We start from the raw sequence: 72,089 nt of genomic DNA on the forward strand, positions 1-72,089 counted from the left end.
AAAAGGGTAACCTTGTCCTTATCCAAACTGCAAAAAGAGCTCTTGACCTTTTTTGCTCTTTTTTGTGGGATGATGACGTAATCGTTTGAACTATAGCCAGTAGTATTCGTGGCTGAAAATCACCCAAAATGCTGACTCGGACACCAGCTGGCACCAACCGGTAACCGACTTTCCCGGTACCCCTCTCTTTCTCTCCTTAGTCACGTTGTTTTTCCTTTTTCTTTTTTCTCTTTTTCAGAGGGTTTTTTATGGGTTTTTAATCTCTCTCTCTCTCTCTCTGTGTTTGAAGGATGTGAGTTTCGATCTCTTTGATTCTCAAACGAAGAACTCAGAACCAGAAATCAAACTGTAGAGAGATGTTTGATGTTAAAGATCCGGCTATTAAGCTCTTCGGAAGGACGATTCCGTTGCAGGAGATTCAGACGCCGGTTAAATCTGGACAGAAATATCAGGATTGTCAGATTCCGGCGCCGGAATCTGACGATAAGGTACTCTTATTTGGATTTTTGCTCGAAATACAATAGATTTAGTTTTCTGATTTGGATCGCCATGTCTTCTCAGCCCCCCAAAAAAAACTGATTTTTTTTTTCTTTCTTTTGGAGACAAATGGGTATCCAAGGGGAAGTCTTTTTGTACTTCTATTGTTATTTTCTTGTAATTTTTTATTTATTTTTTACTTTGCATCTATGGATTTTGAAATCCTGAACAACTTTTAGGTTTTGTTTTTTTTGTTTGTTTTAGAAACACATATTTCAGCTTTGTTCCATTTTTATTTTTTTAATGTTGTTTCAATAAGTTGGGATCAAAACCCTAAATTATTTCACCACAATTTTTTTTGGGAGCAAAATTCCAAACTGGCTATTTTTTTGGTGTATTCTTTTATTATTATAATTATTTTACAGGTGTTCTGAAGCAAACAAAGACCTTAATTTTATTTTGTTGTAAAGGCCTCAACTGTTAATCAAATTCTCCAAATCATTTATTTGGGTGAAATTGCAATTTTCTGGAAATTTATTTATTTCAGAAATCCGGTACTGGGGTTTCAATGTTAAATTTGTTTTTGAAGTTGGGTTCATCTGAAGGGATCAGTATAAGTGTTAAGCAATACTTTTGACTTGAGATCATAATTTTTTTTCCAAACCTTAATTCTTGGAAACTTCACTAATCATGGATTTGTTTTAAGATTAATTTTTTGGGGATTCTTTTTTTTGTTGTTGTTGGAAAGATAGAAAGATTTTGTTCAAAACAAAAACTTAAATCCCATACATGATCAGAAGAATTCAGACTGCGAGAAGCCAAAAGACGGGCTTGATTATTTGGATTTCTCCTAATAAAATGGAAACTGAATTCGTCATGCTGGATTAAGGGTTTTGTTGTGTTGAACGATTAAAATTTGGGGTTGTAAATAACCCAATTTTCTTTTTTATTAAAATGTTTGCAAATCAATTTGGAACAAGTGAAACAAGGAAGGAATTAAAAAAAAAGGAAATTTATTGTGTCTGATCAATTTAAATTTAGGTTTTGACTTATGCTAGTTTATCTTTTTTACTAAAGAATCTGCAAAAATTGATTCAAAATGATTGAAACAGGGAAAAAAATATAGAAGAAATTCCAAATTTAGTTGTATTTTGTATTTATCAAAAAAAAAAAAAAGCTGTATTTTGAATGAGGAATAAAAAAGGAAATATTGCATCAATCGATCGAAATCCAGGGTTGTAATTAACCCGACCTTTCTTTTGTTAGAATGTGTTTGTTGTTTGAAGTATTTTTTTCTCATAGGTGATGAGTAAATGCATGCTTGGCGTAAACATTCATCAAAATGTGATGTAAGACAAGTGGCAAAAGACTTCATGGAACGCTCGGATCGCCAAAAGTCCAAACAGAAGGCATGAGCACGCTAGTAGAAAATCAGGGGCCCATGGGCCTGCGCATCAGAATCATCTGACAAGACCCATTCTTGAATGGAATCATTGAGATCTTCAAGATCCATGTCTATGCCTTGGGTCCTTCATTTTTAGGCCATATTCTTTTGTTTAGACCCTTTTGCTAGCAAATTTGCCATTTTAGGGAAGTTTCCATTTTAGTAATAACTTTAGTTATAAAATTCAGAATCATGCACCATTGAATCTGCCACACTTTTATGGTTTAGTAATATCTATTTCCAAGCTTAATTTCTTTTTACTATTTTAAATAATTTTTTATTCTATTTTTGGGCTATTTCCATGTTTTTCTAGGGATATAACTCTTTGTTATAAATAGGACTATAACTGCAATCTAAAGACATCTTCAATATAATAAAATTTCTCTTCGAGAGTTCTTTTTTTTTCTGGTGGATTCCAGCTATTCTTGGAATATTGATGTTGGTCGGTATTCCTTCAATGTTTTGCTCTATATCAAAAATGCTAAATTTATGATGGTGTTATGCATGCTTGATTGGTTTCATTATGACTGTGTAACCAAATCATTTTTTTTTCCAATTTCAGGATAAATGCATGCAAACAACAAAATCAGAGGCCTATGAATTTCCCAAGGAAGATCCCTGCAACGTAGATAAATTATCTTCTTTGAATAATGGCAGGGAAGATACACAAATCCCTAAAACTGAGGAGAATAAAGCAACAATGGAGGAGGACCAGGTTGATAACGATATGTCCAGCCAAGAGAAGGTTCTCAAGAAGCCAGATAAGATCCTACCATGTCCTCGCTGCAACAGCATGGACACAAAATTCTGCTACTACAACAATTACAACGTTAACCAGCCTAGACACTTCTGCAAGAACTGCCAGAGATACTGGACAGCTGGTGGAACGATGAGAAACGTTCCCATTGGTGCCGGAAGGCGAAAGAATAAGCACATGGTCTCGCAGTACCGCCATATGATGTCTTCCGAGGGAATGCTGACCACCACTCGGGTTGACATTCCCGACACAGCTAATCAACAAGTTCTCTTGCCCGGAGGGCTCTCTGTCGCTTCAAACCCTATTATTAATGCAAACGGGAGAGTCCTAAAGTTTGGTCCTGATGCACCTCTATGTGAATCCATGGCAACTATGCTGAGTCTTGGAGACCAGAAGATAAAGGTTGAGATGAGTGGCGAGGATCCCTCATCGTGCGGGTCTTCTGGAACGGCTTCTACTTGCCACAAAACCGAATTTCCCGAAAACATGGCTCAGATGGAGCACGGTGGTATACTGGGCTATTGTAATGGGCTTACTCCTGCTCATCCTCTGCAGTGTTATCCCTTACCTCCATGGGTTTACTTGGATTGGAACAATATAGCTCCTATGGTAGCAGGTCAGGGCTCTTCTGATCTAGGTTATGGATTGGATAACGGTAATCCCAACCCAGTCCAATTGGGTCCCACGTCGATGATGGCCAGTCCCGCATTTTGCTCACCAAGCATCCCTATCCCATTCGTGCCTGCCTCATATTGGGCATGTATGCCCAGTTGGGCTGCCCGAGTATGGAATGCACCACAGATTGGATGTGATGGCAGCATATCCCCATCATCAAGTAATGGTTCTCCAACCTTGGGAAAACATTCGAGAGATGCAAAATCAAATGGCGAAGAAAAAATGGAAAAATGTTTTTGGGTTCCAAAGACACTGAGAATCGACAATCCAGATGAGGCAGCAAAGAGTTCTATCTGGGATACATTGGGTATTAAGCCCCAACCGAATGAACCAATAACAAAAGAGGGTATTGTTAAAGTTTTCCAGCGGAAGGTAGAAGGCAATTGTCATGCCTCAGATGCTACACAAGTCTTACAAGCAAACCCAGCTGCTTTGTCCCGCTCTCAAACATTCCAAGAGACAACATAAGAGGGTGTTCAATAGGAGTTTTCCAGAAAAGAGCTTATATTCCACATAATATTCAACATAGTGTTTTATATCTGTTGTGGTAGCATTTGACTTGGATTGGTTGATGAACTTTGACAGAGATTGGCTGTAGAGAAAGCTCAAGACTGCTTGCTTGAGCTTTGTATAAAGCCATTAATCTATTCTGCAGGGTTGTGAGCATTTTCATTACTTTTTCAAGATTTTATGTTGTAAATAGTAGAGATGTATATGGTGCTACTCTGATACTTTGTCCAAATTATAAATTCCAGATTTGCATCCTTCGTGCATGTCAGATTTGAATCAGAGAGAGAAAAAGGGTTGCAATTCACTTCTCCCATTGGTTTGTGCAGAGTACCACAACATCTGCAACAATGGTCTGAACTTCTGAACCCAAGTCCACTAGATATAGAGTTAAATCATTAACCAAGTTTTGATTTTTTTTATTTATTTAATGAATTTAAAGTTTCATGGTTGAATTGCTGCTATTGTTTAGATTTTCTTGTAGTCTTCATGTGTTTATTTGCTAAGTTTCGTTCTTGAATGTCATGTGTGTTTCTGTGAGATGCTGAATGGTCTAAAAAACTGTTTGAGACATTAGGATCCAATAATGATCATTAGGTCAGTAATGAAACCCTGAGGATGACCAGACACACAAGTCAAATCTGGAAGTCCGACAAAGGTCGTTTGTGTACAGTTTGGTTTTTTAGAGGACAGACTCAAGCTTGAGTCTGACCAGACTAAGTGCATTGTTATGATAAGTTTGTATTTAAATCAACTTTCCATATACGTTCTTTGTACTGTTGATCAATTAGTGATTGCTTATCTTAATTGAACAATATAATGATTGACTTCCAAACTAATACTTAGAAGTTAGTTTATGCAGCAAAACATAGAAGTTATATTTGTACGACTGAGATGGTCTAGATCATATCACTGTATTACAGATACCACATCCACTCACTGATGGACACAAATCCTACTATATTCAAGTTCTACGTTTCATAGCCGAGGAGGTCTAAGGTTGTTTGTGGGGGGAGGGGAGGGGAGGGGAGGGTTACCATTATTGAAGCCTCATCCAAGATTTGGTTAGTTAAACAAGTTCTGTTCTTCCATTCAATTCTGTCCAAAGCCATGTCTTTTGTTATTGAAATTGTGTTCGAAGGAAATAAGGAAAAATGGTTATAAGTTCCCATTTTTTCCTCTTATTTTATTTTTATTTTTTCTCTTTTTAAGGTCAGAAAGAGTCCTCATGAGAGATGAGAGCACCAAAAGGACAATGAAATTTCCTTCTATTTTACTTCTAGTGACACTCTTTTTGATGCCACTTTTTGTATTTTCTAGATCTTTTCTAACGTTTCCCATGGGAGAGAAGAGGCGCGCACGCACACACACACTCCAAAAGGAATATTTTCCACATGTAACTTTTCTCGCTTAACATTTGTCTAGTAGCGTGGAGTGCTTAAAATGCGTAACAACAATAAAGCCTTATCCCACAGATTTCGGGTCGGCTAAATGGTCTTATTCCTCCATCCTCACTGTCCAAAGTCAAGTCTTTTGTTGTTAAAAGTTTCAAACAGAAGTAATTTTGTGATCATAATCAAAATGACTTATAATGCCTATTTGGAAAGCTTATGATGAGTACTACAACCGAAACAAATGCCCTGAAAGCTCTCGGACACATTTACGATCACAAAAAAATGCCATTTCGCCACTACTCTTTAATATAGTATATCTAAATATTAATATTGTTAGGTCTGACCCGGGTTTGATCCAGTTTATCCCTAATTGTGAGTTAGTATGGTGGTGAGAAAGAGGAGTTTGGTAGGGGGACTGAAAGAGGAATGAGATCAAATGTGAATGTTATAAATTTTCTGGAGAAAACCCTACACAATCCAAATTTTTTTGGAGCTTTGACTTACAAATTTGAATTTTTTAAGTAAACAATTGTATGAAACTCTGTAAAATAAGGAAATATTCCACAAGTTGCCAATGGTCTGGAGCAAAGTCGTTGCTAATAAGTTTTATATTTGTAATATTAAGCAAACATCCAAATTTTCCTTCAAACATGTTCTTTAGGAAAACATGAACGGAGTCCCTCTCTATCTACCATAGTTTTAAAACTCATCGAGTCAACTTAAAACTTGACCGAGGTGACTTGACTCACTTTGATTTCAAGGTGCCTAGGCCCCAAAACTGAATGAAACCAACTCACCAGGTTAACTCAGTAAAATTATTGAGTCAATTTCTCAAATCAACCGTGTCAGTATGAAAATGCACCAAGTCAGATCTGAAGCTCAACCGCTTGGTCGAGCTTTTGAGCCGAATTGATGCATTTTCGATATTTTTTTAAAGAGTCGTGCACTTGTGCTGGAGTAACCTCAAGATTGTACCTCATATTGGACATCCTAACGTGAAAGTGCATAGAACCATAGATGCCTTTTTACTCGTATCTCAATGAAAAGATCTAAGGTTCCTACTCACTTTCACGTCAAGATGTGCGATATGAGGTATAATCTCGAGGTCACTTTAACATTATTCTTTTTTTTTTTTTATAATGACGGGGGTGTCCGGACCATGGTTTTAAAACTCGTTTTGATGTTCCGTCCTGTCCGTGAACGAGATCGGGTCGTCTCAAACGAGTTTTTCGATATGTTTGACATGTCTCATTCAACAATGAGAAAAATGAATGTGGGTTTTAAATCTTGTTTGATACATTGACTTGTCCGTTCATCTCGTTACAAGGCAATATCAAGACGACTCGAGCAATACGTCTCGGCCTTGAACAAGTTTTGAAACCATGGTTTGGACCAGTAGGCCCAACTACTAGGGATCTCTTAGAGCGATTGCCTTTTAGAGCACCATATCTCACCCAAATCCCCCGGTACATGCACTACCTCACAAACCACACATATTAGGTAAGTCTAGATAAACCCATGAGTGGTCAAAGGGGGGCTTGAACTCAATACATCTCCTTTTTCATAGGGAGGCCCTGGCACTCGTTGGTTACATTTTCGACGTTACCCAGCCATGCTAATGAGTTGACTCAGCACTCTCTGAGGTGACTCGAGTAATTGGTTCCATCGAGTTATAGGGTTAACTCACCTCGAAATCAAGTCAAGTCAAGTTGATTTGGCCAAGTTTCAAGCCAACTGGACGAGTTTTTAAACTATGATTTCTAGTTCCGTGGGAACCAAGTCTAAACGTGAAACTGAATTAAAAAAATGCCATAATGAGAGTCGGTCAATGCTGCAATTTCGTGCAACATTCCTGAAAGAAAATGGAAAATTCACAAGTGTCTCGACTTTTGAAAAGTTCCCAAAGCTTCCTCTTTACTTCCCGTCATCTTCAAGAAAAGAGTTTGCAAAGACTTGTATTTCTACGCCTTTGCATCCCCCAACACTTCACTTTATATAGATATAAAGTGATGCCACACTTTCCTGCAAAACCCATCACTTGGCCTTCTTTCCAAGAACCAAATATGTCAATAAGCACAAAACCCATTGCCACTTTGATCCTAAACTACGTGGAATCGTTGTTAGGATATAGTTTTATTGACCTCCTTATCGAATTCCAACGACTTTATACAAAATTCATATGGTTTATTCATAATAAGATGGAATTACTTAGTCCGAGTGAGTCATTCTTTGATACCGGAGAGCAAAATAGCGACTACAAGTCTTCGGAATTAACGATAAACACCATCAATATAGTGTTGGAGAAGTTTGGGATGGGGAGTTGTAGTAGTTGTGAGGAGGAGAGTGCAAGTATGTATGAGGAAGGTGTTTTTAGTTTGTTGGAGCATAAGGAAGCAAGCATTGAAGAATTAGAAGAAGCTTTCTCGGTGTTCGACAAAAATGGAGATGGGCAAATAGACGCGAATGAGTTGTGGATGGTATTTTGCAAATTGGGGTTCAAAGAAGGCGAGAAATTGGAAGATTGTGAGAAGATGATAAGTGTTTTCGACAAGAATGACGATGGTAGGATCGATTTGTTCGAGTTTAGGAACATGTTAGAAAATGTAACTTAGTTGTCTCTGTGTGTATATTTTTTTTTCCTACTCTTACTTATTTGAGAGACCACTTCTAATTAGTCTGTTATCAGAAAATTTGTGATGAAATCAGTTTGGTAAGTGAAACACCTGTTTTTATGAAGAGAGCTTCTATTGCTGCACCAACTTTTGTTAATGCACCCAAGGTGTGTGCTAATTGATTTACATAAGAATTAGGGTGGTGTTAGCAAAAGAAGTTCTGTTTTGTGAATCTTATTTTTTTTTTTATAAAAAAAAATAAATAAAAGAAGTTAATTTAAGAAAAATAATTATATATTTTAAATTTTTTAATAAATATAAATCAATCTGACCAATTTGATCATTTTTAATAATGATTGGAAAGATTATTGCTAGTTTGAAACTTGTTTTAAATTATATAGTGATTTATGTAAGTTGGATACCTTATTATATACCGACGGTTAAAAGAGAAGAGCTTATATTGTCACACCATTTTTTAGTAAGAGCATCTTAAGATATAACCTTAAATCTTTCCATATCACATGGATTGGGGTGCTGTTATTAAATGTTGGTGTGACAGTAGAATGTCTCTGAAAAGAATTGACTCGAGACTTAGTTGACTTGAGATGACTAAATTTTACTGGAAACTCAACAAAAACCCCACAGATCCGATAGGGGAAATTACCAAAATGATCATTTATGTGGCAGAAATAACTGATCCAGCCATGTTCTTAAAATATTTATCAAAAGAGTTATATACAATTTTTGGTATTTATTTATTTTTAACAAAAACTCTTTCGATGACATTTATGATTTTACGGTTTTAGCCTTCGGTGAACTTCATACAAAAAACCATCAATCATGCCTTTTTCAAAAAAAAAATTATAGCTAAAAAAAGGTTGGTCCATTTGCACCCACCTTTTTGCTCGTCTCACCCACTTAAACGTTATTTTCTAAATTACACACTACATCCACTTAAAAATAATACTATTTTTTTTGTTCAATAGATTATCTTTTTTATTTGATAGAAAATTATTGAAAGCTTTCATTGCGACTCAGTAAGATCCTATTGAGGCCACCTGAACGAACTCGATACGAACCTATCGATCGAGACACTACAGGAGCCTAAGGAATCTATGTTGGTGAATTCAGTACTAACCTACTAAATAACACTTCATTTGATATTTTTTTTTTGCTACTAGGATTATTGGACAACCACTAGATTAGGAGTTGAGATTTTCACGATCATTTCTATCTTACTTTGCAAGCTTAGGGTATTACTTCTTATACTATGAAATCCTTGTTGAAACCATAATTGAAACTTTAGTAAATGCAAAGAAGAAGAAGATCAAATCACATTAGGTAATGGATGGTCGGTGAAAGCAGTAAAGTGGGAGAGAGGGGAAAAAATGTGGATGCAAATAGTGCACCTCATAAAAAATCATAATTATATATTTAGGGTTTATTTCATGTTGAAAATATGGGTATAAAGGTAAACTCATCTAAATAGGTACATTTTTTTTTTTTTTCAAAAATCAATTTAGTTATATGAATATGAAAATAATCTTACCCCAGTGATTGGAAATAACGATCGAAGGAGCTTACTGTGCAGATAATCATCAATTTTCCTTGAGTGCGTAACATTCTTGAGAAAAAATATCAATGGTTTTCTGTACGAGTACACTCTCAGTGCTACTTCTAGTGTTATTTCACGTCACTTTAGCATTTTTCTTTGAAAAGAAAGGATACAAGGGTAAATTCAGTTAAATACAACAAATGTCCTATTTGGTAATAAAATAACATCCTAAGATATTTTATAAAAAAAATATTAATTTTTTAAAATTACAAAAAAAAATTTAGTAGGACAGTCCAACCCTTTATGCTATAGTTTCTCGCATCCCAAGATAAATTCAGTTAAATTACATAACTAGACGATTTTTCTTTTCTTGAAATCCATATGCATTTTTTTCTTGGGCCAGCCTGATTTTTCAGACTCAGCCCAATCCTAATCTGATTTGACTTAGATCAGGATCTGACTCTAGGCCATCCTGGCCTGTAGTCAAATCAGCCTGGGCCTCACGGCCCTTGCTCTTGGACTAGGACAGAAAAAAAAAAAAGTTTGACAAGCGTGTGTCCCGTACCTCAGCTTGATATGACTCCTCTATAGAGAGGGAGAAGTGTAAGATTAAAATTCTCACCCATTTGAATACTCTCAAATTATTTAAAAGAACACATCTAGGGATCTATTTTGGCCTGAAAATTAGCTTGATTTTGATTAATTTGTAATCTCAAACTATAAAACTAGTGAATCTGGTTTAGAATCCATGACTGTGGCATATTTAGATGTTCATCCAATTGGGTTTGCTTTTGAGTTTGTTACAATGATGAGTTGGAGGCTCTGATTAGAATTTTCAAATAATATATGTAAAGAAATCATTATTAAAACTATAATATTGTTTAATATTAATGAGTTTATGGTTAGCTAATTATAATATCAAAGTATATAATAAAAGTAGAGAATAGGTTTTGAGTAGAAATATATATATTTAATGAAACTCTCCCAATGGAGGTAGTAAATTAATTATGAGAATGTGGAGTTTATAAGTACAAGTGGGGCTATATTTCAGCATTTAAAAGCATAACCCATAATCGAATAATTGTTTAGGATCTTGTTACATTTATATATTTACTTTGGGGGTCCACTAATCAACCATTTAAACTAATTTTTAAATTATTGATGCTAAAATAGTCTGTGTCAATCGTGATCTCGAAATCGATCAATTGCTTTGATGGTGACTCGGATTTGGTGAGACTTATAAAATAGTTTATAAGATAATTACCGACATTATCAAGATTGGAGGAATGAAATAATGGTGTTGGAACATCTACAAGAGATAATTACAACCACCACCACGACGTATTTTTTATAGCTTTAAATGAAAGAGTTTTTCTCACTTAAGGAGAAACTCAAATCAAGGAGTTCGATTGAAGAAGAAGTGAAAGGGGGATATGATGATTTAAAAATAAATAAAAAAAATAGACTGATTTCTATACTTTAAATTTGGTATCAAAGTTTGGTGCTCTATGAAAATGTTGGGGTTGAGATATAAGTTTAAGAAAAGAGTGGTGATAATATGACTCTCCCCACGAGGGGTGTCCCAGAATCATAGACTTTATGGCTCGAGATACACAACCGCACGTCCCCATAAATTTGTGCAATTGTTATATGGGGATGTGCGGCTGTGTATTTTGAGGCCTAAAGTTTATGGTTTTGGCACAACCCACATCAAGGGAGTCTATAGAGTAAAATATCAATAGATTTTATTGAAAGAAAAAAATAATCTTGAGAAGAACTTGTAAAGTAATATTTTAAAAAATTAAAAAAAAAATGTATTAACAAGAAGGGGAAAAAAAAAACAACAAGTAGTTGTTAAAATAGATTGTCAATTCTGTTAATTTAGATCATGTCATCTATAAATATAGTAGTATCATTCTGACCTAAGCGAACCTCCAGTAAGAGTTTAAAAGATTGAAATATTATTTTATTATAAATAGATTATTTTCAATGTATTGATAGATCGTTTTACAAGTTTTTTTTTTTTTTTTTAAATATTTATATTACATTAAAATTATTTTTATAATTAATTTAGAAGATTGTTTTAAAAAATTTAAATAAATAATCTAGTTTTATAAAATGGGTCAATCAATATAATGTAAGGGTATTTTTGTATTTAAAAAGATAATGTAATTTTGTGTCAACCAATATTTTAAAGACTCTGATTAGCCTTATTAACTTAGAAAGGTTTCAAATTTTACTAAGGGTCGTTGAACTCATCTTGTGACATTAAAAAATGCGATTTGACGTCAATATGTTGTAAAGGACAAAATTCTATGAACTTTGAAATATTTTTTTTAAAAGTAAGATTAGTTTTCATAGTTGAATTATAATTTTAAATTTGAGAGTTCCGTGGAAGTTTGGTTACCATTCATTTTCAAAAGCCTTGGATCAAGAATTAAAAAATAATTTTAATTTTTTTTTTTATGTCTAAGTTTTCCTATGAAATCTAGAGGTTTGTGATGTTGAATTGCCAATGTGATAATCCATTGGATCTCAACGACTCTTAGTAAGACTTAAGTAAGGAAATTGTTTCCTATTTTAAAAATGAAACTAATAATCGTATTGAAAAATTGTCGTATAATTCAGAGACCTTATTCAATTTGGTTGAACTTATTTATATTTATCATAAAACTTAAATATATATAATTTTTTTATATTTTAAATTACATTATTTTCTTAAGTAATACTCAAAATATTACAAAATTCAATCGGGCCACCAATTTTTAAAAGAAAATTTACTTAATAGACCCTAAAATAGGGATATTTTTTGCGATGACATCTTAATAATCCTAGTAAAATCTTTCTTTCTTAATGCCTCCTCACGCGAGTAAAATTCAGACTCAAATCTTAAAGATTGATGATTAAAATCACTAAGATCAATTATTTAAATTATAATTTTAAAAATTTGAGTCATCCATGTTTAAATGTCTAGAGAGATTGATGATTTCCAATCATTGATTTTGAAGGTTGTTAAAAGGTCAATCTCAATCTCAACTGACTTCAATTGTCCAGTTTGACAATTTGAATATTCAATCTCACCAATTAAGTTGGTGATGGGACATTAAGAAAGACAAAGCATACTTAAATGGACTATCATGTTGGTGAAAAAAAATAGGGGGATATTTAGAAAGAAATTCCTCCATAAGGGTTTATTGTAAATTTTATAAATAAGCTATACACCTAACCCTAACCCCTCAGAAATAAAAGAATTTAATAGGTGACACCACATTATTTTGATTCCCTTTGTTCCTTAGCTGGGGTCCTCTCTTTATTCTCTCCACTCCTACTTCTAAACAATCTGAATTTCGAAACCACACGTACACAACTTGTGGACACAATCAAACAACCATGCACGTACACCACATGATGAGATATTAAATATTAAATTAACACAATATGACCCCACCACTTGATCTCATCTATGGTTATGTTGGTCAAACCCTAGGTTCTCCCTATTTAGAAATCTTAATTTTGTTTAGTGGTTGGAAAATTCTGAGGAGACTTTGATAGCCATACATGTGTTTTCTCAAGATACGAGTAAAAAATATTTATGATTATGTATAAATCTCAACGTCAGAAATGTAAGAATCGCAATAAATCTCAATGTCACTCCAGCATTACTCTATGTGATTGGCTCACTCCTTGACATAATGTCGGTCTAACCCAATCAAATTTACCTCACACTTAGTGGGAATCGATGTGAGTCAATCCCAAAATTCAATGGAACCAACAAGTTGAGTCAATTTGTAAATTTTGACGATTCAATTCAAAAAAGCACGAGGTCAGGCCAAAAACTTGATTGAGGATATATATGTATATATATATATAGGGATAGGATAGTCAATCAATGTATTTTGAAAATATGAGTTAAAAGTTTCGAAATGGATTGATTTTTTGTGAGGATTATCTCTATGGTGATGAGATCATTTTTTTCAAAAGTAAGTCCATATGAAACTTCTAATCCTTTCAAAAGTGATTTACAAAAATTAAACAATCCACAATTCTTCAACTTATAAATTGAGGTTAGAAGTTTTAAAATGGACTCATTTTTTGTGAGGATGATCACCTAACCATAGAGATGATCCTCATCCCAAATCAACCAATTTCAAAACTTCTAACCTATACATTTGACTTATGAATTTTTTACTCAACTTGTTGGATATTCGAGTCAAATTTTTGACTTTTGAAATTACCAACTCCCCAAATTGGCATAGAGATTCATTCACCTAATGTATATGTCTTTAAAGTGGGGCATCCCCATCAATTTTAAGTCGGACTCACATTTTATAATTTCAACATCATGTAAGAAGAAGATGGAGAAAAATGGAGAGAGAGAGAGAGAGAGGAACCAGTGTGGACGATGGTGATGGTCGTGGGGAAAAAGAAGATTTGAATTTTTAGTTGGGGGTGGATTTTATTTTTCTGTAGGATAGGTGGAAAAATGAAATATAATCTTTGTTAGATTTTTTGACAATGATGAAAATTCATTTTAATGAAAAAATTCAACCAAACACATGAAAAATGGATTTCTCACCCATTTTCCATCGCAATCAAAGACACCATTAGTTCAATGTTTATTGTAACTACTCTTGAATTTTCATGAACAAGTTCATTTTTAATTTTATTTTTCCCAGTCTTTCCATTTATCAGTATCTCCATCTCTATTATTAAGTGAAAAAATGGGTAAATTTGATGTGACCCTTTTAAACACTACGTGAGAAAATGGGTAAATTCGACGGATCTTGATTTTAAATTTCCCTAATTTTCCATGTAATGTCTTATTCACACCTAATGCGCATGTCGCTTACTGATCCTCCTACATTTCATTCCATAAAGCATAAGCTTGTCATATTTCTATCTTTTAATTTGATTGATATACATCAACCACATTGTATTTTAAAAATGCACACTTTTACTTTAACCATACAACTTTGATCCTATAAACAACATCTTCTTCAATCTCTCCATATCCGTATAATAAACATGAGATAATGAAAGTGATCGATTCAGAACATTTCAAAGTTTATAATATAATCACCAAAATCTCAACAACAGTTCCTTCTTAAAAGGCACCTAAACATTCACAAACGATAATTTTTAAAACTACACGATTCTTGTAAAAATTCATAAAATCAAATGAAGTTAAAAGGATATGGATTGATGATTAAGAAAACATGATAAGTTATAATTTTGGATCAATCATGTCTTGACTTATTAAATAAAAAATTGAAAAAAAAAATATTATTTTCTTTTAAAAATATGATTTTAGAAATATAATAGGTACATGAGTCAACAAAAAGGATAAGATTGTTGGTGGTGTTGATGAACTTGAGAAGATGAAGATGTGAGTAGTTGGGTCAGGGGGAAGGGATATGTTATATGTGTCGTTAAGATGCCTATTCGAAAGTTTTGTCAAATAAAATAAAGTAGTCTTTTCGAGAGATACTCTTAAGAGTCTCCTCTTTTTCAACGAAGGCTGCATTTCATGTCTTTTTGTAAGAGATGGGACAGGATACCCAACAAACCCTAAAAAATCCTATAAAGGATTTTCCACATCTCCCCTACAACCCTCTTTAACTCACTCATTTCAACTGTTACATATGAGGTTCAATGATTTGGTGGCCGACACTCCTTGTTTGGATTCTCAATGGGTTGGATTTTGGCCCGGCCTGACCCATTTTGGATTAAGTTTGAGAAGTGGCACTTGAACCATTTAATTTCATTTTTCTTTTTTTAAAAACTATCATACAATCTTAGAATAATTAAATCTCTCACTTTATTAATAAAAAAAATAATGAAAAAACATTGGATTGAAAGTCCCAATAATCAAATTTAAAATTTGGTTAAAGGAAATGTTTCAAGATACAGGCCAAATCGATGATCCGTTCAACTGGTTTGATTGGATTTTGTAATAAAATCAATTTGCCTAATAAACCGTTGGTTTTTGTGGGTAATATCCTTTTACAAATATTGATAAAAGGGGTTTTAGGAAATATATATACATCTTTTAAGTTTTATGATAAACATACATCAGTCCAACGAATAGAACCTGTTAGGCTCAACGTGGTCCAACCAATTTGACAAATATTCAATCTAATCAACGATTTAGTTTTTAGAACGGTGATTTAACCTCAACTCTAATCATGTTTTAACTAAGATAATGATTTGAGTCCTCTTTTGATGAAAGGTAATATCAAATGACTCCAAAAACTTCAAAAGATGCATTAATTCAATATTTATATGAAAGCCTGAAAATCAACTCGAACCTAGTTCAGACACATTAAGATCAAACTTGGACTTAGTAGCAATGAAAACAGAAATGAACTCACTTTTAATCACATAAGACTTGGCTTTTGATAAAGTGTAATGTGATTTGGTTAGCTAATTTCAAATCCTTGGGATAAGATTTTGTTGTCATTGTTATTGTAAGTGCATGGAAGATGATACCATAGACCTAAGTTTAATTCTTATTATTACTGAGTTATTACGCTAATTGAAAATAAGTTTACGAAAAACTTCGGAAAAAATCGATGAAGTTGGGGATGAAATTGGGGAAGCATCAGATAATTAAAAATAAATTATTATTTTCTTAAGTATAAAAATATGTATTTCATATTTGTGTCAGGATCCCCTGACGCCTAAGAATGACTCATGAAAACAACACATGATCCCAACCCTTCAAATGCAAAATCCAAGGGTTGAGATTAATTATTGGGATAAGTGTCATCGAGATTTGTGTTACCAAGATACTCATAAATCCCAACCATTGAATTTTTTGTTTAAATGGTTGGCATCATGTGTTTTTTTCATGGGTCATTCTTAGGCATCAACATATCCCAACCCTTCATATATTTAATGATAAAGTAACATTTAAAAATATTAAAAATAAAAAAAAATTTAATTTTTTTTTAAAAATAAAAAATTAAATTATGATATTTTTCAAAAAATCATAAATTGTCACTATGACCGTAGATAGGGATTGAGATTTAGTCTTCGCAAAAGTGAAATCTCGAGGACGCAAAAATACCCCTCTATTTTTTTTCCTTTCCTACTACTCAGCACTCACCCTCTTTTAAGGAAGAGACACGCACGTGCGGAGAAAGTTAAAAAGGGGTAGTTTCGGTCTTTTGAGACAAATGGGACCCACGCTCTCAGTACCTATCTTTCGTTAGTAACGTAATTTACAACAGTTTTCTGGAATCATTGTGTTAATTGTACACGTGTCCTATAAAAATATGTACATGTAACTATGTAACGGAAATTTTCGTCATGCATGCAACAAAATCGAACCGAAACCGACACGGTTTCCTCTTCAGAGAAAACCAAGAAAAAGGAAACGACAGAAAAAAGTCGGTTACGATTTGACGTAAAAAACAAAGAGAAAAAAGAGAGAAACGTTTCTCTTTTTGCACGCTCTATGCTCGAACACGTGTCTATTTAACACGTGCCGAAATCTCTTAAACTGATTGAGATCATGGAAAGCAAAATATTCTTTTTCCTTTTTTTTTGTTTTTCTCCTTCGTGAGGCACAGTGATTGATATAAGCGTTTTTTTTTTTTTTTTTTTTAAATAAAAAAAATAACAACAAGGGGCCCATCTCTAATATTGACCAAAATTTAAATAAAAAAGTTGTTATTAGCACACCAACTTTTACTTATGACTACAATTACAAATTCTCTGAATTAGGGATTAGCCGATTAATGAATCCTCAATTCATCATCAAATATGGTAATATTTTTACTTATCACCTCCACAAATTTTTTTTTTCAATATATATATATATATATATATATAGAGAGAGAGAGAGAGAGAGGTTAAAGATGATAAATTTTAATAAAAATCTAATAAAATATTTTATATAATCTCCAAAATTTTATCATTTCTTTGATTTTTTTCTTCGTATTTATCAAAATTAATCGATTTGAACTCCCATTGAATAATTATTGAATCTGAACTTTATTACTATGCTTACAACACACACCAATCCTTTTGAAATTAAATAGGTTTTTCATATGGATTGATGTGTTGTAAGTAAAAGTTGGTGTGGCAATAGAATTTCTCTTAAATAATGAAAAAAAATAAATCCAAAAGAAAAGTAAAGAGAACCTTCCAATTCAACTCACACATGTTTTTTTGTTAACTTGACTTGATGGACATTTGAGTTGAATTGAGTTTTACAATTATGGATTGAATTGTCTTATCATCATATGGTGTGGATCACTTGACTACCCCATGTGGCATACTCAATTGAGTACCTGACGTGATAAGTTTGAGAATCGTAGATCTGTGCTCCTTGGGACACACGGTTCCCTCGAGATATACTTTTTTTTGGGGTAGTGCAGCCGTGTATCTTGAGGAGCGTAGATCTACGGTTCCAAAGTTGTCACATCAGGGTAGTTGATTGAGTTTGCCACGTGAGGTAGTTAGATTATCACGATTCTTAAATTTAATACAATCAAAGTCATTTTGGTATTAAAAAAAAAAAATTGCAATGTACGTTACTTAAATTTTAAAATTACAAATAAGCCTTTTTTTTTTTTTTTTTGTAGTTGTAAATATAAACACATTTGCAATAATAAGAATATAATTTTAGTGAAAAAAAAAAAGAAGGAAATCATGATAAACGAGATATGTTTAGCTGGTGGTAAATTTTTCAATAAAATTTCAAATGATAATGAAAAAAAAAAATATATATATATATATATATATGGGTCCCGTTTGGCACCCTACTATTTACCCTACGTTTTGCCCAACGTGTTTTGTCCTACATGGGTTAGAAGTTTTGGAATAGGCTAATTTTTGATGAGGATGATCTCTATAGTGAGGAGATCATCTTCACCAAAAATCAGCCCATTCCAAAACTTCTAACCCCATCAAAAATGGTTTACCAGAAATGGATGGTACAAGATTTTTCAACTTGTAAAAATGGGGTTAGAAATTTCATAATGGGCTGGTTTTTGGTGAGGAGGATTTTCTAACAGTAGAGATCATCCTCACAAAAAATCAACCCATTCCAAAACTTCTAACCCATGTAAGACAAAACACGTTGGGCAAAACGTAGGGCAAATAGTAGGGTGTTGAACATTTCCCTATATACATATCTCTTCGATCTTATTCTGTTTAAACAATTTATAAATTTTTTTAGAGATATTCTATTGTCAAGCCAACTTTTATTACTAGCACGCCAATTCATTAGATACCATCAAAGAATTAGCACACATTTTGGACTGTTCTTAGTAAAAGTTGGTATGACAATAGTTCTCTTTTTTATTATTAGAATGGGTAAATCTCCATTTCCTGCGCTGAATATGATAAAATTTTGAGTTCGGTACACTATTCATTTTAATTCCCAAAATATGTTTTTCTAGTGAATTCGTCACTTTTATAATAACGAGCTCGTTGATTATAAAAATAAGAAATTCATCGGAAAAACGTGTTTTGAAAATTAAAATGAATAGTGATAGTGTATCGAACTTGAAATTTTTTTCATATTCAACATACGAAATGGAGATTCACCCATTCTAATAATATTAGCGATCTCACTAGTAATTTATCAGTGAATTTATTAATTATAAAAGTGACGAATTCATTAGAAAAACATGTTTTGAAAATTATGTTTCGAAATTTTGATATAAGTTGCGCAAGCTTCGGGAAAAATCCCTAATAAAATTTTAGGTTCTTGCAAGTTGTAAGCTCTCAAGTGGGTACTTTTCCTTTTATTTATTTTTAATATTAATATATATTTATTTCATTTTTTTTGAGTAAAGCATTTGGTATATATCTTGTGGGCCCTGTCCTTACAACACTTGAGTCACTATCACTACTAAATAGATTATTTGGATTTTGGCCCAACCAAGTGTTCGATTGGGCTTCCTTTATAATTATAATTTCTATTATAATATTAAGTTTTTAATTAAAAGTAAAGAAGAGTGTTTAGTAGAAATATATATGCTTTAATGAAACTCTCTCATGAAAATAGTAAATTAGTTATGAAAATGTGGAGTCATAAGGCCAAGTGGGCCTACATTTAATCATTCAAAAGACCCCATCACAAAAGATTATGTTTGATTTGTTATAGGAAAATGATGAAGTCAACCCTGGCTGACTGTCATCCCAAGGTCAAGACTATTGGATCATCCTTGGGATTTGTGTTGTGAATATAATCATGCAATTTAGATATAATTAAAGAGTAATGATTTTATGACTCCCCCAGGTGGCATATTCAAAATACTCTCCTGTTGTGGGATGTGTCAGAACCATAGATTTTCTTTCATCGAGATACACAACTGCACAAATTTATGAGGATGTGCAATTGTGTATCCCGAGGCAAAAAGTCTATGGTTCTAGCACATGCCACGTTTGGTGAGTATTTTGAGTATGTTGTGTAGGGTTGTCAGAGATTGTCACGACTCATAATTAAATGATGAACTAAATTCAAATTAATTGATGGCACGGAGGATAATTAGGTACAAGACAATCTTATGAAATCAATAAATGAATTATTAATACTATTTAAATAATAATATTTAAAAAATTTCAATGATTTCTTAAATATAATATTTAATTTTTTAAAATAATTTATGAAATGCAAGATTTAAACAAAGTAGGGCCAACAATGTTTTCCTTATAGAGTTGCGATCTAGAACGGTGCCCCGTTCATATAACAATGTTAGGTGTCTACGTGAATTTTTTTAAAAAAATACTGAAGTAAAATTGAAATTGGCATTGTTTCAGATATTGTTGTCGTGGATTTGTCTATATAACCATAGAAACTTTTCATCGAGATACGAGTGAGAAATATCTATAATTCTGTGCATGACTTGGTTAAGAGCCCTAAGTATCTTAAATTTCAACAAAAACTTGCCATGTAGACTCCTTACCTTTATTATAGGAATGAAATATCATTCTGAATCCTAACTCTTTCTTATAACACATCAATTAATAAAATTAAAATATTTATTATTATAATGAGGGAAGGCAGAGTAGAAGTGCTCAACATCAAAATTTAAATCGTCATAAATGCCTCCATCTTTACATTTAAACTTAATATAATCTCGATCAGTAAAAAAAAAAATCAAATAAATTGCCGTACACAATCCTGTTAGTTTAAAAAAAAAAAAAAAAAAAAATTCCTTTTTTAAAATATAATATCCAAAAAAATATTTTAATTACAGATAAACCCTTTTGAGACATGTACGGTTGCATATGCCACCTTCAAGATCTAGTAGATACAAAAGAGAGCTTCTATTTCCACCCACCAACTCTTAAAAGCACCCCCAAGATCTCTGTCTAATTCTTCGGTGATTTCAGTCAGTTTCTTATTTTGTGTCTTAAATAAATAAAAAATTTACAATTAATTCATAGTTGGTCAATAACACCGACTTTCGGTCAACGGATAGGTCTCATTTTGCATTTAGTAAGGGTTATTTGTAATATCAATAATTTCTAAAGGGGTAAGCTAAATTTCCTATTTAATTTGATTGTTTTGTGTGGACGTGTGGCAATGTAAGTCACCAATTCCTTTAAACTAAAATAACAAAGAGAGCTGCTATTAGCGCCTCAACTTTTACTTATTACATCCCAATTTTTTAAATTATTTATCACACCTCAATTAAAGAATAAAACATACTCTTCAAATATTACAAAGATTTCATTTAAATTATTATATCAACGTTTCAAAACATTATAGCACATGTTCAAACAAATTCAATAGATGTTCACGATTATGATTAGGTTTATATAAAATCTTGAATACAAAAAAAGATATGTTAAAATGAAAAGAAAAAGAAAGTACTTCTATTGGCACTCTAATTTTTTATTATTATTTAATTATTCATATATATATATATATATATATATATATCTAGGGTCCCGTTCAACAACAACATTTTGGCAAAACATTTTTCAAAACATGGGTTAGAGATTTTGGAATGGTCTGATTTTTGGTGAGGATGATCTCTACGGTGAGGAGATCATCCTCACCAAAAATCAGCCCATTCCAAAACTTCTAGCCCCAGTTTACAAGTTGAAAAATCGTGTACCGTCCATTTTTTGTAAACCATTTTTGATGGGGTAAGAAGTTTTAGAATGGGCTGATTTTTGGTGATGATGATCTCCTCGCCGTAGAGATTATCCTCACCAAAAATCAGCCCATTCCAAAACCTCTAACCTATGTTTTGAAAAATGTTTTGCCAAAATGTTGTCAAAATGTTTGTTGCTGAACATTTCCCATATATATATATATATATATATATATATATTATATATATATATTTTAAACATGCACAATTTATGTTCAAGTTTCGATTTTGGTACATTATTCATTTTTATTCCCAAAACATGCATTTCGAGTGAATTCGTCACTTTTATAATCAATGAATTCATTGGTATATCTACGAATTCGTGGATATTAAAAATAACAAAGGCATGTTTTGAGAATTAAAATAAACAGTATATCATACTTGAAATTTCGTCATATTCAACTCATGAAATAGAAATTCACTTTTATTTTTATTTTTATTTTTATTTTTATTTTTATTTTTAATTGGGGTGTATTAAATAAAATTTGGGGTTTCAATAGCATTTTTCTAGATAAAATCAAAATTTATAATTAATTCACAATCGGTCAATGACACTGACAATTAGTCAAAGGTTGATCATATTTTGCATTTTCTAGGGGGTATTCCTAATATCGACCATTTTCTAATGGGGAAGGGTAAATTTTGTATTCAATTTGATGGTTTGGTGGTGTGGCAATGTTTGTTCTCCGAACTCTGAACTCTGAGATAAAACAATAAAAGCAGCTTTAAAGAAGCAATAATTCGGAAGAAGGACAGGTCTTGGGTATAGTTATTGCTTACGCCCCTCTATTTCCTTCTGTTTTTCTTCTTGGAAAAGCAAAAGATTTACGGACAATCAAATTCTGATTTTCTTTTGTCGAGACCTCGAGAGACAACACAGGAACACAAAGCAAAGGACACAGACCCACTCCTCCAGTCCACTTCCACCCACACGAGTGGTTTTTGTGTTGGTTGCAGAGCAAAACCAACTCTACAAACACACACCACACACACACACACAGGTCTCAAAGTAAGAACCGAGAGAGGGAAGGAGACCTCCAAAGTGTGGGACTTTCTTTTATTGGTGGGTTTTGTTCTCTTTGTTACAGAACCCATTTCTCTGATTTTTTATTTTTTTATTTTTAGGTTCTTTTGCTTTTAAAGTCCTTCAAAAAAAAAAAACAGAAACCCCACAAAGAAATAGCCTCTCTATTTTATTTTTTTCTCATATCTTGCTCTATAAAACAAACCCACAAAGGAAAAAAGAGGTTTCTAACTCCAAGTTAGACCCTTTATTTTCTGATTCTTCTTTTATTAAAAAAAACTCACCTTTTGCATCTCTAACAAGGTTGGCCCAGAAAAAAACCTAGTTGTTTTTTTTTTTTTTTCCCTCTCTCTCCTTTATCTGTGTGATCCAGAGAGAAAGAAAACTCAATCTGGGTTCTTGATTTTTCTCTTTATTGATGCAGAAAATGAGTTTACAACACATGCAATCCTCCACTATGTGTGATAGTCAAGGTTGTTTCAGAGAGTTTGATGGGGTGGGCTCTCTCCCTCCACCACCACCACCATCTTCTCTTCCTCCTAATTTTTGGATTTCAGAGGTGGATTTTCAGGATTTGAATCCTCCATTGCAGCAACATAAGAAAGGTTGGACCTTTCAGCCCTCTGATGGTAGCAAGAGCATGAATGAGAGTGATGGGGATGAGGACTATTTTGGGAATGAGGCAAATGTGAACAAAGATGGTGAGGGGGGAGAAGGTGAGAGCTTTACAACAGGAAAGGAAGCTGAGAGTGGGCAGTCTAACAAGTTCTGTGCAAGAGGCCATTGGAGACCAACTGAAGATGCCAAGCTCAAAGAACTTGTGTCTCTATATGGTCCTCAGAACTGGAACCTAATTGCTGAAAAACTTGAAGGAAGATCAGGTAAATGTTAGTATGTCGCAACATATTTAAAGGAGGAAAAAGATCAAATACATTGTTGTTAATTTTTTGCGAGTCATATTGTTGATTGCATAATATGGGTTTTAAAAATATCTAATATTACTTGTTGTATAATTTTTATTTTTTTTGGAGAGGGGGTTGTTCCCAATCAATCCTCTGTTTTGAATTTTGGATCTTGATCATCATAGAATCAATGCTTTGGTTTGATGGGTATTCATGATTTTGCAGGGAAAAGCTGCAGATTAAGATGGTTTAACCAACTAGACCCAAGGATTAACAAGAGAGCTTTTAGTGAAGAAGAAGAGATGAGACTCCTGGCTGCCCATAGATTATATGGGAACAGATGGGCCATGATAGCTAGGCTCTTCCCTGGCAGGACTGATAATGCAGTCAAGAACCATTGGCATGTAATCATGGCTAGGAAACATAGAGAACAATCTAGTGTTTATAGGAGAAGAAAGCCCTTCTCTTCTTCTCAAGTTCATAAGAGGGTGGAGATGACCCACCAAAACAATGCATGTAGTGAGTCAACTATTACAAGCAACAGAGATGAATCTGCCTCAACTTGTACTGATCTCTCCCTCAATTCCTCATCAGGAAGAATTCATCCTGCTTTATTCACCACTTTTACTCCACACCAGCCCTATGGATTCCCAATGGGTATGTTTAGTTTTCCCTTAAAAAAAATTGAATGTGGTGTGTATTTAGTGTTAATCTCTTATATTTTATGGGGCTTCTCTATTTTTGAGTTTTTTTTTTTTACACAGTTTTAATTTTGTTCATTTATTTTTTACTTTTCATGGAGAGCCTTAATTTCATGATTGATTTTGTTGTTGTTGTTGTTGCAGATTCATCTGAAGAAAAGATGGTGTCTTTGAGAATTGAGTGTTTCAAGAAGTTTGATGGTCTGATAATAATGGGTTCTGTCATCATGGGCCCATGGTGATGGTTATGGGTGTGGATCAAACCGGTTATTCAGATTCAAATTCTGAAGTCTCAGCAACTGATGAGTCAGTGACCATCAACAAGAACAATCTCTACATGGAGAGAGAAATTGGTAATGGGGGTGACAGTATTAGTCTTCCTTTTATTGATTTTCTTGGAGTTGGAGCCACTTAAAGAGGTGGATTTTGGGGAGGAAGAAAGAAAAAGAGGGTTTTTTTTTTTTTTTTTCCATTTAAAGATTTCTTTCTTTGGATGAGTTAGTAACTATTAAAAATGGGGTTGAGACGAGAGAGAGAGGGGTAATATTACAGTAATTATGTACAGGTATTCCAAAAAGCAAAAAAAGAAGAGAAGTAAAGAAAGGTAAGAGTAAAAGATGGGAGTAAAGAGGGGTGGTGATGGAAACTTTTTGTTTCAATAATTCTCAAGTCACTGTTGTTTAGTCACTCTCATCTAATGCCATGATACCTTAGTTCTCAAAAATCATGAATCTACAATTCTTACATGACTTTTCATTGTTGCCTTACTGTGCGCGCGTGTGTGTGTGTGTGTGTGTGTGTGTTTCTGTTTGTTTGTTGGGTACATTTTACATGCATTTTGCAGTTAATAAACCATCCCAATTAGATTCACAAAATTACAGGGGTGAGAGCAAATTTCTCTTGTTCTTAATTGCCTTGTGGAGCCACAACCCCACCCCACTCCTTCAGATGAGAAAATTTTTTATTTTTTTTTGGTTTTATTTAATCGATAAAAATTAGGACCATTTTTAGTTTTGTGAGTGTCATCCTTGGGCAAGGGCCATGCTAATTTTCTTTGTATCGTTACTTCTCAGAAAAAAAAATCTTCTTTGTATCGTTCCAAGTTTATTGGATGTCCAAAAAAACTATTAGAAGTTTTTTTCCTTAAAGAGATTCCATTGCCACACCAACTTTTGCTAATGCCACCCCAATTCATATGTATATAACCAATGAATTAGCACACATCTTGGAGTGGAGTTGATAAAAGTTGGCGTGGCAGTAGAAACTCTCTTTTTTTAATGTGTAAAAAAGAAACTTCTTTTAGTTTACATTTGATCAAATTGGAACGATACAAAACTAAGTATTTTTCATCTAAGAGTTATGAGATGGTTTAGGCATATTAAAGGGAGCTTGATTACAATCTTTGTTACAAGAAATATTCAAGTTGAAGGCGCCCTAAAAGAGAGAAAGATTGAAAATTACTTGGATGGAGATGGTGGAAGTATATATGAACTCATTTTCAATAACAAAAAACTTGCTTCCGGACAAGAAGGAGAACAAGAGCCTACCCCAAGTCTTTGAGATGGGGGCTTGTCGTCGTGGTAGTTAGAAGCTTTTTAAGAGTTCAAAGTGGGAGTATAGCTTTCAATGAAAATTAATTAGCTACAATTTAGGTTTGTGGTTTTCATGATTTGGTTTACTTTACCCATTGCCACCAATTGATAAATACAGGAGAAATATTGAGTGGCACTTTTGGATTGATCACTAGTCCTTGTGCAGTTGTGTATCCCGAGGTAAAAATCTATGATTCTTGTAGGGTACATGTCAGTTGAGTTTTTGAGTCATCCTCTCAGGTTGAGTTACAAAATCATTACGTATTTGGATTACAAGAAGATAGTTTATGAGATCGAAGATGATAAGTTTTAAAAAGGATTTTAGGGGGAATGCATAAATTGGTGGATCTATTAACCACACCCATTGTAGGACTTGGTTTGAGTATTTGCATTGTTTTCCACAAGTTTAATGTGGAACGTTCTTGGTTCTAAACACTTCAATGTTAATTGCTTTGTACCCAATCTTTTTCCTTGTCATCTCAAATTCATTGTTAGCAAGGTACTTATCAAAATCACTCTGCCGCTTGTCGATAGTCAAAAATAAGTTGCTCCACGTATATCTAATGTGGGCTGACCATACATGAGGTGATAAAAACATAGTCAATTGGGAGGGGGACACAGAGATCATAGGTTTGGAGGTTAAGAGGTTGTTATAATCTGCATAATTCCAAATTCTACCATTTTATCTAACGAATTCATTGCCTTATGAGTCATGGGAGAGGGGCATTTTAATAACTTAATGCTTACTTGTCTATAAAAGAGAATTGTAGGACATCAGAGAAAGGGTTGGATCTTTTTCCATTTTCCTCCCTCACAAGGGACTCTCTCTCTCTTGGATAGGGCTGCAACTTGGGCGGATAGGAGGGTAAAACCAATCTCAACCCAAGTGGTAAAACTTTCAACCCGATCATCGGGCCTGAGCTCACTAACCCGAGCTCAACCCAAGCTTGATTTTTTAAAATCGGGGTTGAGGTTGGGTTAGCCCAAGTTAGGTAATTTATTATTATTATTATTATTATTATTATTTTTTGGGTGGGGGGGGGGGGGGGCGTGTTTGTCTCATTGAATATCCCTAAATTCATTTTAATCAATAACTAAATTTTATATCGTAAAAACAAAAACCACTATTAATTAAAAGGACTTTTAGCAAAAAACAATCATAAGTTTTACGCAATGGACAAAAATGGTCACTTTTTTCCAAATACTCAAAATTGGGCAATTTACAGTAACTTATGATTTTAGAAAAAATTGTCCCCACTTATAATATTTTTAATAAATCCTTATGAAATATTCATCAAAATTACAACTTCCTCCCTCCCAACTAGGGGTGTCTATGGGTACCCATTTAATCGAAGCTGATCCGGAACCAGAATCAAAATCGAGAACCTTGGTTCTGGTTCCCTTTTTATTGGAATCGATTAGAGTTGGGTCTAAAATGGAACCGAACCGATAGGAACCGTAATCGTTAGGTTCTATCCAATGGGTATCCGTGGGGTACTCGAAACCGATTTATTTTGTCATTTCTTTTCATACTATAGATGATTTTAGGTATTTTTTATTTTAAAATATATGCATGTTATAAAATTCTTCAATTTTTCATATAAATTATCAATTAGAGCTTAAAATGAGTTCTCTTCTAAAAATTTATTACTTTTAAGTAAGATAAACTTTTATTTTTGAAAAAAAACATTAATTTGTATCTTTAGTATGACAAATTATACGTTAACAATTTTGTTGATAGCATGTTAATTATTTGAAAGGAAAAAAAAAATTATAATGATTTGAAATACTTTTTTTCTCATTCGATCCTTGAGAACTAGAACCAATGGGTACCTGTGATTTTTTTGTGGTTTCGATTCTGATTCCATTTATTTTGGATCTAGATCCGGAATTGACAAGAATTGGAATCAAACTAAATATAATGGTTATGATTCTAAGTTCCTTAGTAACTGCCCCATTGACACCCCTACTCCCAACCTATTATAGGATCTAACAAGGGAGAGAACTCTTCATTCTCTCTACCAAATAACCAAGAGTTCATCAATGAGCCTTTAGCTTTGGGGAACGATTATGAAACATGTAGATCTATCCATTCTCGTGCTCGATCTACGGTCTATTGGAGCTTTCTATCAACGATTATCATTCTCTCATCTTTTTCTTTCATATATTTTCAAATTCTTTATATACTCTTTGGTTTGTAAAAATTTCCCTATTGTTGTGGTTCGACACTAGAATATATTACAGCTTCAAGGCTCGCTCAACGTGACCCATCATCGAACCTTGGCAGTAATAGGTTTGATGAGAGTATTGTGCAGGTTTGATGATTGTACTTAATAAATAATTGTTGAGGTTCGACTCGATGGAGCATTTTTTGCTTACAGAAACATTATATTATAGCTATTTGTCAAGGTTTGATAATAGGTAATATTGAGTCTCGATACTGTAATACATTCTAGTGTTGAACCTCGATGCAGGGTAAATTTTACAAACCAAACTTTAAAAATTCAGCAAAATGATTGAGCTTTTTGCTACCATTTTTCATGTATAATATATTAGAGAATAAATATATCAAGTTCATAAGAATATATAAATAATTTGAAAACATATGAAAGAAAAAGAGAAAGTTATAATCATTGGTGGAAAGCTCCAATAGATTGTATATTGAACACGAGAATGGACATATCTACACATTAAACTATCCTTCCTCAAAGTTAGAGGCTCGTTGATGAATTCCAATGATTATTTGGTTGATAGAATGACGACATCTCTCCCTTGTAGGATCATATAAAGAGTTGAGAGGGAGGAAGTTGTATTTTTGATAAAATTTTCATAAGGGTTTATTAAAAAGATTGTAAGTGGGAGAAATTTTGTCAAAAAAATATGAGTTACTATAGCAAATTTCCCTATTTTGAGTATTAAATAAAAAGTGGCCTTTATTTTCCATTGCATAAAACTTATGGATTTTTTTGGGTTAAATGTCCTAAATAAAATCACATACAACCTCATTGAGAAAATATTTAGATAAACCATACTTAATCAAAGCCCACATTAATAATATACAATTGTCCACAAGCCATAATAATAAGATGAAAAAAAAAATTAAAAAAAAAATGTAATTACTATAAAATTATTTGTTTATTAGTATATAAGCATCGGGTTTAGATTGAGTCGGATTGCTCGATACCTCAACCTGAGCTTAGCCCGAATTGAAGTTGGGTTCATATATTCTAACCTAGGCTCAACTCGTTTTCTACATAACTCAGCCTAGGCCTGTCCATCAATCGGGTTGAGTACCCAGGTTGTAGCGCTACTATTGGATCCTCCACCTTCATTTCCCCTTTGACTCATTCCACCGACAAACATCTCAATAGTCGTCATCCATAGGAGTCATTCATGTCATCTAGGTGGAGAAGTAGAAAAAATCTTATTTGTAATTTTCTTCATTAATGTATTTACTTAATACATGTAGCTATGCGATTTTTAGTCCAAAGATTATCACTACGTGGATTTGGAGTTACCACCATTGTTTTTTAGAAAAAATATGTGAACGGACACCTGAAAGACCGTTTTAAAAAATTAGTTTTTGTAGTGACTCGTACGGATTTGGCATGTTGATCTACTTACGATACAGGTAATGAGTCCATTTAGAAAACAGGGAAGATGTTAGATACCCTATTTTCTTCACCTTAGGTGGTAATCTTATAATCGGTCATTTTTCGAAAAGAAAAGAGAAAATCAAGAAAATTCGGTTTTGTACTCTCAAGTACGAGGGATTTTGATTTTGACCTAAATCAAGAGGGCTTCCTTATTGAAGAAGGGGGCTATTCATGTTCATCCTTTAGAAACACAAGTTTTGAAAATATAGGCTTTGTTGGTTAATGGTTCATTCTCATAGAATGTGGGGGGCCAATGTCTTGGCCTCAAAAATGTTTTTTAGTGGGTGCAAATATATAGGGATTTTTTGAATAGATATATTTTGAAAAGAAAAAGGCTTCAACCCCTACCCTTTCGATTGAGCTGAAGCCTAATCTATTGGGTGTAAGAGAATGTGTCCATTACATCCTAAGGTTGGTCTAAACCAAAAATAAAGAAAAAAAATGGGAAAGATAGGAGAGGGAAAGATGGAAATGAGATAAAAAGGGGAAATTGATATATATTTTTTCCCACTCTACCTTGTTCTGGACTTTTCCTTCTTTGAGCTTTCTTCTTGATCTTAAAAAAAGGTCTCTAGATATTGAACTTTTGATATGGAGAGATTGAAAGTCTTTGAGATTGATGGACTTAAGTTAAGGGTTGAGAAAATTTTTGGTGTAGGGATTGAGATTGTGAATGAGGTGGTTTAGAAATTTGAGAGAGGTTGAGAAAATTTTGAGAGTTGAAATGCTTGAAAAAAAGATTTAAGCATGGGGCATTTTGTGATAAAGGGGTGGGTTTTTATAGGTTTTTGAGATGGCTTTTAAGAGTAAAATGGGGCAAAGGTAAAAGCTGAAGGGAAATGACATAGGTTTTAGGTATGAGAGGTTTTGAATTTTAGAGTTTAGGAATGGTAGTTTTGGGAAAGGGGTTAAGTGGGTTGCTTTTAACCCATACCCATGGATAAGATCCAAATGGGTTGGTTGGCAACCCATACTTAGGTTGAGTGAGGGTTAAGTTAGGGGGTGTGGGTATTTGATTGAAAGAATGATTTATGTAAGGGATTATGTGATTGGGTTTTGGGGGGATGAGTGTTGTGATGACATATGACAAAAGAGTATGGAGGTGTGTGGGTTAGGTGAGTTGATTAAGGATAAAGGGTGTGGAGATGATTTATGATGGAAATTTTGGAGAAAATGATAGGATTTGATAATGATATGTGGTATGGTGAGGGCGTGGGTTGTGACTTTTAAGGGTGATGATGGGGTTAGGTAGATTGGATTTGGGAGGATTGTTGTGGTGATGACATGTGTCTATTTAGTGGGAATAGACTTTTCATTTCTTGTGGGGCCTTGACTTGAGTCAATAAACCTTGAATGGAATGAGGTTGGTTGGAATGAAGTGGGCTTTGAAGTAGGGTAGTGTTACTCGAACGTCATGACTAACGATCGCTTGGCTCCAATATTATGATTTGCATTAAAGATTGTCCATCGCAGATTTAAGAACAAAGATAAAACGAGAAGATTCATACGAGGAATGCTCACCGTCAATTTCTGAGGAAATTGATCATTGTAATAATTCAGCAAAAAGAAAATGTATTTTTTTATTATTCTGGATTTAAGCTATTTTTGCAATGTAAATATTTGAGAAGAATAGAGGCCAGTTTTTGCCGGATATGATTGGTATCTAAGACCTTCCAATCTTGTAACTTGATCCTCGTACCCATAATCTCTTTGTAGTTTTATGTTCCTTGTCTATTTAGAGTAATTTTTTCATTCCTATACCATAAAACTAAGTGGCGACTTAAAAAAAAATAACAGATCCGCACCCACAGATCGATGGCACTTTCAATATGACAAAAAAGTATAGATGTGTATGGGTTAGGTGAGTTGATTAAGAAAAAAGGGTGTGGGGATGATTTATGATAGAAGTTTTGGAGAAAGTGATGGGATTTGGTAATGATATGTGGTATGGTGAGGACGTGGGTTGTAGTTTTTGAAAGTGATGATGAGGTTAGGTAGATTTGATTTTGGATGGTTGTTGTGGTAATGACATGTGTCCATTTAGTGAGAATGGACTTTTCATGTCTTGTGGGGCCTTGACTTGAGTCAATAGACCTTGAATAGAATGAGGTTGGTTTGAATGAAGTGGGCTTTGAAATGAGGTGGAATTGCTCGAATTCCATGACGAACGGTCACTTGGCTCCAATACTATGATTTGCACCAAGGATTGCCCATTGCAGATGTTGTTACAACCTCCGCACAAAGCAAAGAGGTTAAATGTTGATAGTCAAAAATGAGTTGCTCCACGTATACACCATAGGGCTGCAACCGGGCAGGTTGGAAGGTCAATCCATGCTCAACCCAAGTTTTAGAACCCTCAACTCAAGCTCAACTCAATCTAACCATCAAGTTAGAGCTCATTAACCCAAGTTCAACACGAGATTGAGCTTCTAAAATCGGATTGAGCCCGGGTTAGTCTGAGTGAGGTAATTTTTGGCGAGTTGGGCAGGTTGGGCGGGGTAGGCTCATTAAGCAAGCTTAATTTCATTTTCAAGTTAGGCAATTTTGGATGAGTTGAGCTCATTTTTCTCTCTTCAAAATTTATGTAATGACGACTCTCCATCTTCAAATATTTGTAAAGTATTATACTTAAACATATATACCAATAAATTGAAATATAGAAGAAAAAAAAAGATTTTTTCCTTAGTTTTACAAATATATTTAGTAAGATAAAACTATTTTTTTAAATAAATAAATAAAAATAGTTATAAGTAAATATATAACATCGGGTTCGGGTTGAGATAGGTTGCCCAGAGCCTCAATCCAAGCTCAAGCCGAATTCAATTCGGGTTGAGATTTCCTAGCCCAGGCTCAACTCATTTTCCATATAACCCAGACCAGGCTCGCCCATCAATCGGGTTGAGTTTGAGTTAGCCCACCCAAGTTGCAACCCTAACACACTATGTGGGTTGACTATACATGAGGTGGAAAACATAGTCGATGTGGGGAAACAAAGAGACCATAGGTTTAGAGACTAAGAATTGTTATGACTCGCATAATTGAAAATTCTACCATTTTATCTAAGGAATTCGTCACTTTATGGATCATGGGAGAGAAGAGCATTTTAATAACTTAACACTTCCTTGTCTATAAAAGAGAGCTCTAGGACATCAGAGAAAGAGCTGACTTTTTCCCCATTTTCCTCCCTCACAAGGAAGTCTCTCTCTCTCCCTCCCTCTCTCTCCCTCCCTCTCCCTCTCTTGGATCCACCTAATCCGTCTTCCCTTTTGACTCGTTCCACTAACAAACATCTCAATAGGTGTCATCCATGTCATCTAGGTGAAGTAAGGCTCCAAGTAGGAGTGATCCCGCTCTCACATCCCAATTACCCATGGGGAATATTGTTAGAGGGGCAAATTTCAAGCAAAAAAGACCTTATCTGCAATTTTATTCAATAATGTATTTTTGACCCATTACATCGTTCAATTCAGGAATTGGTCTAGCACTCTCTCTCGCCAAAATTCAATCCATTGCCTAAGAAAATGACTTCCGAATTTGCCCGCATCCCTCCAAATGCCTAGGCAACTTGAACAAAGTAATTTTTGTGGCTACAGTTACTAGTAGTAAGAAAATTTATATCACGGTTTCATAAAGGTTATTTGTTTCCAAGTTCATTAAAACCAATTTTGGGTAGCACAATGTGTTCACCAGAAAATGTTTTGATGAATATTGAAAGCAATTTTAACTAATTTTGGATACCCAATCATCATATTTTGTGATGAAAGATATGTTAAATTTTTACTGGGGTGTTTTTTTTTTTTTTTTCTTTCTAAAGAGATTCAAATTAGAGTCTAGGTTCTCTCTCTCAACACAATTTCAAGAGAATTACAAGCAAACAAAATAAAATAAGTAAAAAGAGATGAAAAGAAAGAAGGTAAATATAAAAGATAACAAACAAAAAAAAGGAATAGAGGGTCTTAAATGTTGTGAGAGAGATTCTCTTTTCTACCTCATTGTTCTATCTCACAGATATCTCATTTTCATTGTGAGAGATCTTAGTAAGATTAGAAATTGATGGGAAAGTGGGAAAAAAGTGAAGAACATTAATCACATAGCTTCCTATTTAAAGTGAAATATTTCAAAGGGGTTGATGGGTAAACATTCTCATAGTAAATTATGGGGATCAATAATTAATTAGTGGTCCCATAATTGATTATGAAGGATGTTGATTATGTTTGGGAATTAGTTGTCTCATCAACTATTTTAAAGAAAAAATAAAGACAAAGAGAGATTATATTAGAAACAAAATAAAGTAGTTTACATAACACAAAAATAATTTGTTGTTGAAAACTCAGTGGGCGTTTGGATAGGACTCATTGGCTACTTTTGACTCTTGCAGGGAGTTAGAAGTCACTTGAATACATTTGGATCAGCAACTCCTTCGTTGAGTTACTCCGTGTAAGAGTAAGTAGTTGCTCTTTGTGAATAAGTCGTATAAACTTATTTCTCAAAATTGATCTTGTGGGGAGACAAAATTTGACGGTAAAATATCCATCTTTTCCCAAAATACCTTTGAACATTATTAGATATTTTATGAGAATATCCATCATATTCACTTCTGCCCTAACAGAAACAAATCCCCTTTACCTTTCTTTTCCATCGTTTGGCCTCCATCGTTGTCTTCTTCACTCATTCGGCCAAACCAGGACAACAAACAAGGGAGATTCTCTCTATCTCTCCCCCGAACCTTTTTTTATAGTTCTCTTTATTTAGGAATTGTTTTGTAAGTTTTTTAAGATCTGGGTTTTGTTATTTTTTATTGTTCTTTAATCAAAATCCTCCTTTTATATATTTTATATTATTCTGTAAGTTTTGTGATTTTCTAGATATGAATTAAGGTGCGCATCTAGATTTAATTGTGATTTTTAATTTGCAAAAAGTTGTTTTTGTAGAGGTTAGCAAGTTCATATATCTCTTGGTTAATAAAATACCTTATTCCTTACTAAATTATTTCTTATTTTCTTCAACATCAAGGCCTGGTATGATATTTGCTATCTCTCTCTCTCTCCCCCTCTCTCTAAATAACTCATTAGCAACATGTTTAGTGATTTCTTTTCAGTGGTAACCTCATTTGCAATTACACTAACAAACGTTAATTGTTACCTAAGTTGCTTAGTCAAATATCTTTCTTTATGTTTGTGGCTGATTTTGAAAATTAGATTTCAGAATTTGTGAACCTTATGCAAAGTTGCTTGCATACAGTTGAGCATTGGGTGACAGTATCAAGGTTTTCATTTTGTCTATATATGTGTGTGTATTAGTGTGTTGCTTGATTCATTTAACTTTTATCCACTATCTGTAATTGTAAAATTATTTCTAACCATTGGTGGGACCACATCTAGTAGTTTTCATACTTGATTTCTCGCAATGAATTATGAGTTTGTTGAAGAGAATCTTAATGATAATGATAGTTCTAATTTAGTCTCTAAGATTCAACTAGAAGTGCAATCCAAGGCCCAACCTCCACCAAATGCCTCAAAATACAAATAATCTTGAAAATTAGAACACAACTCATGTACCTTTAAGAAGGGCATCATCTGGTGAGGAGTACTAGTCACGACAGAAGAAGACAATAAAAAATAATAATATATCTCAAGAATAGTTTGATCAACTTGTTCAAGCTATTAAGGATAAGGGGGTCAAGAAGACTAATATCGCAGATTGTGTTGCGTTATTAGATGATATCTCATTCATGAGTGAGTTATATGTTTGGACATGTTATAACTTTGAAAGAAAGTTATGATTCAAATATATGTTATGTTATTTTAAGGCGAAAGAGGTATGTGTACAGTGACTGGTGAGTAGAATGCAAATGTCAATTGATAGTAATTCTTACAGTCATAGTAATATGTAGGATTTATAGTGTGATTCTTTTTGGATGTTGAAGAACTTTTTGTAGTTGGTGTTTTACCTTTGTTACATGTTTTTTGTCTTTATATATGTCGGATGTAATATAGATATTTATGTTATGTTTAAATCAGTATTGATTGACTTATTATTGTTAAATCATGGTATTTTGATTGTTTATAAGTTTGAATTTTGATATTTTATAATATATTTGAAAATAAATAGACTTGATGGATTCATCATTAGATGCATTTTTTATGTCTTCATCGTCGAATGAAGAAGTGATGGATTCATCGTTGGTTGAGAACTTTACAGATTCATTATCGAGTGATAGTCTTGAACTATTAGCAATTGGTATGATAGTAACTCAGATTTTACCTTAACGAGAACATATTTTAAATAAACAACCTAAGACAAATTATAGTTTTACTAGGTAATATTATATAAAATATATTTTATTAGGAAATAATTCTATATGTTACGAACAATTTAGAATGGAGAAACACATTTTCCACAAACTATTATCATCTCTTCGCGATGAGGCAAACCTAGATAGTACGAGACATATTTATTTACAAGTCTCTTTGGCAATGTTCCTAATGATATTAGGACAAAATGCAAGTATAAGATTGACTGCCAATCGATTTCATCATTTGGAAGAGACTGTTAACAGGCATTTTCATAGAGTTTTAAAGACAGTTTTACATTTATGTAGGACTCTTACCATGCCCCGATACTCAAATGAGATCCCTTTCAAAATTTAGATTAGTCGAAGATACTAGCCTTTCTTTAAGGTATCTTATTATATTTTTTTGTTATTAACACTAATATATTTTGTTAATAGATGCATTGTCTTATATATTATTATTTCAATATGAAGGATTGTGTGGGAGCAATAGATGGTACACATATAGAAGCACATATTCCTGCAGGGGACTAACTTCGTTTCTTAGGTCGAAAGGACATAACACAGAATGTGTTAGTTACATATTCTTTCGATATGATTTTTACATATATCAGAACTGGTTGGGAGAGACAAGCAAATGACTCAAATATATTGTTGAAAATCATCACTGACCCAAATTCAGGATTTTCACACCCACCAAAAGGTCGGTATTTAAAGTATTAATCGAAATAATACTTTATTTACTTGAATATTTTGTAATGATTATAATTGTTCATTTTGATTATTAAATAAGTATTATCTAGTTGACTCTGGGTATCTATTGATGGACGGCTATTTGGCACCATATAGAGGTGTTTGTTACCATCTACAATATTTTCAAAGAGGTACATAAGAGAAAGGGAAGAAAGAATTGTTCAATCATCTACATTCTTTTCTACGTAATGTCATTGAACGATATTTTAGTTTTTGAAAGTGCGATGGGCAATTTTGCGTGACATACATTCGTATTCATTTGATACACAATGAGATATTATGATTGCCTGCATAAGATTACATAATTTTATTTGAAAAGAAGACATAGCAAATGTGGAATTAGCCCAATATGATCAAGATGATTTTGTAGAAAAAAGATCCACATTTCTAGATCATAGAAATCTAATTGTGTATTCAAATTACTAAGCAAATAAGACTATAGAATAAAAAAGAGAAGTCGTAGCAAAAGTTACAAAAAAGGTCTATGATTGGCATGATATTAATGTATAAGGATGACTTATTTTAAATTCAATACTTTAATTTAAATATTTTTAAACATTTGACTTTTTATTCATCTAAGATGTTTTAAATTTATCTACTTTGATTTTTTATGCACTTGAAATATTTGATTGTAGTTTTGATGGCATTTTATTATTCTTGTGACTGGGAGTTAGTTATTATTACTACTAGAACCAAAGAAAATAAATATATAAAATTTTACAGGTATCCATCTTGGAAGGTAATAATTGTCAATAAGACAAACATGAATTTGTCATATTTTTCTTACAATATATGTATTTTTATTATAATTTGATAAAATTTATTTCTTCTTTAATTCTAGAATCATACTAGAAGATTTTTATGGGCTGATGAAGTTGAATCTATTAATGAAATTAATGTGACTGATAAGCATGTGAAGAAAAATGGACAACAAAATACCACCAAGGATTTGTTTTTTTATACATCAATAGGATACAATATATTGCAGTTCATAACAATTTTTATTTTAATAGTTGTGTTAGTTATAATGTTATTTCTTAGATAAATATATGTAAATTACATGCATTAGATTTGTTTAAATATGGATATATATATATATATATATATATATATATATATATATATATATATATATATATAGGACTTAGTATGTTTGAAACATATCTTTTATATATATGGTAATTCAATAGATGATAGGTGAAAACATCTCATTTTTAAAGGAGGTACTGCCAATTTTTTTTTTTTTTAAATTTTGAGTATACTTAATTTTAAATACACATTATATTAATATTTATAATTAAAATATCAAAAACAATATAGTTTGAGGACATATTATGATACTAAAAAACAAAAAATAATAACAGATAGAATATAAGGGTATTCTGGTATTTTTTTTCAGAAGTCATGAGAAGTCAGTATGGCTCTCAAACAGACTTCTAGCACAAAAGTACTTCTGCCAATACTTCACAAAGTTGATTGCCAAACGCCCTTTCAGCACATAAGTACTTCTCCAGCTTCTTTATAGAGTACTCAAACTTTTGCTTTTTGGAACAGTAGTCCTGCTTCTAGTATCTAAACAGGGCATCAAAGTCTTTCTCTTTATATTGCCTCTAAATTGCTAAAGGAGTGAACCCAAAGTTGTTTTTGGTATAAAGGATTAGTTTATCTTTAATTGGTTGGTAAGTATTCATTCTACAAAAAAAAAAAAATACTTCTATTACAATTGTTTTTGGCATAACTGGTTAGTATTGGGTTTTCTTATATATATATTTATAGAAATTCATTGGAATGAAACAAGAAATGGCATAACTGGGAATAAAAGGGTCTTTCGAACGGAATAAAAGAGTTTTAATTCTTTAATTGGGAAGAAGTTTTAATTCTTCAACCAAACCCTGGAGGGTGGCCCTAAGGAATTCATAACTTTGTAGGATTTTGAACACATGACCTACCCTTCCTGAGGAGTTTATCAAAGCTCGACTTGAACCCACAACCCTCAAAGTTATATTGCATTATGCTAACCAACTAATTTATGTCAAAACTCAACTTTGCTCCCACAAGCTCTACTGAGTTTAGTCCTATATCGGACACTCATTGCATCATCTCTCTCCTTATAAGCTTTTGGGCTTCTACACTCATTCTCAATTGGTTTTGAGTTGGACCCCCAAATTTGTCATGGTATCAGAACAAGCATTTCCCTCTTTCACATCACCGAGTTCATATCTCCACGTGCTTTAGCCAAACTAGGCTACACATGTGGGGAGTGTTGCACATCAAACACTCATTGCCTCGTCTCTCTCCTTATAAGCTCTTGGGCTTCTCAACTCATGGCTAATTGATTTTGAGTTTGACCCCAAATTTATCATGTCCCATTCAATGTTGATGGTAGACTACTTTATGGCAATATTCACTCCGGACTATATAATGGGTGTTCTTGATCATGATTTTTTGCAAAAGTCGTTTTATTGGTCAACTACGTAAATCTTTGTACCATTGAATTTCCATTTTCAACTATTTGCATTTACAGCAAACCTATTTAACAACAACAAAGCGTTATCTCAACAATTTGATATCAGCTAAATGAATCTTATTCCTTCATTTCACTCTGTCCAAAATCAAGTTTTATATTATTGAAAAGTGAGTTCATATTGACTCTCTCTATAAAATCTAGTTGATCATGATTTTTCACCTTATCTCTATTAGATATTACCTTGTACCAATATACTAAACAAATGAAAAAAGAGGGATGCCTTGTAGACACTTCAATGAGTTGATTAAATTATGTAATTTACCTTGTGAATGATTTTTAATGTATGTGTATAAAAATAACATTCGAAAGAGTGAATCCTTATCCACCATTAGTTTTTTTAATAAAATATTAGCTATTAACAAAAGCCAAATATGATTTAAATCAATATATTAATACCATAATTCTAAAACTTGTCAAGACGACTCGAAACTTATTCAAGTTGAGTCAACTTGATTGGATTTCGTAGTGACTCAACTCCAAAATTTGATTCTCAAGTCAACTTGGAAAATTACAATATCAATTTGATGAGTCATTAAGTCAATTCATCAACTTGATAGAATTAGCTAAAAATGCACATACATATAGAGAGAAACTCAACCGAGTTATATGGCTATATATGTGCGTGTTAAATTTTTTGTAGAGAGAAAAAATATAAATATTTTATTTATTTTAATATTAAAAATTATATTTTAATCTGTATACAATTAAACATTCAAGTCAACTCGGTAGATATTCAAGTCAGGTCAAGTTTTATTGTGTTCGTAGTTTATTAAGAATGAGTTCATATCTGTTTTTCTATATCTTAATTCAAATTTTTTTCAGTCTTTCTCTCTTTTTTTTTAAATTTTTAACTAATTATTTTTATTATTATATAAAGATTGAAATCAGCCTTCATTGAACATGAAATCATCTCATTCGACTTCCTCTTGGCTGTGATGGCTTAGTTGATTGGGTGGGTGACGTATGAAGGCATCCATCGTCATGTCCTCGTGACTCAATAGCTTAAACCCTGTGATACTCTGAATCTTTTCCCCATCTCATGAATTTGCTGACTTTGACACAGTATACCATGTAGGACTCATTATGATGATGTCCATGGACATGTAAATGCCAAAAGATGACGTGGAGTGCATGCAAAACTCAATCATGGCGCCGCAATCTCTCTCTCTCTCTCTCCTCTTAATAATTGAAGAGCAGAGAGAAGAGATGGAAGCGTGGGAGAGTTTGTTTGCTTCTGTGACATAATTTCGTAGAAAACATAAAGAAACTTTAACAAAGCCCAATTTTGTGGAAAGTGTATGTGAGTGGGAAAGGGAAGGGGGGCAGAACAGACATGACGTGCTGTTTCTCCTACTACAACACGCCAAGTAGAGAATCGCATAGCATCATTTGCATGTAAATATAGACTACCACTAGGGGTGTCCATGGATTTAAATTCAAAAACTAAGATATTATCCACACAAAAAGATATATATATATATATTAAATTCGAATTTGAATAGTTTTATATATTCGAATCATTATCCGATACAGATTTCGATATTAATCTTTTGAATCCGATAATATCTAATTTAAAATAATATATATATGGGTCAGGTTTTTTATAAACACATAAAGCTACTCATAAAACGATAATATTTTTGTCTTATATGATTAAAAAGGTTCGGAATGGGCTGATTTTTTGTGAGGATGATCTCTGTGACGAGGGGATCATCCTAGCAAAAAATCATTTCATTTCAAAACTTCTAATCTCATCAAAAATGATTTACAAAAATTGGACGGTCTAAAATTTTTTTAACTTGTAAACATGGGGTTAGAAATTTCATAATGGACTGATTTTTGGCAAGGATGATCTCCTCACCGTAAAGATCATCCTCTCAAAAAATCAGCCCATTCCAAACATTTTTACCCATATAAAACAAAACACGTTGTAACTTTATGAGTAGCTTTATGTGTATACGGATCCTACTCCTATATATATATATATATATATATATATATATATATTATTTTATTTGATTTATTTATTATATACATAATATAATATATAATAGATTTTTTTATAATAAAAAATCAGTTGGATAAGAAAAAATTGCGTTTTTTTTTAATATACAAATTATTCGAATTCTAATAGGATATTATTTGATATCCGATAGGATAATCAGATACGAATTCGGATAGAGTTTTAGAACATTCGTCGAATTCAAATTCGAATTCAAATATTAGATAAAAAATTTATATTCGAATTCGGATATTGTTGTATTCGGACCAATAAGCATTTGTTAACATCCCTACCTACCACCACACACCAAAAATTGTGATTTTTGAACAATTTAAGTCAATATGTTATAAATCTAAATGAACAAATCCAACGGTTGATATCATTAATCATGCTGATTATTTCATGTTGTCTAATTAGGCTCATCCAAACAAAAAAGTATGAGTCAATTAGCTATAAACCTAAATAAACATATCCACGATTGGAAATAAAAATTTGCTCATATGAAAGATAATCTTGAATTACACAGAATTTTTAATTGATAAATCGCATGATACCATGTATATTGAAGACATCTCCAATTTACAAAATTACCCACATTAGACTTTGTGTCATTGATCTATCAGGATTCTGTGAAATCTAAAATTGATTTTCCTATGAACTAAAAATGTCTCCAATAGTTGGTATCTTTAATGAGGTTAATTCATGCTCCATAGTAAGATTGTCAAAGGCCCCATAGATGGCATTTGCAATAAAACCAAGTATGGAGCTTAGCAACTAAATCCTTTTGTATGTTAGGGCCAGTACGATGATGTCCCTCCTATTCTAATGATCAAAAATTGACTTGGGGGTGTCATCTTTGTTTCTAGGGCTATAAAGCAAGATAGTTAATGTGAATTAAATCATCCAGCACATTGATTCATCGAGATTGAAATGACTAATCCAATATTTTAATTTAGAATATCTATTAAGTTTGTCTCAAATTTACCATGTTTCAATTTAAAATAATCATTTTTAATCTATTTGAAAATAAGATTTTGTGACCCAACATATCCTAATCCACTCTATGTAGGGTAAGATTCCGGTGACTCATGGAAAAAATGCTTGATCCTGACCGTGCAAACATGAAATCCAACGGTCTTGAGATATGCTTTATTGGCATATATACAAATCTCAACCATTGAGTTTGTATTTAGACAATTAGGGTCATGTTTTTCTTATGAGTGATCCTTCATGTCACTGGAATCTAACATATATATAAATGGGGTTACATCGATCAAAGGACCACCTATCTATATGGATTGCATCTCCATGTGACGCTGAAAAACACAATCAGATACCACATGGATGTAGGTATAAAATGTAATGGACTCCCAATTTGTTTTTGTTGAAAACAACATTTGTTTTTCACTTTTGGATTTAATTTTTTAATTTGGGATTTCAGTGGCTATCCGTCAAAATCAAGATGTGGGTTTGTTTTTTTAGAAATTCAACATAGAACATGACATTTATGGGATGAGGTGTCATTTGGACTTACGTGGCACTTCATGCAGCCTTTAAACACACACATATATATAGGGTCAGGATCCGTAGACTTATGAAAAGTGAACTCATATGTTCACACACAATCTGACCATATGTATGCGAGATTCAAAAGTTGGGATAAAATATGTACCTATGGATCTCTAACATAAATCTCAACCATTGGATCTCGCATATACTGGATTGAGATTGTGTGTGAACATATGAGTTCACTTTCATGAGTCTACAAATCCAATCCATATATGCATATGTGTGTGTGTATGTGTAAAGTAGGACGGTGGTGTGGTTGCCTCTCTTTATCTTCATCTCCCATCTCCCTGGAAAGAGAGGTTGAAATTTAATCTTTAAAGAAAAAATTTCAATTTTATTGTCTTTTTCTTTTCTCCCCTTTCTCTATAATATTTTCCAACTTTATTATCTTTCTTTTTCTACTCCTAATTTCAAGTATGCCCTTTCTATTTTATACCATAATTTGCTCATACCCACTGCAGGATCATCCTCTTTGGGTTTGAGGGGATAAAAGAAAAAATAATAATAAAATTACAAGAATATTATTGAAAAATGTGTAGAAGGTTAAAAGCAATAAAGTTGAAGAGGTATTATTAGAAAAGAGAAAAAAAGAAAGACAATAAAATTAGAATGGTATTATTGAAAATGAATAGAAGAGAAGATAATAAAGTTAAGAAAAATACTAAAGTGACCATGCAAGACATATTATACACTAAGCTAACATGAAGATGTGCATTGAACTGTAGATGTTTCCTCGAGATACGAGTGGTAGTCATCTACGATTCAATGGACACCTCCACATCAGCAGCTCAATGTCTAAATGTAGTGTTGTGTACAATCACTTTAGGATGACTCTGAATTTAAAGGGTATTATTCTTGGAGAGAGGAGATTAAAAAGAATAAGGATAAAGTGCTCCTCGATATGTGCAAGATTGAATTTAAACTATATAGAAAACATACATTCAGATGACAACCGTTGTGTTTTATTATATATAATATACATTTCATGTATACAAGAAAATAAAGAGTAATAGTGATGGATGGATGGCATGTGCCATATGGTCATTATCATCGTCATGAGAGTGAGATACTAGAGCAAACCCTGGGATGTTGTGAAATGGATCCATTCTCATGGTGGACACATTAATCTAAAGGGTAGTGCCGTAGTGACCTCAAGATTGACCTCAGTCACACTTTGATGATGTGGAGGTGTGCACAAACACATAGATGCTTTTCACCTATATCTCTCTCTTGCTGAATATCATCCATGGTTCTGTACGCAACTCCACGTTAGCAATCGTGAGGTCACTCGATGCTTTTCACCAGTAGCTCTCTCTCGCTGAATATCATCCATGGTTATGTACACATCTCCACGTTTGCAATCTTGAGGTCAGTCCAGCATTATTCAAATCTAAAAGGATTAGTCATCATGCTTTCCTTGGACAGATGATAACAAGAGAAAGAAGATGGTGATAGGGAGGAGTGCATACAAACTCAATCATGGCGCCGCAACACTATATAAATAGTTCACACTCTTGTAGAAATTTAAGTTGCTGCTTTGGCTGTATATGTGAGAGGAACATGAAGCGTGCATGGCATCATACTTGCTTCTTTGACTATATTAGAAAAATAAAACCCATCTGTGGAAACTGGTGCGACAAACAGACAAGCCGTTTCCAAGACACTTTGTGGTCTCTCTTTTGTTTCTCCTCCAATAATACGCAAGAGGACAGAGATTTGGTGTTAATGGGAAGTTAACCCAACTCAGCTAAAGTTGGCAAGGTTCGTGACTTGTGTAAGTGTTTATAATATATCACTATCAGGGTTCTAAACCCACTATTTAATTGGCCCATTAAATCTGAGCATCAAATCTTCTGCGTTTCTGATGTTGAGAAATCAACATTTCAAATTTCAACATCCTGCAAAACTTAAGATTATTTTTGGGATCTCTATTAAATATCATAGAAACAATAAATTTCTGGATTTTCACAAAACAATTGATCTAATCATTCTCATTTTTTGCTTCATTGATGTATTTCCAGGCCCTCAAAGATCACAAATTTCCCATTCCATCAATGGGATTGAGGGATAAACAACTTGTTCAGCACCAAATTTATATTTCATTTTTTAAACATACCCATTGAAGAAGAATGCCAACCGTGACATAATCAACCAATGGTCCAAGATAATTTTGATGTGTTGCTCTGGTAATCGATCAGATCAATTGTGGATGAAAGAAAATATGGAAAGGATCTATCAAAGCCAAATGGGTTGCTATAGGAGATATAGAAGTTGATCCTCTCATATAGAGTGGGATGGTTCACACTCCCTCCATACCTGGACAAGTGCAACCATGTCTACCTAGCATTCGATGAGAGTCTTGAGTATAAGTCCCGAGTACATCTGTGATTACCAATGAAATTAAGCGATCAATACCATACCATCTTAATTGCATTCCCCCCACCTTTACCAAACAGAAAGGCTTCCAAACCAGTAGAAAATAAAGACAGTTATCAGATAATGAAGTCAGATTTCTGTACAGAAGTCATAGTTAGAACATAACGTCACGAATTCATTTCTATTACTGAAAAGATGTAAAAGACGTGTGGAATCATCAGATAAGAGACACATAATAAGAATCAGATAAAGATGGCGATAGAAAGAAACAAAAAAGAATTGGGGTTGGGCACTTTTTAAGTAACAAGAATTCACCATTTTTCATATATAATACATACATGTATAGCACAAAGAAATTTGCCATTGAAACTTAATACTACAAAGAAAAAGTACCCCCAAACCAAGCAAGCAAATTAAAAATGTACGTCAAGCATTCTAGGGCTCTACTCTGGAATTTCTGATAATGATTTAACAGAAGAATGCTGCCTAATCTTTCTTCACATACATTACTACACAAGAAAAGGTTCAAACCCAGGCCACTAGAATTATTCATTTTCTATCAGATTTAACCAAGATGCAACATAGATAGGCATTTTTAGGTTATGTAGACCATTAAATAAATAATATCATAACGTATAAAAATAAAAGTAGATACTATGTATTTCCTAATTTCAAGTTTCAAATCCTCACAATTAAATTCCAATTTATCAAGAGAGCTGTTATTGGCACCCCAACTTCTTAAATTATTTATCACACCCCAATCAAAGATTAAAACACTCTTAAAACGTTACGAAGGTTTGGCCCAAATTATAATTTCAATATTACAAAATATTATACACTCGTTCAAACAATTTCAGTAGTTGTTTACATTATGATTAGGATCATAAAATCCTAAACCCAAAAAAAAAAAAAATTCTAGCAAAAAACCAATAAAGCTTCTATTAGCATCCCAACTTTTACTTATTCATATCCATTCACTTAGTTTCTTTATTTTTAATTGGGATGTAATAAGTAAAAGTTGGGGTGCCAAGAGCAACTCTCTTTTTTAAACCCATGCATAAATAATGATGAGAATAATAATAATAACAGTAACGATAATAAATAAATAAATTTATATTTCAACAAAGACATATTTTATAATTGTATAAGTGAAAGTTTGTGAAAAATAAATATTTTATATTTATAGCAAAAATATGAATGGATACTATTTTTCAATAATTCTTTCCATATATGACTTATATTTGAATTTATTTCTAAACCCACAACTACATTGCATACCAGAAACAATAAAGAAATAGAATGAAGAAATAAAAGAGGAAGAAGAAAAGGATAGGGGAATAAACAGAAAATATGACTAATATTTTTTTTTAAATAATTAAAATAATAATAAAATGAGGTGTAAGCATCGGCCAAAACATGTACGCTTAATTATCAGAAGCGTATAGGGATTGACTCTATCTCCCTCTATGCCGAATGGGAGCATCAACAAAAATTATTAATTGAACTATTTGATGAACAAAAACAGGAGAAGGTATGGATTTCCAAAGGGAGAGCGACATGTTGGATAGAAGATATCTACTACTAAAGGCGAATGTTTTATAAGCACCTCTTGGTTTGAGGCGTACACCTCAACTGTTTTTATGTTTCTTCCTTGAATCTCATAATGTTTTCATGAGCCTCATATTGAGCCCCCGTTTTTCCTAAATATATTCTAGCAAAAGTCATGCAATGCTAGAAAAAGTCAATCATTTACTTGGGAGTCTTAAGTAGGACAATCTAAGATTATGAATAAATGAACTAGGTTTACCAGTATTACTAGACCAATTGTGAGCTCCAGTCATGGTTTATGACATGATAACCAATTTTCGGTGAAGATGATGGATCTACCCTATGGGCTTTGAGTTGCCAAGAATCATCGTATTTGTGGTATCTATATTAAACTTGATAATTGAACATGGTTTGCTTGTCCTTATGCCAACTTCAAAACTTGTAATCATAATGACAATGTTGGGGTTCGGGAATAATTAGGAAAGAGAGAGTGCTTTGAAAAAAGTAGATAAAGTCGGGAAAACATCATATAAACTAAAACATAAAAATATTTTTTTAAGTATAAAAAAATTTAAAAAAACATGTATTTCATACATTAAATGCTAAAATAACACTTAAGACAATGCTAAAAATAAAAGTAATCCATTATTTTATTTTTGAAAAAATGATCAATTAAATAATGATTAAATATGATGCTTTGAAGAATCAAAGATTTTTTTTAAAACTTGAGTGATTTTTTTTTATATAAAAAAAAATCGTTATTTAATCGACAACGATTAAAATCACGATTAAATCACAATTTTTTCAAAAAATCACAAAATTTTGTCACTGCACTTGTAATTGATCCAACCACATTATTGTTTTTACCATACCTTTTGGTATTTGAAGTAAAACCAATGTTTACTCATTACAAACATGGTCCGACTTATTGTGTGTAAAGTTTGCCTTTTGGTTTGATCGATATGTGCCAGCCACATGACACTAAGGAAATATATTCACAAATCACAATATCCATCCAGCTCTAATTATACAGGTAAAATTTACAATAACTCCATTAACATGAATAATCAATCTTAACTAGAGGCCATTCCTTTCTAGTCATTACTAAAGTTGCATCACACATACTCTTTACCCTACTTATTTTATAACCCTTGGTTTCTAAAGCATCCTCCGTACTCCTAGTTTTGCATTAATCCTCTAAGTATAAGCAACAAACACTACATTCCAAAAATGCATTTTCTCTTTAATATGAGTAGTTAAATAGTAACTAGTGCAAAAGATATAGACTAGGGGTCAACACCAAGTGTGGACCGTTAGTTTTATCGACACATTTTTAATAAATCACAAATTTCCATTTTAATTGAGAACTTCACAATTAAAACGAAAAAGAAGCCTCACACACACATCTGAGCCCCTAATGCTCTATCCCCCTCCCCTTTGCTCTTGGTTTCCTCTCTCTTTCGCAGATGAAGAAACCTAAAGAGATACATTTATTTTATTTTATTCACAAATTGGAAGAAGAAAATTAATATAGCCAATATCAATATGTGGTTGGTGATTTATTATTGTGGTTTAATATGGGATTTGATGATATAATATGAGAACATTACTTAGTAGGGAGCAATTACACATACTAACCCTAGCCCCATTTTTTTCCAGATTTCCCCCTTCTCGACTTATTCCCCACCCCTGATATGATGACTATGTTACTCCATTCATCTAGAATTTTCTTAGCTTCCAAAATCTTGTTGCACAACTAAGTAAATCAGATCATTCCAACGTCACCCATGCAGCTCTACACCTCTATGGGAATGCCATATAGACCCAGAGCCTTCACAAATTCATCCCCACCAAAGCTTCTTTCACTTATGTTACCTTAAATTAGTGAAAATTTATATATGCAAGATAAATCCCAACAGAAGCTTGACAAAAAATGGGTATTCCTAATGTTTCAAAGATCTCACGACGGGAAAGTATTGGATGGTTTAAGCTTCATGATAAGCTCCACCAAAAGCCTGTCATATTCATCAAATCTCATAAATATTCTCTGCCTGTTGGTGTGGCACTGTTTTAATCGATGTTCTTGGACTTCATTATCTACCTCGTTGTGTAGAAGTATAGTTGTTCGACAAATGGTTCAAAGCGTCAATCACTTTCTTTGGATTCGGTAAACCTGTGAAGTGGTTTAGAGCATGTCCTTGAATAATCCCCTAGTTGAGATCAAACTCTATCAATAAACTTGGCTTGAGGCCAAATTGTGTTCCATTGCTTTGGCTATTCTCATGAATTCTCTCAATATCCCTGGTATAAGCACACCATGTTCACAAAGTCTGCAAGACCCCTCTAAATGGGTAAAGATTATTTGTCTGGTTTATATAGATACCAAATCAAAGATTTAACAAGTCTTCCAAAATAAAAACAATTGCTTTGGTATTTCTATAGGTCTTGCAAGCATACCTGATCAATTGATAATGATAATCACTGTTATGTGGTTAGGCTCTGTCTAAAGAACACCCAATGTGATAGGCCATGGTGAGACCCAGGTTTTGATCATTTGTTGACAATGTTGACTGGGTTTTTGAAATCTTAGCAGCAGAAGAATGTCTGTAGGGTCGATGAACAGGAGGCAAGAGCAAAGCCGATGGCTTGTCCAGTGTCAGAAGTCGTCCACACTTACTGCAGCACAAACATCAAAAGTTGATAACTCAAGGCCCTGTTTGGACAGAAAGTAGATAGAAAGAAAGTAACTTTGGGAGAAAGTAGCTTTTAAAAAGTACAAAGTAGTTTCCTTTGGCATTTTAAAAAGTTTGGATTTTTTACTTTTTAAAAGTAGTTTTCAAAAATGAATCCAAACTCACTTTTCAACTTTTAAAAGTAAAAAAGTTCCTTTTTTTAAGTGCATCTAAACAGACTCAAAAACAGTCGTAGAAATACATAGAATTGAAAAGACATGACTACCTGCAAACTTTCGCAAAAAGATTTTGATAGCTGCAGATCCAATGCTACATAAGAAACATGTATACCGAAATCAGAAGAGCTGATGTGAAATTTATAGAACAATTTTTTTTTTTGCTAAGTGAATTTATAGAACAATTTACTGAAGTGCTCTAAAATAGGTGGTCAGAGAGTACCAAAAGAAGATATAATGCTACATGATCTTTGTTACCAAGAAAATACTGCAATGCCTTAACAGCGTGTTCCTGCAACATTATGACAAATGTCAACCTGAGTTTGTTAAGTGAATTAAATATTTAAATCTCATCTAGCTATGTAAATTGCTAATGGCAAAAAATAGTGCTGCAGCAGATCTTACCGAGATGTGCCTAAATACATGATAGACTGAAAAACCTCTTGCATGCATATAGCTGCCTCCCTATTGAATGATATAGAAAAAGATCAACAGTTAGAATCACAATTGAAATGAGAATTTGAGAAATAATACCATATAATTACAACTCAAGCTTTAGGAGAAAAAGTGAAAGCTTGAGAAGATGTATGAAGTTATGTTATTCAACACAAGAATACATGGTGGTGCTAAGCAACATAGAGTTTGGCAATGCATTCATCCCATACTGAAGCAATATGAAATAGCAGGAGAAAACCACCACCTAAAAAGAGAGAAGTCACCCCTTAAAAACAGTCCCTCGTATGGATAGAGATATTCTCCAACAAGGAAAACTGGAAATTCCACAAATAATAATAACAATATCATTCAAGGCTTAAAATCTCATCTCGAGGAAATGTTCCAGTCAGGAGAAAACTGAGACAGTCTCAATGAAACATTCCTGAAACATTGAATGTTTTGAGGTCAATGTTTTGTCCTGTTTGTTCCCCTAAATGAAACTTTGAACCATGAAACCAATTACTGGGCTTTAGTGCTCTACAAATCCCTAATCAACACACATTAATCCTAGCCATTGATTCAATAACATGTAATTTGGGACTTGAAGAACATTAATTGTAATGTTATTTATTGATTTTATAATATAAGTATGTAGGGTCAGTTTAGGCATTCCGGTTTTTTACTATTGAAAAAGGACATGAGTGTTCCCCTTTATCCTAAATAGTATAAAAGGGAGAGGGAGCCATGGGAAACATTTAATAAACTCACATCTCCCTCTAACCCTAGTTTTCAACCATCTAGATTTTCTTCTCTTTTTCTCTAGGTTTCTCTTTTCTCCTCAATCATCTTCTCAATTAAACCCAACTCTTTTCTAATTATCACATGGTATCAAAGCATTAAAGTTTGGGTTTCATCCTTCTTTTTTCCGTTCTTTTCTTCTTTTTTATCTTTTTTATCTTTTTTCCTTCCTCCTTATTTGATATATAGGGTCTCCATATTTTGGCAATTTAGTTTTCCTATTGTTTATGCAAAAACCTCACGGTTGTTTGCGTAAGCCCAGCGCGTGTTTCTACATTGCATTATTGTTCAAACATAATCAGAAGGGTATGCCTACATGTGATCTGAAGTTTGCATGGCTTGCTTAAAGTGTATTTTAGTTCCTAAATAAGTATTTGTACAAAACATTTCAGTAATCACGATGCATATTGTGACTTCAAAACTGTGCTCCTCCCTCTCTTGCAACATCATGCGATTTTTCACCTTGTTTAGAGGCTATTTCTTTATAGATATTATGGACTCTAAGATCAAGATCCCATTTCCACTTAGTCTTTTGGGCGGCCCAATTACCTCCATAAAATTAATTAGCCTCAACTATCTTCAATGGGCCAAAACAGTTCATGATACTCGAGAAAAACTAGATACAACTGAAGCGCATGCATGATTAAAATAGAAGAACAGGCTAAGAAGTACTATCGACTTCCACTGCCAATAAAATCAATAACCCTTAAAATCACAGTAAAACCAATAATCTACTTCACTATTGTACCAAGGTTATAACTATTCATGCTTCAAATGATGCGAAAACCAGTGTGAAATACATAAAATTAGTAAATTGAGGCATCTTAATTATAGTCACCAATTTCTCCGACTAATTGAAAAAGTCCCGATTAAATCGGTATCGTGGTTCTTTCCTTCACCGATTTAATCACAACCTTTTCAATAAACGATGACTTTTACGAACTTCGTGATTAAATCACAAACTTTGCAATTAAATCAAATAAAAATGAAAGATGAATTGAAGCATTAGTAAGAGAACATGACCTTAATGACAAAGATGATAACCATTTTGAATAATATAAACATTGAATGTGTTGTGGACTTGTGGTTACTTGTTGAGGATGCAAGGATGATATCTATGGGTGGGTTTGGTGATTTATTATTGAGGTTTAATATGAAATTTGGTAATATAATATGAGAACATCACCTAGTATGAACAATTACACAAATTTAAGCCTAACCCCATTTTTTTTCTTATTTTTTCCCGATTTTACCAAACTTTTTCCTTGCCGACTTATTCTCAAATCTCAACTTGGTGACTATGATCTTAATAGACAGCTTGCAACTTCTTGGGGGAACAACAAAACCTACAACTATCAATACTAGAGAACCAGAACATGACATCTTGTTAACAAGATTACCTCTTCGGGAGAAAAGAATGCCACTGCATCAGGTTCTATAGAACCAGCTGGATGTAATGATACTATGGCTCTGAAAACAGAAGGCACCAACAACTCGACCACAGAAACCTGATCGGTTATTTTATTCGAACTATGGAAATTATGTTCCTTGGAAGACTCCATAGAATTCTCATTTGATGAAGACAACAGTGAGGAAGCTCTTTTTAACCAGTCCAATCGTTGGTAAGTGAAGATTCTAACATTAGGAGCTTCTTTCTCCAAAAGCATTAGAACATCTGACAAAGTTCTTTCTTCACTTAGATCTTCTTTATTACCCATGGCTGATGCCTGGGGCCCACAATGCTTCTTTGAGATTCCAGATTCCCCAAAAGCCTGTCCAGATGGGTCATCTTCAAGGTGGGGGAAAAATCGCCTCTTCTGATCAGTAAATGCCTTGAGAGCTAGTCTGCATTCATTCAAAAGCAATAATAAATGACCTTGGAATATTTTCTTTCTAGCTCCCCTTGAAAATCTTACTTACAGTGCTCATTTTCATAATATTTTTTGGTAAGACATTCCTTTAGAATGTCGCAACCATAAGTACAAGATGGAAATCTTTTGGATTCAGGGTTCTTCGGGCATAAAAATCAAAATTCCCAATTTCTCAAAACGTAAAATATACAGCTGAGATTTATGGACCATCAAGTAACTCACTCTTTCATTTTACCCATTCTAGATCCATATATTGCCAAAACCAGATTCAAGAAATGGAGATGACTAGAACTGGTGTCAAGAAAATGGGAAGTTCTGAACTGCATAGGTGGGAAATTCAGTACTTGATGGGTTGCAGCATATATTACCCTAACACCATCCATACATGAAGTATATTGGATGCGCTTGTTTGTCCTCTTGAGCAGTTAGTCTAGGTAAAGCATGATGCATACCTGCAAGCTCTAACCTTTGGCACTGCCCAAACTTACATTAATGCACAAACAATTTTTGGTAGGAGCTTTATGTCCAATTTCTAGAACTGATTTAATTTTTCCAGGGAAAAATATTCAAAACTACTAATTTGTATTAGTTTAAGTTCAGGAATATATTTTATTTTAAGTAAAAAATAAGAAGTTTTTATGGATATTTGATTTCATAAAGTGGGTTACTTTTGGTTAGTCAATATTTAAGCGCAAGTAAGCATTTGTAGAACATCATCCCACACATCTATCTAAAGCCATGTGATTGCTCTCCTTTGAATAGAAGGAATGAAATTTATTTTTTTTCTGCAATATATTGCTACTAAGTGCTGATTTCTCTCTAGTCTCTACAATGGTGCCAATTTCTCAACTATGAAGAATTGGGGACTCTACTTCACCAAAAGATTGTTTCTCTTGTAAGTTGATTCCTTGACGATGTTTCTAGAAATCTAACAGTGCAGCCTCTCACAAACATCTATTCTTCTTTTTTTTTCCTTTTTCAATCCATATTTTCATTCTTTATTCCATCATTCTATATCCTACTTCTCTAAAACCACTCTAGCTTTAACTCAAATCCTACACAACCATGGTTTCAAAACTCGGTTTGACATCTTGGCTCGTCCATGGATGAAGCCGAATTGTCTCGGACGAGCTAAATTGATGCAAGACAACCTATATTTGTTCGATTCTAAGGTTGTTTACTTTGAAAAGAGTGGTGGAAAGGTGAATTAAATGGTGATGAAAAAAAAAACATATTATTGAAAAGGTTTTTTTGTTGAAAAAAAGATTTTCAAATTCTCTTTGGTTATACGTTGAAATGTAAAATACAAAGTTTTCCAATTACAGGGTATTTGATTGGAACTTTAAGGGTTGAAGGAAAGGAAAAGGATTAAAAGTAGAGGAAAACTAATTTCAAGAATTCAAGGAGTAAAGAATCTAAGAATCAAAAAAACCAAGAACAAGAAAATTAAAAGAAAATCAAGAAAATAGAAATAAGATTATAAGAGAAAGAAAATGGATAAAACATTGGAATAATATCAAGAATTTCTTAGAATCACATCAAGATGAATGACCTCCAATCATTGGAAGAACTGCAAAATTTATTTTAATTCCATAGACACTTTTGACCTCGATAAGTCAATCCATGTAAAACTGACATCCCATCGGTATTAGTCATAACTTTCTCAAAACTCATCGAAATTGTGAAACATTAGGCTCATTAGATAGGTAACAAAATAATATATCAAATGGCACAAAAATCAACCAAATACGGGAAGTTTTGACCATGGTTTCAAAACTCGTCCGAGACCAAGACGTATCGCCCAAGACGTCTAGGTATCAGGCATGGACGAGACAGACAGACGAGGTCTTTCAGTTTTGCATAATCTCGTGAGACGAACGATACTTCTTGAACGAGATGTAGAAAATCTTGTCAGAGATATCTGAGACCAACGAGTTTTACCAATTTTCATGATTGAAACCCTATCATTTTCACCACCAAATCGATTTGTGTTCCTTTTCTCAACCAAGTAAACCAAATAAACCAAAGGAAAAAGGGTTTGGGTCCAAATGGGATGAAAAACTCCATCTTCTTCATCATATTTTTTAAATGGTTAAAAATCATCGTCTCAATGCCAAACGAGATGAGACTTATCATCCGAGTCAACTCAGTATCATGCATAAACGAGACGCAAAACCAGATTTTAAAACCAAGATTTTGACCCCTCAAAATAAGGCCTAAAGAAAAATGACATGAATTGTACCTAATCTCTTATATGACTTCTAAAATAATTAAAAACATCTAAAAAAATAAAATAATCTAATAAAAAATTAATCGCAATAATACAATTAAATTCTAGATCCAAACAAGTTGCAACCTAAATAATTGCAAAATTTCCATTGGAACCCGTGATTGTTAGCTTGATTTGCGTTCCGTGTCATAAAACATTTAACTCGGCTTAAAATGATTTATTCATATATATTTAAATGAAAATAATTATAATTTTTTTAATAAAATAGGGTAGATTAAAAGATTGTCATAAAATCGTGTTTTATTTATATAACAAATTTATAAATTCTTTAAAAACTTAATTATTTTAATCAAAATATACAAAATCCTGACTAACTCGGCCGAGATTCTCAAAATATCGTCAGAGTCATCTCGTTTATCTTGTGAGATGGTGTGAAGTTTGAGACGCCGTGTAAATCCATCTCGTTTTTGAACAATACTAACATCACTCGGGTGAGATTTAAAACCATGTACACAACCCCATTTCTTTATTTACACTTCAGTTCTTTCAACACAATTTCAGCAGCCCATCTGCAGCTTCTTCATCCAACTTAGCCCCGGCTAAAACTCTACTTTCCATTTTAGCCTTTATTTCCCTATTATTCTACATCAGACAGCATTGTAACATTTTATTTAAATTCTCTCAACCTACCTGGTTCTATCAACAGCAGATGCACCAGCCTGGCCAGCAAGTTGTCGTTTCCAAGCATATGCAACAACAGCTCCATCCGGACAAACAACTGGCATGTGTAAACCCCAAGAATTACTTCGTGACCGAAGCGATCCATTTAGAACTCCAGATTCCTCCAGTTGCCTTCCTAACAAAAAGAAACATCACATTTAATTCAAACATGTACCACTCTTGAAGAAATGCTTGGCTGGCTCCATACACATCAATAGAATATCCAAATTCAACTCCATAAAATCCTGGCTTTGTCACTGAATTTCATAACTTAAAATAATAATAAAAAAAAGGTATTAACAATAGCACTTTACTGTAGCAGCTCAAAATCTAAAGACGTGTTTTCTAATTCACAACAAACAGCGTTTTCGATTGATGAACCAGATTTAATCCTGCAAGAACAGATAATATATGTTGGATTTCAGTGGGACCAAAACCGCTAATTTTGTAACTCCCACACCTTTTAGACATACAATATGGAGAAGAACCCTTCAAGTGCACTAAAATTTTGTGTTGCTCATGCGTTAATTAGACATGGACCACCCATACGGACCAATACCATTCAATTGGGGACGCATGCCTAATGGTCCAAAGCTAAAAAATATAAGTAAATGAAAGCAAACAACGAAAAAAGATCGGTTATTTCTCATTTCAGAGGCAACACTCCAACCCACCTCCACCTCACTACTGCTCAGCTTCTAAGTGAGTGAAGCCCTCACCTATTCATTGGATTGAGAAAAAGGAGAGCCGTCAACTCTTCCAAACATATGAGAGGGAACACTGGACGGGAAAGAATAAATGTATAGCACAAAACAGTGGCAAAAGCAGGCTCGAATGAAAGAAAATGCATTAAAAAATCGTTTCTCTGCACCGGTTGTGGTTTCAAGATTCGAGCTGGGATATCATCTAAGTGGTCACGTAAGCACACACTTGAAGAGAGTTCTAATGAACAAGTGAAAGAGTTTAGGCGGGTAAGGTTCCCAGTCAACAAAAGAAAGCCCGCCCAACACAGTGCTCACGACCTTCGATCAATGTGGCTTGAACTCGAAGGTTCTCTTAAAAATGGCAACACCCAAAGGGGTCAACGAGTTTTTGCCACCTCAGCATCTCCCAATTGGCAATTTTAGGCAAAATTGTACTTCCACACAGTGCCCAAAACAAGCATATTTCGCAGCTGAGGTGACAGGGCCAAAGGGGTCTTTCGCCACCTCAGCATCTCCGAATGTGGCAATTTTAGGCAAAATTGTACTTCCACTCGGTGCCAAAAACAAGCATTTTCTTCTGCCCTTTCTTTCTATTTGAACAATTTTAAAATTTAATGGCTATAATACACAGGAATTTGACTAATTTAAGCTAAAAAAACTAAAACAAAATCTCCTTGATTGAATTTAACTAATCCAACTGATGCTCAAATTCTTTTGGGGGGGGGGGGGGGGGGGGGGGGGGGGTGGTGGAACCCTAACCTAAGAAACATAAACGAATCAAAAAAAAAAAGTAAAAGCTTTCGAAGGGTAATTCTACGCATGAATTTAACTAATTTAAGCTAAGAAACTACTTATCAAAAAAAATTTAAGCTTAGAAAATCAGACAAAATCTTCTTGATTGAATTTAGCTAATTCAACTGATGCTCAAATTCTAGGGGGGTTTTTTTTTTTGGAACCCTAACCTAAGAAACATAATCGAATCAAATAAAAGTAAAACCTTTCCAAGGGTAACTTCTAATTACCGACAGTTCTGAGATCCTGAAGGTGCTGTCGCATTGAAGACTCCTCTTTGAGGATCAGATGTAAAGGTTTGTTGGTTTGATGAGGTTGTGCGGCCACGAACAGTCCTTCGAGGAGTCGATCGGCTCCGAGCCTGATATCAGCAATGAGCCGAGCCGCGTGCGAAAGTCTGTCCATCGCCAGCGCCACCTGTTTCGGCGGCGCCTCAGCCGAGGAAGATTCTCTTGATTCCGGCGTTTCAGCTTGATGGATGGGCGACGCCTGCAACTGTTGCTGCATTTTTTTTTCTTTTTGGCTCCAACTCTTCGAGAGGTTGTTTGCAGTTTGCAGAGACGGTTTTGCTTTGTGTGCGCGAAGGATGGTTTTAAACACCAGTAGGACGCCTCGTCTCGTCTCGGCTCTCGCCTCTTTTCCGATTTGAATCGTACGAGTCATCTCGCTTTGCGATTTTTTTATATTTTTTTTAAGTATTTTTATTTTCTTATGTTCCGACAAAAGTCTGAATTATTTTAAAGTATTACTATTGCCTCACCAAGTTTTACTAACGCCACACCAACTAATGTGCACTTTGGTGAATTATATGAATTGGTATGGCATTTGTAAAAGTTGGTGTGGCAATAGTAATGTTGTGTTTGAATTGAGAGAAATGGAGAGGAACCCTTCTAAAATATTTTATGATTCCAACTTTACCACTAAATCTCTTTTAAGATATTTTAAAATTCAAAGTTGTCCCCAGTTCTCCCTTGTCAATCCAAACATGATGGAGAGAAATTGAATTTCTCCTCTTTTCTTCTCTTAATAAGTTTATCTTCTCTCAATTTAAATATAGTCTAAGTGATAAATTGGGCTGAATCCCATCAAAGAAGAAGAGCATTGGTTGTAGCATTTTAGACCTAGCAAAATTACTATCCCAAGATAGAATCTACGCCCCATTTCAAAATTCAAATCAGTTTTGGGTTATTTTGATTCGAACTCATGTGTAACTTGAAACGTGTGAGAGGTGGTTAAGAATCAACCATGTCGCAGGTTCACCTCCACAAATATATTGGCTAACCAATTGGGAAAAGTGGCGGAAACCCTCGTGAAGACAATTACAATGTTCTAGTTTCAACTATATGGGATAGACTTCGCTCTATCCTATGGAGGCGCCTTGTTCAAATATTCATTCCATTGATCCCAACTAACCTGTGTTGCTGGAAAAAAGGTCACGGTGGGTTCATGAAAGAGCACCCGTATTATCTATCTTCGTCTAAATTCTAGGTACACTTTTTCTATGTTTGTGTGAATTCGATTTTTATTTTTTAGAATGGCTTATTCATGGGTTCTTTGATTCTTCCTTGGGATTAATCCTTCTTTGGTTTGGTGCGTGGTGTTTTTTCTGTTGATAGGTCTTAGAATTCTTTAGTCTTGTCTGGTTCCTATAATCTTAAACTCTTTTTTGATGTAGATGGATTAGAAGGGTTTAGGAGCGATGATCGATTGTTCTTCTTCTGAATACTGATTTCTTATGGCAAAGAGAGAAGAAGTTTTAAACAAATCTTAATTTCGAAATAGAATGTAAAGAAAAATATTACCTAAAAAGAAAACGGTTGAGGCGTGCACAAAGCACTGTCCTAAAACGAAATTCGCCCCTGCTACGGTACCACAGTCTGTAGGCGTTCGTTCTGCAGGATTCAACAACCCACGTATCGAAAAGGGTACTCTAAATTGGAACGTAACTTCGAACTCGACGATTGTTGTGTGCTCTCACAACGAATAATAAATTACTGATAATTCGAAAATATGAAATAGCAGAGAAAATTAAGTAGTTAAAATCGATATAAATAAAAGAGAAAGTGAGGTGTAAATCCGAGAATTTGCACCCCCCCTGCGCGCACGTCGTACGTGCGCACACGCATTAAGGTTTTCTGACCGGTGGATCCAAATTCCTATTAGAACCATGGGTTTCCCTCTTGGACCCCCGTGTGCGCGCGTGAGCCCGCCCACTACTTCTATCCACTTTAAAGTTACTAGAAGCACAATTACTTAAGAATTGCAAATCAATTCTTCTCCTAGTCGATGTGGGACTAAAATTATTCAAGGCAAAATCAAAACATTCAACTAAACATAAAGCAATAAAGTAAAAAGCATAAAGCATAAAGTAAAAAGTATAAAGCAAACATGGGATTTAAATACCCTATGGTTAATAGATTTACCATATGGTTGCAATTACATGAATATTAAAGGGTTTTTCTAATTCAACCCTCTAAATTCCAACAGATCCTTCGTTACCTCTAAAGTCATTACCTTTAACCCAAGTCCTAACTGAGGTGTATGATATAAATCAAACAGAAAGGGTACAATGTCAGGTATTGTGTTGATAGTGCGTTGAATGAACCAAACAATAAACAACTAAAGGATAGATTAGTCAGAACTAAATTGGAGACGGTTGAATGGATGGTTAGTGAGGCTATGAGTGTAGCAGAATCTTTTGGTATTGTTTCAGAGACAGAGGAAGCAGAGGCGTCTATAATTCTAAGGGTGGCAATAGGAGATTTAAGAGAGAGAATAACTTTGGAGGAAAAACTAAAGCAATATGGAAGGAAGGTTGGATTACTTGATTGATTTGCATCAAAATGGTCCAAATAGTCAGGAAATCTATAGTTACAAGGACAACTAGTCTAATGAGCTAGTGGTGATAATCCTTTGGAGACAACTAAGAGGATTTTCAGGTCGAGTGCTGCTAATTAGGTTCCTTACTCTATTGTGGGTCTTTTCTAGTTTTTATGACGATGATAATTCTTTCTTGGAATGTAAGAGATTTGGGGTATAAGAAGAAGATGACGACTGTGAAAGCTATCATAAGATCAAAGGATCCTATGTTAGTGACCAATTAGGAATTGAAGTTTTTCGAATGCAAATAGGAAATCATTAAGAGCTTTGGGGGGAGGGGATATTGGTTGGATTTTTCTCCCTATTTTAGGATCAGTTGGTGGTATTATTTTGATATGGAGAAATGATTTGCTCCATGTAATGGATAGGTTGGTGAGAGTGTTCGCCATTTCAGTGTTATACAATTGTGTTAATGACTTCTTCCAATGGGTGTTCTCAGGTATTTAATATGTTTTTGATTTTCTCGAAGAACTTTCTTATAATGTTAGAAGGTTGGACTTTCAATGTATTTTCTCATAGAAAAAAACACATCTGGGCTATCCTTTCTTTGGTCATAGTTTGGGGTCTTTGGAAAGAGATAAATAATAAGATGTTCCAAAGCAAAGAGAACAATTCGTATACGGTGTATATGGAATTTTAGGGTGGTTGTTTTTTTTGGGTGAAGTTAAGCAAGGACTTCTCCGGATTTTCTTTTGAGGACTTTGGTTTTAGATGGGATAACTTATTAACTAACAAGATCTTGTTTTTGTCTTCTCTATTTTTCACTTTTCATCTCGGGGGTTATCTCGGTCTCCTTTGTATTTTCCTTCTTTTGATATCTATAAAATCTTTATACTTATAAAAAAAGAGTACTTTTAAGTTCTAATAGCTCTTGATAATAAATTTTAACAAATTTACCTCGAGATTTGTGAAATAAGATCGCAAATGATTTTATTTATTTTGATGAAAACGAGAGTATAAATTTCAGTATTTTTCTCTGATTAACAGTCAAGTATAAAATAATAACACATGTTGCTGTTCTTCTTTCCAAGCTTCGTGTTTTATCAGTAGAGAAAGTTACTTTGACGATGATTTTATTTGTATTTGATCATCTGCAGAGGTTTCAATAGATTTTATTATCTTCGGACTTCGTGCTTTATCGACTGAGAAGATTTTCTTGACTTCCGAAGAAGGGATTTATACTTGATCTTTTTTTTAATCGGATTCGAATCTCTAAAGAACTTTGTTTTATTTCTAGAGGAGGGCTTGAGAGCTTCTTCTTCTCTAGAAGGAAAATTTATGTATTTTGAGAGAAAGTGATCCCCGATCCTCCCCTTTAATTGAGAAAGACCTTGATATTTATAGATTTAAGGATAATTTAACTTTTCAATTATGTTCTGATTTAAAGAGTTTTGATTGATTTTTCTAAAGACTAAACTCATCTAAATCCTATTTAAAAGAGTCTATCGATTATTGGTGGGCCAAACTCATTTATTTGGGTGTAGGGTCCAATACTTAATATGTGGATCACTTAGACTTATTTGACCATGGATTTTATTTGCGAAAATCCAAAATCAAAGTTTTATGATGCCTGTTCCCTGTTAACGATCCTATTTAAATTTATTGAGTCTTTTATGACTTTTAGGAATTTATTGTAATTTAAGAAAGATGTAAGAATCAATTTAAAATTTTGATGCCAACAATGGCATCCCAACTTTTATGAGATATTTTCCAAAACATGCGCATCTTACAAAATTTTGATTATGGTTTTCTCAATGAATTCGTCACGAATTTATTGATAAATTACAAGTGAGATTGTTGATATGATAAAATCATAGATTTTTTTTATCAGCAAATTCGGTGATTATAAAGAAGACGAATTGATTGGAAAAACATGTTTTGGAAATTAAGATCAACAGTGCACTGGACTCGGAATCTCCTTAGTGGCTCAGCAAACGAAATTGAGATTCACTCCTAATTTGGTGTGTTAAAATTAAAAGTAGGTGCTTTAATAGCAGTTCTCTTATTTTATTTAATTTCTTTCTCCTCAAAGCCACTGTTTGTCTGTTTCTAAAACCCTTCTCCAGAGTCCAGACACCATCCTCAGACATCACTAGGGTTTTGATTTTTGCCATTTTCGAATGCCCCTTTGGCCATGATGGGTGGCGCTTCGAAGCTCTTGAGGTTGCTCAGCCTCAGCTCGCCAATCCCTCTCCTCTACACTCGCACTTCAACTCTCCGCTTCTTCCCCCACTATTGGGTTTCTCTCAATCGCATTTCTTCCCCACAAAATCACAACTTCTTTTCGAATTATCGGTCTTTTCTAGGTTTTTCAATCAATTCTTCCCAAAATATTCATACTCAAATCTCTAACATCACCAGGGAAGATTATTATCATGCTGACCCTCCAGGGTTTTCACCCAATTCCAGGGTTTCACATTCTTGGCCAGAATGGTCGAATTTGATGGCTAATTTAAGGTATGGTGGGTATTTTGATCGACAGGGTTATTCGGTGCATCACGATGATGCATTTTCAGTGTTTGATGATTTGCCTGAAGAGTTTGTTCGGGCGGCAAATGCATGTCTTTTGTTTGCTCGTGATCGACCCGATCTTTTGGGGTATATTTCGTGACCTCTTTTCTGAAAATTTTCATATTCGTCTAAATTTTTGTAAAATTTTCAATCCAAAATGGATTAATTTATGTATTTGTTGATTTTGTTATTTGTAGGTCACTTTCGAGGAGGGATATTGATGTTGTTGTGGAAAATGGATCACCTTTTCTGTTCAAAAGTGCCATTGATTCAGCGAGACGTATGAAATCATTCTTAGGCAGCCATGGAAGCAATGTAAGCTACAAGCTACATTTATTTATTTATTTTTTAATTATAAATGGCGCATTGTTTTTAACTATACCGTGCAATGGAATCTATATTTGCTATTTTCTGTTATAAAACTAGTTCCTAACATGGCTAGTACTCAAATGAGAGAAATTGCACTATTGACTATTGAGTGCTCAACACACCAAGAATTCGATTGATACAAATATTATCTACTTTTTATTGATGGGTTTACATCTCTACTATTATAATGAGAGAAGACGGGGTAGAAGTGGTTCGACACCAAAATTTTGGCCATAGATGCCCCTACTTTTGTATTTAAATTTAGCATAATCAGAGTCATCTTGGTAAAAAACCAAGAACCCTTTAAAATTACAAAACTGTCCTTTTTACTATGTAATCTTCAAAAACCCTTTAATCAATATTTTTACATGTCACCTTCTAGTCCTTATATAATGAAAGAGTCCTAACTCCTAACAACTTACTACTTCCACTCTAACTAAAATACCTACTAAATCAGTAATTAACCTTATGATAGAATCCTCTTTATTTTGGGATACTAATAGAAATAGAAAACTAAACCTAAATGAAATTAGAGTCCTAACATTTTCCAAAGAAACGTTCTGTCAATCAGAAACAACAAGAGAGAATTGAGTTTACGTGACTTCAGGTTGTCTTATTACATCGATCCATTTCAGCATTTCTCTTTCTTTTCTAAGGTCTTCAACTTGCACCAAAGCGCTCATGTTGGTGCTGTTATGTGTCTACATTGAGCATGCACAAATCATCTCCATGGATATTCTTTCATTTCAATTGGGGCTTTTCCCATATTCCCCGGATTATAACCATTTCTGTTTTTTCTTTCCTAGATTCTTTACTCACCTATCTCAAATTTTTATCTCTGCTACACTCAAACTATTAACATTTTTTTTCCGACTGCCCAATAGTCAGCTTCATAAAATATGCTTGGTCTTATCATCATACCGTGATGTATGGCAATAAATAAGGGACAAATTATTTGCACACCCAAAGTAGTCTGTTGCAGTCCAATTTTAAAAAAAATTTACCTATTTTTTTTTACCTTTCTAAAACCTCTACAGATTGCATACCCTTCAATCTTTTTCAGTTTCTCTTTTGTCCCTCATTTCCCACTCTCCCAACTCTCTCATCTCAACCTTCTTCTCGTTATCCCTCTTATCCCAGTCCTCTCTCTTTCTCTCTAGAAACGTAGGAGTGCAAGGTTTGTTTTTTTTAATTTTTTTTTGAAGTGTCGGGTTGCAACCTGTTCTAGAAGATCTGCAAGTACTCGCTCCCTAAAACAATGTGTTAGAATAACAAAGTTTTTGATAGCATATTATAGTATAAGAATAAGAGTCATTCTGAACTGACTTCCTTCAACACTGCACTGAAGTGGCCGTGTGCAGAGAACCATAGATTTTCCCCTCGAGATACTAGACGCAAAATCTATGGTTCTCTGCACACTGCCATGTCAGTGCAGTGTCGAAGGAAGTCAGTTCAGCTTTTTTCTAAGAATAAATCTGCCAATGTATTATGCTAATTAACGGAATAATATAATATTGAAGTTTTAGTCAAACCCAGGTTATCTGCAGAAAATAAATTATGATAAAATGACAATAATAAAAGAGTATGATTTGTCACAAATAATCACATTTCTCAAATTAGCGTTGCAACTGGGAGTAAAATAGTGTATAAGAATATTGAAGATTCAAAATCATGTTTTTTTTTCATCGGTAAAGATTTGAAATCATTTTATAAGAAGATCAAACAAGCAAAATTACCTCAATTTGTGTGAGATTATATAAGTACATCTTTTCTTCTTTCTTTTAGTGTTAGTTCCCTAGGGACTTGCCTAAGTGACAAAGCAAGAATCTTTGACCATGTTGCTTCAATTTTTCTGTGCTTTTCCTTTCCATATATTTTTCTCTTAACCTCAGTGAATTTTTTACCCATGAAGATATGCATTAGAGTCGTGATAATATGACGCCCCCCTCTAACACGCGCCCACATCTCAGAACCGTAGATCATTTGCCTCGGGATGCACAAGAAAAGATTTATGGTTGGCAAATGATCTATGGTTCTGTGAGGGGGGGCGTTAGAAAATAATTACACTATTTATTAAGTTCCGTATAGAGTTTTGTTTTAAGACTTGCCTAAGTGACTAGGCAAGCACCTTTTATCATTCTAATTCAACTTTTTTATCAACATGTTTTCACCTCATGAATTCATTACCATTGAAACTGTGAATTAAACACATTTGAGTTTTATTCGATTGTTTTATAATATCCTTAACTTCAATTATTGAAGTAGAAATTACCATCCTTGAACTAGATTTAGCTTGTCCTTTACCATTCTGAATTTTTTTGGTGAAATTTCAGGAGATGGAATTTGAGAGAGGATGTACGGTTGATCTGATGCATTTTCTCTTGAGCTATGCATGCAATCCCATTGCTGCTTCACGTGGGAACAACATCAATAATGGAGAGCTTGTTGAATCATCAGTTCGTAATCTTTTGAGTGAGTTGGCTAATGTGAGCAGAAATGTTCGAGGCTTCGACTTGTCCAGGTCAACTCCAACACATTTCTCTGATAGTTATGGACAAACCTCCAGGCCTACTAGGCAGAACATTGAAATGAAGAAAGGTGATTGGATTTGTCCAAAGTAAGTACGAGTCTTCTCTTTGAATGGTGTAGTAAAATTAGTATCTTGTTTGTTCTGATCCGGAGGCTGAAATTTGTGAACGTAGACTTGATTTCCGATGACTTTTGTGACTTAATTTTGATCATAGTTTGTGAATTGGAGGGGTGTGTATGCTCATCAGAAACAGCAGCCCGTAACAATGAACTGACACATGACATTTGTATCACACAAAACACTTGATATAAGTAGTAATTGCAATGCATGTGTTGCTGACAATCGATCTAGGCAAATATATATTGGTTTTTTTTTGGGATGTGTGTGTGTGTGTGTGTGTGGATGGGTGCGTTGGGATTATTCTAAATAAGCTGAATCTAGGTAATCTTTTGACGGGGATGTTGTCAAGTCAATAGAGTTTTCGCTCCAAATTCTTTATTCTATTCGGGCCTTAATGGATTTTTCTGTAATCCTGTCTGGTTTTCTATGTTTGTGCAGGTGTAAATTCATGAACTTCGCTAGGAACATGAAATGCCTTGAATGTGATGAAACTCGGCCAAAGAAACAACTTACCGGTGGAGAGTGGGAGTGTCCTCAGTAAGCTACTTTTCTTATTTTCAGTGAATCTATCATGCTAGTTAGTTCTTGGATTCTTAATTACCATATCCTGAAATTTGATTTTTCACAGATGTGATTTCTTTAATTATGGGAGGAATGCAGTATGCTTAAGGTGTGATTGCAAACGTCCTGGAGAGGCCTTGATTGGTAGTTCTGGCCCAAGGTCTGCTCCGGGGTATAGTCTGAACAACCCTAATAATGCTGAAATTGAGAGCAAGTTGGCTGAAAATGAGGAGAAGGCGGAGAGGTGGTTCAGTAAGATTTCTCAGCAAGACAATGCTTCTGATTTGAGCAATGGCATAGCTGATGAAGATTTCCCGGAAATCATGCCTATGCGGAAAGGAGCGAACAGGTTCGTTGTGAGCACGAGAAAGACACCCTTAGAGCGGAGGTTGGCCAATGCCCAATACCGAAGGAACTTGGGAAATGATGGCATTCCTGAGGGGAACAATTCTCATGCGGTAGGGAATGAGGTTGGTCCTTCCAAAACCTTTTGATCATAGTGACAAAAAAATGCGATTAAATCACAATTTTAATAGTTGTTTAATTAAATCATGATTTTTTCAAAAAAATCGCGAAGTCTTTGACAGGACTTTTGATTAAAATCACGATTAATTGACAATTTTTTAATAAATCATATATTATTATTAGCATTTTTTAAGTGTTATTTATCATTTGATATATGAAATACATTTTTTTTACATTAAAAAAATTATTTTTATTTTTTAATTTTTCCGATGTTTTCCTGATTTTAACGGCTTTTGCTGACTTTTTCGGTAGCTTTCACTTGCCAAATTATTCCCAACCCCGAGTTTGTCACTATGCCTCTGACACATCTGTCAACCAGTCTTTGGACAGGATTCTTGGTCACTCATCTGCTGTTTCAGAAATAAATCATAATGTCACTGCTTCTGGAAATAGCTTGAATGAGAGCAAGGTGAACTTGTTTATGGGAAACCCACTGAAAATTCGACCCAAAGACCGGATGATCTTCGGGCTAGTAGTAATGGGGACAGCTTGAAGGGTGGGTCATGGCAGGAGAGTAGGTCATATACAGTGAGCTCTGAGAACAATAGAGAGAGTTGGAAGAGCTTGGAAGGATCGGCAGTGAAGGAGTTGGATCCACTTGACATGTCAGAGGAAGCTAAAGCTGAGAGATGGTTTCGTAGGGTTGCACAGATCAAAGATATCTCAGAGCTGAGCAATATCCCCGATGAAGACTTCCCGCAGATAATGCCGATGAGGAAAGGAGTCAATAGGTTTGTGGTGAGTAAGAGAAAGACACCATTGGAGAGGAGGTTGACATCTCCCCAATACAGAAGGAATCTACCGATTGTGAGCTCTGAACCTGCGAAGAACGAAAACGATTCCAGCTGAAAAATTTATGGGGGTTCTATTTTGTAATACTTTGGGACAGTCGTAGGTACAAATTTATTTGGGTAAATTTTTAATTTTATTATTATTATTATTATTTTTAATCCAGAATGAAATAATCTTGATAATTAGATTGGTTTAGTTGCTGGTCGAATTTATGGTGTTTAGAGACAATCTTGGGTTCAAACCATTATGTAGTTTGGTGTGAACCTATTTGGTTGCTTCTTTTAACGCAAATACAACTATTGAATTTCCTAAAAATGGACTTTCTACGAAACAAAGAGCCACAACTAGAGACAATTACAAGGAGCAATGCTCAGCTCATCTTAACACAAAATCCTAGAAAAACATTCATTGAAAATCTTTGTTTAACTTGTACCAATAGAAGAAAAGATCCAAAATCTTCAAAATCATGTCTCTTGTCGACCTCGGGCCTGATTGATTCAGCTGCTAAAATCTGCTGTCAGCTTCTGTAGTCAGAATCTGCTGTTAGAATCTGCTGTCAGAATCTGAAACATTGAAAATCTTGCTTGATAGAGCTTTCTAAAAGTGCTGTGCTGTCAGAATTTGCTGTCAGAATCTGGTAATTACTGCTTGATACAGCTTCAAGAATTTGTTGTATTAGGGTAAAATGATCAAAATACTCTTAAGGTTGATAATGCATCCAGAATACATTAAAAATTATCAGAATACTCATATAATTATATAATTACACTAAATATATATAAATATAATAAAATTATATAAAAATTAAAAATTATTATTTTAATTTTAAAATGTCTATAAAAATTATAGAAAAATTATAATTCTATAGAAATTTCGGCAGCATCTCCTCTTAAAAATGGACATATGAAAGTTTTCTGATGAAAACAAAATACCTGCATAATACGCAATCCAAAATTCACATTGTACATAACACATCCACATTACATCGTATATACATAACACATCCACATAACATCTAATATACATTCTGACATCATTTAAACATAATAATCATAGTTAATATAATAAGTAAAACTGAAATTAAAAAAAAACATGAAAAATATACATCCAACAAATGCATACAAAAGATATTTTTCATTCTTCTTATTTGACTCCGTTACTTTATCTTGAGGAACATTATCATTGATAATGTCAACTTCATCTACCCACAGAAAAGACCCTGCATGTCTCTATAAAGTAAAATAACACATGAATTAATATCAATGTCATCAAATATAAATACGCACCCAACATTAATATCAATACCATATTACCTGCCAAGATGGACACTTATAAAACATCCTCCCATAATTTTCTTTTGTTTTAACTGTGACTAATGTCATCACTCGACCACATGAACAACATGGTGGATACGTATAGTTTGCCATCAATGCTATTCATCATACACAAAGACAATAAATAAATAATCATAGAATCTTCGAAATATACTTAAAAACAGTATAATCTTTATTCCAACATCGTTTAATAGTATTTATAATTACAATACAAAATAAAAAAAAAACAGTAATGAAAATGTATCAATGATTGCCAGTAAAAATGGCATCAGCTATTAAATCCGTATGTATTTTCATTATTTGTTGACTCTGACGACCTACTAATGGAGGAACTGGATACTCTTGATTAGTGATACCTTCTTCTTCCACTCCCATAGATCTTTCTTCCACTCCCATAGATCCTTCTTCCTCGAATAAAGCAAATTCTTCATCGACAATTGCTTGTTTTCTGATAAAATTATGCAATGCCATACAAGCAACAACAATGTTTCGTTGTTTGTTCAAATTATATGAACGCATCAACTTTAAGATTTGCCATTTTACTTTCAAAACCCCAACGGTTCGTTTGATCACGTTCCGAAGTGATGAATGTAAATGATTGAATAGTTCATTTCGACCATTTGCCCGTGATCTTCTATAGTATTGTAGATGGTATCGAACACCTCGATAAGGCGCGAGATAACCATCCATGAGTGGGTACCCAGCGTCTACCAAATAATATTTACTTATTATCCAAAAAAAAAAAAAAAATTCTAGGATTGAATATAAACAAATATAATTGACAAGCTTTTAAATATATACCTGGTGGAGGATATGGAAAATTTAAACTGGGAGTATTCACTGTCTCAAGGAAGACACGTGAATCATTAGCCGACCCTTCTCAATCAACCACCACATGAGTGAACAACATGTCAAACGAACATGTTGCCATTACATTTTGTGTGAGTCCCTTATGTCCTCGATATCGTATTTGTTCTGCAATTGGTACAAATGCACTAACATGCGTCCCGTCTATGGCTCTAATATAATCCTACATATTTTTAAGGTATATTAATATATAAACATTAATAAAACAAATATTTTTCAAATATATATATATATAATTACCTTAAAATATGGCAAAAAACGAGGATTGTTACGGATGTGCGAAGAGACTTCATTGAGGTCGGGAGGTACAATTAAGGATATTGACAAGTTCACAATAGCCAAAAGAACTTTGTTGAAATACTTGCTAACCGTTTGAGGTGAGTGATCGAAATGATTTGCAATTAATCTTTGACCTTGATTATGTCCTATTACCAATAAGAACATCGCTAGTTGTTCTTGAATAGTAACGTAGCGTCCCATTTTCAATAGACCTTGATCTTCCAAAATACTATACAGATTTAGAAATACGTGTCGTTCCATTCTAAATAGTGCATGACACGTCGCACGATTATCATCTAGTGTTTCTCGTACAAAGTCAATCCCCTTTAACTGACTATTACTATGTGACTCCTTATATAAGAAATTATCGCAATAAAATAATGAACCTAAGACGCCTCCTGTAGTGGCCATACGTAAACCACTTGACTCGACAGTATTGGTGGTATCACCATTTGAACCGATGGTATCAGTCATATCATCTGAATCGATAGTAATCGTGGTATCAATTGTATCATCTGAATCCATATGACCTGCTTATAAATCCATATTAGTCCTATATATCCATCTAACAAAAAATATTAATTACAATATCCATCCAACAACAAATAAAATATCAGATATCCATCAACAAAAAATATCTGATCCAAACTTCATAGTATATTACACCATAACACATCCAAAAAGTAACCAATGTATATTGCACCTTATAAGTGCATCATAAAACCCACATAAAATATTAAAGTAACATATAAACATGTCTAAACATCTTTCCCAGTCATAAAATCAGACATCTCGTCCTCCAGCCACCCAAGACGAACCTCTGCTGATCGTAACGCGCAAAATATTTCTCTGAATTGTTTGTTCTTACTAAACATCTTCAACGCAAAACAATAAATATCACTCTTGGGGGTTAAATCTGGTAGTTCATCTAAGAGAGACACCGACTCTTGAATACTGTCTTTCTTAATATTAGTGGGATTGGTAGCAGCATATGTTTGAACATGAACTGCATCTGCGAGCTTCCCTAATGACTGGCTAATTTACATTGCAGTAGTCACCTTCTGCCTACGACTATGAGGTGGTAGATGATCACCACTTCTACGTCGAGCAGGGTATGTGGGTAGGGGTACAGTATGGTTAGCATCATCCTCAAACTCATTATCAACATCAGGAGTAAAGTCTAAAGGTGTATCAGACTCTGGAGGTTGGGTCGCCATAACATCATCTAGATCATCCGCATCAAGATTCTCATTCGGAGGTGTTGATGCAGATGGCATTGTACTAGATGCAGGCGATCACATGCGGCTACCAGTGACATATGTGCCTCCAAAAATGAAATCTAATTGTTGCGCAAACTTCAGAGGTTCCTTTCGAAAATTGCATCTTTTGGATGATGCTATAAAAAATATAAACCCTAAGTTACATAAAGAAACACAAATCTTAAAATAAATAAAAGTTCAAATTAATAAAAAAATGTACCTCCAACCACCCATCCCACCACTCATCACTTGCATCTAATATGCCAGTCTCAATATCATAAGAGACGCTAGTATTTGTGCAAACCTTATTCCAACGTCCCCAAATGCCTTTTTGTCTATCCCATTTGTTCTTCATTTGCCCTCTATCGTAATAAACGTTTGTTCTTTTATTAAACTCCTTGACCAAGAAATCATAACCGGTCTTGTCAAGTACTTTATGCGGTCTCCTCCCCTTCTTAACTAAGTTATAACAGATCTCGACCTAAACTTCATGTTGTTTGGGTGTTCAATCTGCTTTCGCATTCTTTGAATTGTTATCTTCCATCTGCCAATGGTAATAATAAGAGTAGCGCATAGAATGGAACATGTCATATTCTATTTCAATAATATAACATGATTCATTGGTTGAACAATAATTGTTGTGTGTGTGTGCGTGTGTAAGTTAAAGAAAAAAAAATATATTTTAACTTTTGCACAGTGTATAATCAAAGAGAGAAACTAGGAGGCAATGTCAGGTTACCATATAGATAGCCGGAAGAATGCACAGTTCTCAGTCCCACGGTGAGGGAGCCCTGTGTTCTCAATTTTTGATTGTACAACGAACAGTAATTGTTGTGTGCGTGTGTAAGTTAAAGAAAAACATATATAAATTTTTGAACTAACAATCAATAGATGAGATTGAACAATCACAAGTTATTTGCACGTAACTAAATTTTAACATTCCTCCCTACATGTAAAAAACAATTAGATTGCCTCCTTGAATATTTGACATTGAACCAATCAAGAATTGTATACTATTTGGGTAGGTAGTGTGTTGGAGACTCACATTTTGGGATATGGGAATAATGAGATTCAACCTGTGAGACCAAAGAAGATGCAATGGAATTATAACATGCATCA

At 33.8% G+C, this 72,089-nt stretch overlaps 5 protein-coding genes and 1 pseudogene across 9 annotated transcripts; 4 read left to right on the top strand and 2 right to left on the bottom strand.

Moving 5' to 3' along the window:
- The first annotated feature begins 240 nt into the window (after positions 1–240).
- On the top strand, positions 241–5,136 carry LOC147400654 (cyclic dof factor 1-like). Of its 3 annotated transcripts, XR_015179462.1 has the most exons (4): positions 241–488; positions 2,484–4,009; positions 4,109–4,213; positions 4,784–5,136. XR_015179462.1 is itself a non-coding variant. In XM_086446437.1 (2 exons), the coding sequence occupies exons 1-2, from the start codon at positions 357–359 to the stop codon at positions 3,819–3,821; spliced, it is 1,470 nt and encodes a 489-aa protein (XP_086302563.1). In that variant the 5' UTR covers positions 241–356; the 3' UTR covers positions 3,822–4,117. The 3 variants fall into 3 exon arrangements, 1 of the variants encoding a protein (XP_086302563.1); XR_015179461.1 differs by having other exon boundaries at positions 4,109–5,136; XM_086446437.1 differs by lacking the exon at positions 4,784–5,136 and having other exon boundaries at positions 2,484–4,117.
- Positions 5,137–7,452: 2,316 nt separating this feature from the next.
- On the top strand, positions 7,453–7,866 carry LOC147400655 (putative calcium-binding protein CML46). The gene has a single exon (XM_086444619.1). It carries the CDS (start codon positions 7,453–7,455, stop codon positions 7,864–7,866), a length of 414 nt encoding a protein of 137 aa, XP_086300745.1.
- Positions 7,867–22,290: 14,424 nt separating this feature from the next.
- On the top strand, positions 22,291–24,919 carry LOC147400656 (uncharacterized). Its single transcript, XM_086446438.1, has 5 exons — positions 22,291–22,306; positions 22,405–22,606; positions 22,992–23,448; positions 23,695–24,126; positions 24,315–24,919. Exons 3-5 carry the CDS (start codon positions 22,995–22,997, stop codon positions 24,410–24,412), a joined length of 984 nt encoding a protein of 327 aa, XP_086302564.1. The 5' UTR covers positions 22,291–22,306; positions 22,405–22,606; positions 22,992–22,994; the 3' UTR covers positions 24,413–24,919.
- A 241-nt stretch (positions 24,920–25,160) lies between these two features.
- On the bottom strand, positions 25,161–25,295 carry LOC147400657 (U6 spliceosomal RNA; annotated as a pseudogene).
- Positions 25,296–43,463: 18,168 nt separating this feature from the next.
- On the bottom strand, positions 43,464–57,516 carry LOC147400658 (mediator of RNA polymerase II transcription subunit). 3 transcript variants are annotated; one of them, XR_015179463.1, is made up of 9 exons: positions 57,174–57,516; positions 55,418–55,583; positions 52,027–52,471; positions 49,799–49,858; positions 49,617–49,685; positions 49,444–49,487; positions 48,943–49,161; positions 44,031–44,943; positions 43,464–43,923 (listed from the first exon to the last, which is right to left on the bottom strand). XR_015179463.1 is itself a non-coding variant. In XM_086446439.1 (8 exons), exons 1-7 carry the CDS (start codon positions 57,448–57,450, stop codon positions 48,978–48,980), a joined length of 1,245 nt encoding a protein of 414 aa, XP_086302565.1. In that variant the 5' UTR covers positions 57,451–57,516; the 3' UTR covers positions 43,464–44,943; positions 48,943–48,977. The 3 variants fall into 3 exon arrangements, 2 of the variants coding, with proteins under 2 accessions (XP_086302565.1, XP_086302566.1); XM_086446439.1 differs by having other exon boundaries at positions 43,464–44,943; XM_086446440.1 differs by lacking the exons at positions 43,464–43,923; positions 44,031–44,943 and adding an exon at positions 48,019–48,815.
- A 4,330-nt stretch (positions 57,517–61,846) lies between these two features.
- On the top strand, positions 61,847–67,404 carry LOC147400659 (zinc finger protein VAR3, chloroplastic-like). Its single transcript, XM_086446441.1, is given in 7 exon segments — positions 61,847–62,421; positions 62,532–62,649; positions 65,037–65,320; positions 65,792–65,890; positions 65,982–66,384; positions 66,759–66,917; positions 66,920–67,404. Coding segments are annotated over 7 exon segments (1,893 nt in total). The 5' UTR covers positions 61,847–61,960; the 3' UTR covers positions 67,289–67,404.
- The last annotated feature ends 4,685 nt before the right edge of the window (positions 67,405–72,089 follow it).

This window comes from Akebia trifoliata, chromosome 6 (assembly GCF_017979445.1).
Source record: "Akebia trifoliata isolate Shusen 1 chromosome 6, ASM1797944v1, whole genome shotgun sequence".
NCBI classification, from domain to species: domain Eukaryota; kingdom Viridiplantae; phylum Streptophyta; class Magnoliopsida; order Ranunculales; family Lardizabalaceae; genus Akebia; species Akebia trifoliata.

Excerpts from the sequence above, each read along its gene's own strand:
- LOC147400654 (XM_086446437.1), top strand. The coding sequence starts at position 357 with ATGTTTGATGTTAAAGATCCGGCTATTAAGCTCTTCGGAAGGACGATT. Across the intron at positions 489-2,483 it reads CGCCGGAATCTGACGATAAG|GATAAATGCATGCAAACAAC; the intron begins GTACTCTTATTT and ends TTCCAATTTCAG.
- LOC147400655 (XM_086444619.1), top strand. The coding sequence starts at position 7,453 with ATGGAATTACTTAGTCCGAGTGAGTCATTCTTTGATACCGGAGAGCAA.
- LOC147400656 (XM_086446438.1), top strand. The coding sequence starts at position 22,995 with ATGAGTTTACAACACATGCAATCCTCCACTATGTGTGATAGTCAAGGT. Across the intron at positions 23,449-23,694 it reads AAAACTTGAAGGAAGATCAG|GGAAAAGCTGCAGATTAAGA; the intron begins GTAAATGTTAGT and ends ATGATTTTGCAG. Across the intron at positions 24,127-24,314 it reads GCCCTATGGATTCCCAATGG|ATTCATCTGAAGAAAAGATG; the intron begins GTATGTTTAGTT and ends TTGTTGTTGCAG.
- LOC147400658 (XM_086446439.1), bottom strand. The coding sequence starts at position 57,450 with ATGCAGCAACAGTTGCAGGCGTCGCCCATCCATCAAGCTGAAACGCCG. Across the intron at positions 49,686-49,798 it reads ATGTATTTAGGCACATCTCG|GAACACGCTGTTAAGGCATT; the intron begins GTAAGATCTGCT and ends ATAATGTTGCAG. Across the intron at positions 49,488-49,616 it reads TAGCATTATATCTTCTTTTG|CATTGGATCTGCAGCTATCA; the intron begins GTACTCTCTGAC and ends TTTCTTATGTAG.